The sequence below is a fragment of the Triticum urartu genome, chromosome 4A (genome assembly GCF_056163025.1).
Source record: "Triticum urartu cultivar PI428250 chromosome 4A, HENAU_Tu73, whole genome shotgun sequence".
Taxonomy (NCBI): Eukaryota; Viridiplantae; Streptophyta; class Magnoliopsida; order Poales; family Poaceae; genus Triticum; species Triticum urartu.
Window position 1 is genome coordinate 278,856,921 of NC_141876.1, and position 72,089 is coordinate 278,929,009.

The window sequence follows — 72,089 nt, forward strand, 5'->3', positions numbered from 1 at the left end:
CCGACTCTGAATATACTCAAGATGAAGGTGTTGCCGGTCTAGCACTTGTGTCAACCAACTCCTACGACATATTTGATTCACCAAATGAAGGAATTGGAAGATGCTTCATGGCCAAAGGTCCAAAGGTATCACACCCCGAGTATGTTGATTTCAATTGTGATGAAGATGACTTGTTAGGTGATGATGATTTACTTGTTGACAACTCTAGTGATGAATACTATGATGAAACATCAATTAATCATGCTAATCAAGATAAAACGAATGACAATGATAAGGAGAAGATTGAGTCTCTAACTAAAGAACTAAACACTCTTAAGTTAGCTCATGAAACTATCTTAGGAGAAATTACGTTTTCAGAAGCTCAATCTTGAGCAAGAGCATGAGTTCTGAAAGGCAATCAATGATGATCTTCGCAAGAAAAGTTCTTCTTACATTGCCAAGCGTTTACTATTATCCACTTACATGCCTCAAGTAAAGTCTAGTAACAAGAACAAGAAAGATTCTTCCTCTAGTAGTAACAATAATCATGCTAAATCCAATATTGTTGCTTCTAGTAGTTCTCTTGATTCCACTAATGATTCTCTTAGCCAAGTTACACTTGAGCAAGAAAATAGCTTATTGAAGGGAATCATAGAGAAAGGTGTTTACAAGAGCCTTGCCGGGACTAAGCAATTCGAGGAAATTGTACGCAAGCAAGGAAGGCACCGGAAGAATCAAGGTATTGGTTTTGAACGAAAGTTCAATGCCAATGGAGTTGAGTGGGAAGAAGATCGATATACCAAGACGAAGTTTGTTCCTCAACAAGAGAAGTATGGTCCTACTTCTTTCAAAGGGACACAAGCTCAAGATGATCTTCCACCACAAGACCACAAGGAAAAAGGGAAGGACAAGCTTCAAGAGGAAATTGATGCATTTGAAGAAGCTCCTAAGGCCTTGGTCAAGTGGGTTCCCAAGACTACATCAAGTTCCACTTCATCAAGTACAACTACAACTCCGAGGATTCCCATCAAGATGGTGTGGATCCCGAAGAAGAAGAACTAGAGAGTTCTTGAGGGTGACTCCGCCAACATACTTCACTCTTATCATTTTGGCAACAACAAGTGCAATCAACTTCCACATCTTGCACTAGTTCAAGAAGTCACGAACCCTCTTGTTGGTAAGACAAGGGACAAGGTAACCTAATGCTCTCATAGACATCATCTTGTGTGTGCATCACTCTATGTATATGGATATCCTCGTTTGTTCCTTGTGGTACTAACCCGTGTAGGTATTGAAAGTGCAACTCACTTCAAAGGATAGCTCCGAATGATCTACATCAACTTAGAGCATCCACAGCTTCAACACCTACATGAAGTCATCATCGACAAAACCCAAGGTTAGTTCATCCCTCTTAGGGGGGATCTCACATCTAGGGGGAACTTTACTCTAAGAATTGAGCTAAAGCAACTCTAATGGTGTGAACACAACAACGCTTTATGTAAAAGTGGTAACCCCACTTGTGCTTAAACGATGAGTATGACCTATGATCAAATGTTCTCATTTGACTCCTAAGTCAATATACTCATATATAGATGACCTAGTCATCGCCAATTGCTTGATAGATGCTAGAATTGTTTGTGCATGCTTTGCCACATATTTCATTTATCATTTTATTGCGTGAGCATGTTGGTTGCATAATTTACTCATTCGAGGACATCCACTTGTTGTTTTGATTGGTTGGTTTCTTTTTCTCTTGCCAAGTGGATGGACAAGAATGCCTAAGAACCTTCTCTAGCTATCTATGCTCTTCTCGTCTCAAACTCTATTCCTGCTGCATCACAAAGTTTGATCAAGTCAGATTCGAACCACTCTGTGTGAGGAGCACTCGGAGTCCCCGATTCGTCATAGACTTAAACTTCCAAAACTTCTTTGTGCATTTTGGTCTGACCGATTCATCCATTTCGGTCATACCGAGATCACTAAGTTGATCTAGGTTTTAATCTCGGTGCAATTGATTTGAACTTTTCGGTCACATCGAGTTGCAGTAACTGCTTGCAGTTATGCATCTTGGTGCCACCGAGTTGTTCCACTCGGTCACACCGACAAGGTCAGGCTATATATACCTTTGGAAAACTTTCCGAACCTCTTCGCACGCGCTCAGCCTGCTCTGCCTCCCTGGGTCTCTGGATCGTCCTCCTCGTCGCCAGCCGCCTCCAGTCGCTGGTCTCTGCCGCCGTCAACGGGATCATCTCCGCCGTTGCCGCCGTACCGAGTCCATCGCCGATCTAGGGTATGGACTTGATCTTTGTGCTGTTCTCACTCCGATTCCCTAGCACATTGTTTTGCCATGTATCTTGCCATGATTGAGATCACTTTATCCAATGAAAACACTCCGTAGTTTAGAAGAGGGTTGAAAATTTAGGGTTAGGTTTTGGCCGAAACCATCTCGGACCGACCGAGTTGTTGAAATTGGTTCCACCAATTTGGCTCAGGCCATTGCACATGTGATTCTCGGTCTGACCGAGAATTGCAAATCGGTGTGACCAAGTTCGAGTCTTTGTGAAACCCTAGCAGTCTCGGTGCCACCGAACTGTGACTCGGTCTGACCGAGTTCACTAGTTTAGGTTCCAATAGCTGCTTCGGTATCACCGAGATTTCAAATCGGTAGACCCGAAATGCTCTCTGTGGAAAACTAAAACTATGTTTTTGATTCATTCTTTTGCAAAAACCTTTGCACTTTGTGATGCTCATCCACTCTACCTCATCTATAATCTATTCACAGGGTCTGCTGTCAGTGTTAGCATCATGTCAGATCAGAGTGACAGTCAGAACAAATCTGAGGAGGAGATTCAGATGAGTGAGAGCACTAGTCCCTCCAGTAGCTCAGATGATGGAAGCAGGAGCACACCCAGTAACTTGCCCAAGGCAGCCACCAGGACCAGAAAGAAGAAAACCTCAGATTCAGAGGATGAGGACTATGTGGCTGCTGAGGAAGAGGCCACCTCAAAGAGGAAAGTCCTGAAAAAGGAATATGGCACAACTGCTGCCACTAAGCCAGGGATGAAGCAAAAGGTTCCTGCCAAGAGAGCTCCCATGTCAAAAGCCAGAACATCCACTCAAGAGACTTTGGGATCTACACCCAAAGAGCAGGTTGTGGCAGAAAAGAAAAGGAAAGAGAGGGTCAAGAAGATCACTGCCAGAGTGCTTGGGAGATCTTCAATAATGAAAGACTCTGAAGAAGAGGAAGAGGAAGAGGAAGAGGATGCAGCACCAGCACCCAAAGCTCAAAAGCTTATGGGAGATGCTATAAGGGCAGGGGCTGTTCCATCTAAGCCTAAGACTGCTCCTAAGACTGCTGCTCCAGCTCCAAAGCCAAAACTAAAGAGGAGCACCAGGAATATCCCTGTTGAGGAGAAGAACAAGGCCCAAGTGCCTGAAGCTGCAATGGAAGAAGAAGATGATGAGTCACATGTCTTGAGGAAGTTGAAGCCAAAAATTCCAGATCACAATGATGCTCATCCAGTAGCTGAGAACATGAAGATAAGGAAGGATTCAGGATTGAGGCTATGGAGGGAGTCAGATCCATATGCCACCAGAAGAAGAACTGTTGTGGACTACAGGTTCCATACCAAGGAACATCAGGACTTCTATGAGACAGTGTTGCTTGACAAGAAGCCAATAGTGTGTGACAGAGATGGGTGGATTGGAAATTCATTGAGGAAAATGAGGATCAGTTCCCTAGTGTATATGACAGCTTCAAGGCATGTGGAGTCGATGAGTTTGTGGCTCAAAATCTCACAAAATGGAATGATGAGCTCATCATGCAGTTCTACTCCACATCTCACTTCTACCCAGATGGAAGGATTGTCTGGATGTCTGAAGGCACTAGGTACCAGTCAACAGTTGCAGAATGGGCTCAGTTGATCAATGCCCCAGAAGAACAAGAAGATGACTTGGATGTCTATGCCAAGAAGAAGAACGATCACAACACCATGCCACACATGTACAAAGAGATCCCAGATGCTGCTCTTGAGACACACAAGTTTGGATCAGTACATTACCTTCTGCCAGGCTTGCCAACAATCAACTGGATCCTCAGGCACACTCTTTTGCCAAAGTCAGGTGATCACAAGATGATCAGAGGTCACTCCATCAACTTGCTGCACATTTTTGATGTTCCACAGAAGTTCAAGGTCATGAGCCTAATTGTGGAAACCATAAAGAGGATAGCTGTAGATCAGAAGAGGAGTTGTGGGTATGCCCCACAGATCCAGGAGCTGATCAACTCCAAGATGGGCACTGGCACATATCTGCTGGACAAGGAGCACCTGCCCATCTACCCAGACTTTGAGGACAACACACTGGTGATGGATGAAAATGAACCATCTTCTATGCATGCACAAGCCAAGAAGGAGAAGGCAAGGGTTAAAAAGGCTGCAAAGATACCAACCACTGAAGAGGCATCTCAGTATCTTCTGAAGAGCAAGCAAGATCAGCTTGGATACTTGATTGCCTCCACTCTAAGGATTGAGAAGGGATTGGCTACCCTGACTCAAAACCAGGAGAGCTTGGAGAGGATCGTGAAGCAGAAGTTCTATGACTTAGATGTGAAGGTCACTGAGATCCAGTCAGTCGTTCAGCAACTTCAGGATGAAGTGCAGGAGAAGAAGGGCAAGACAACCATTGATGCTTTTGCTAGAGTGCCCAGAGGTCAGAGGTCTGCTGCAGTACCTATCACAGACACCAGAGGAACTTCATCTGCACCAGCTATAGCTTCAGTGCCACCAGCTCCATCTACATCAACTGACGCCTTCGTCCTTGGAGTTCTGTCTACACCACCACCTGAAGACCAAGCCTGAGAGTCGATTTAGCACTATCCATTTTTTATGAACTTTTTGGTAACTTGTTGCCAAAGGGGGAGAGAATGTATAGATCATAGGCTTTGAGAGAGAGTGTTGCTTTTGTTCTCTCTTGCGTTTCTCCTTGGTGGTTGAACTTTATTATTTGCTTGGTTGAGATAATTTATACTTTGTGCTTGCTTAGATGATCATGTGTTTGATCATATGCTACCTTAATGCTTGTTGGATGACATTATCCTTTTATATGATCACTCACTTTGCTTGGTGATGACTGCATGTATTTTAATTATAGTAAATATGCCCGTGCGTTGCAACGGGAGACAAAAAATTATAGCTAATCAAATAAGTATGACTAAATATCTTGATATATGAGCGTACTCTATTTTTAACACAGTGGCTCACCATGTTGTCATTTATTCTTTCCCACCCTAACCGATGATGGTCGTTATGTCTACGTGATCACAATGCATTCGACACGGTAAATCCCAAGGCTATGAGTTTGCCAGTGCATGTCACACTTTTAATTATGTTGCACAAGGGAACGTTTAAAACTTTAAAAGCAAATCTCACTAAGCACGAACTACTCCCAACGCCAAGACATATAACGACTTTTGAAAAACTAATCAAATCCTAGACATAAATCAGTGAACAGTTTTTCAAATCGACAAACATTTTTTTGTAAAAAATTTGATTTTCTCGAAAAAATCATGAACATTAGTTTTGTTTACAATCTTTTTAAATGTATGAACCAGTTTCGAATTCATTAATTTTTTTGTCTCAACAAACATTTTTTGAATCGATGAACTTTTTTAAAAAAATTGGGGAACAAATTTAAAAAACAAATATTTATTTTTATTTTTTTGAACATATTCTAAAATGTCATGGACATTTTTTTTCAGATTCCCGAATATGTTTTGAATACACGATCATTTTTTCAAAATCATGAACATGATTTTATTTCACGACCATTTTTTCCACGTTGTGATTTTTTTTATAATTTTGCGAACAATTTTACAAAACCACCAACATTTTTGAATCTGTAATTTTTTTATGATTTTCTAAACAATTTTGTATTCACATATTTTTAGATTTCTCAAACATTCTTTTAAACTCGCAACTTTTAGAATATTAAAATCCCCAAGTAATTTAAAGAATAAAGAAAAAAGAAAAAAGAATGAGAAAAAAACAAAAATGAAAAATGAAAAAAAACTAGGGGAGTGAAGCCCCGCACATGGGCCGACCGATGAACACATACATGGATACAACATGCGTGAGAAAAGAAAGCTAAAAAACTTGTGGACACTGGGGATCGAACCCGAGGTCTGGTTGCTAGAGGAGGGATAGGCCGACCGCTCTGCTGCTCTTCATTCTATGACTATTGCACGCCGCGTCCCTATAAAGCAAGGAAGGAGGCGGTGATTTTTATCCGAAAAGTTCAATCGTTTTTCCAATTACCGGTGGCATTGGTGGGTAATTTTTACCAACTCGAAGGGTAATTTTATTGATGGACGACCAGAAGCGATAGCCGCTTTATTAGTAGGTAAATATTATCATTTTGAGCACTCCACCAAGATGTATGTGACATGGAAGAGTAACCCATGATCCTAACTCTTTGTGCATTTTCAGTCCAAAGCAAATCTTAAACTATGCACAAATTTAGGGGGATCTCTTGCTTTTCACATACTTCTCAAAGCGACAATGTTTTTCACTCTTATTATCATTTGTCGAAGCTTTGATCTATATGTTGTCATCAATTACCAAAAAGGGGAGATTGAAAGTGCAACTATCCAAGGTTGTTAGAATCGCGATTCTGTTATACGATTCTACGACTTTACGATCCAAACTAACCCCTATGATTCTACGATTTTAGTTCTTAGAATCTACGTTTCTACCATCCTGGTAGTGGAGATTCTAAGATTTGCGATCCTACCATCAAAGCTCCGATCCGATTCAAAATCGCGATTCTGACAACCTTGCAACTATCCCTAGGTGGTTTTGGTAATTCCTAACAACATATAGCTCATTGAGCTAATGCTATTTCAAGATTAATATCTCGGGAAAGCTCAATGATTGGCATGGCATGGATGAGAAAAGTGGACCCCTCAAAATGCTAAGGACAAAGGATTGGCTCAAGCTCAAAGCTCAAGACTCTACATTTTCCATTTTAGTGATCCAAGATCACATTGAGTCTATAGGAAAAGCCAATACTATCAAGGAGGGATGAGGTGTTGCTTAATGAGGTTCTTGCTCAAAATGCTTAGTGATATGCTCCAAAACCCTCAACTACTTTCTCACATCCACATATGACCTAAACCAAAAGTCAAACTCGGCCCCACCGATTCTTCCTATCCGGCGCCACTGAGTTTCAAATGTCATAGCCACTGCCACAAACCCTAGGCAAATCGGTCTCACCAAGATGGGGTTTTAATCTCTCTGTTTCCCTTCGTAACATTTCGGTCTCACCGAGATGAGCGATCGGTCCCACCGAGATTGCAATGTAAACTCTCTGTTTTCCCTTCATAACGTTTCGGTCTCACTGAAATGAGCGATCGGTCCCACCGAGTTTACCTGACCAACTCTCTGGTTAGCTTATTACCAAAATCGGTCTCACCGAGTTTGTGTAATGGGTCTCACCGATATTATGTTATTCCCTAACCCTAATCATATTGGTCTTACCGAGTTGCATGTCGGTCCCACCAAAAACCCTAACGGTCACTAGCTTTGCTGAATCGGTCCGACCGAGTTTAACCATTCAGTCCCACCGAGTTTGGGAAGTTATGTGTAACGGTTAGATTGTGTGTGGAGGCTATATATACCCCTCCACCACCTCTTCATTCATGGAGAGAGCCATCAGAACGAACCTACACTTCCAACTTACTTTTTCTGAGAGAAAACCACCTACACTTGTGTTGAGACCAAGATATTCCATTCCTACCATATGAATCTTGATATCTAGCCTTCCCCAAGTTGCTTTCCACTCAAATCTTCTTTCCACCAAATCCAAACCCTATGAGAGAGAGTTGAGTGTTGGGGAGACTATCATTTGAAGCACAAGAGCAAGGAGTTCATCATCAACACACCATTTCTTACTTCTTGGAGAGTGGTGTCTCCTAGATTGGCTAGGTGTCACTTGGGAGCCTCCGACAAGATTGTGGAGTTGAACCAAGGAGTTTGTAAGGGCAAGGAGATCGCCTACTTCGTGAAGATCTACTGCTAGTGAGGCAAGTCCTTCGTGGGCGATGGCCATGGTGGGATAGACAAGGTTGCTTTTTCGTGGACCCTTCGTGGGTGGAGCCCTCCGTGGACTCGCGCAACCGTTACCCTTCGTGGGTTGAAGTCTCCATCAACATGGATGTACAATAGCACCACCTATCAGAACCATGACAAAAACATCCGTGTCTCCAATTGCGTTTGAATCCTCCAAACCCTTCCCTTTACATTCTTGCAAGTTGCATGCTTTACTTTCTGTTGCTCATATACTCTTTCCATGCTTGCTTGAATTGTGTTAAGATTGCTTGACTTGTCCAAAGTTGCTAAAATCCGCCAAGAACTAAAATTGGGGAAAGGCTAGATTTTTATTTGGTCAAGTAAGTCTAATCACCCCCCCCCTCTAGACATACTTTCGATCCTACAAGAACACGAGGGAAATCACGAGGGGAAACACAAGGGGAAATACGAGAGAATCACTCAAACCAACAAGATTAAGTCACACATGTGCTAGATCCTCGAAATACAAGAGGAGATACAAGATCCAAAGTCAACAAGGGATGATACAAATGGTAACCGGTCTTCTCCGTGAGGAGGTCTTGAATCCACAAGGGGATCTTCCCGTAAAGGGGTCTTGAATCCAAGGTGGATCTTCTCCGAAGAGGGGTCGTGGTCTCTCTCAAGGAGTAGATCCGATATGGATGAGCGAAGCTCTATCTCTCAAATGAGCTATCACAACGCTAACCCTAACTAGGAGGAGGTGGGGAGTATATATAGGCCTTAGCCACGAAGGGGTAAGTGGGAGAGGATACATGGGCCCTTGGCCCGTTCTCTGCGCACAGGCAGGGGCCGGATGTCCGGGGCTTCGGGACGGGCCGGATGTCTAGGGCAAGGGGCCGGATGTCCGGGCTAGCCTGGGTCTTCCAGATGCATTCGGTGATGGAGGGGCCGGATTTCCGAGCGAAGGCGGACGGATGTCCGGGGCTTCGGGAGGAGCCGGATGTCCGGGTGTCCGGGATGCACTGGGCCTTTGCGGTGCTCTCTCGATGGCCGATGCCGGATTTCCAGGGGTCAGGCCGGATGTCCGGGCTGGGCCGGATGTCCGGGCTAGGGCCGGATGTCCGGCCGCTGTAGTAGCTGGCCCTTCTTCCTTCTCCTTCCTTCACTTCCGTGCATGCTTGGCCTTGGTCCTTGGGCTCTCCATGGTCTCCTCGGGTGTACCTGAGTATGCACAAGGTTCGCGCTTGAAGTAGCATCCATGTCTTACATGCGGAAAAGGAAGATTCGAAAATGAGCGAGTTCACCTTAGGTCCAAAGGCGTATGCTTGAGTGTACATGGGGATGATCGTAGGTTTCTCCGCATCAATAGACATAGGAACCACATCACACTCCAAAGTGTCTTCATATGGTCCAATCTTGAAGGAGACTTGAACGGTGTGCTCCACTTGAATGGTGCTAGAGTTGCTAAGCCATTGGACCTTGTAGGGGTGAGGGTTCTTTATCTTGACCAATTTTTTCTTGGAGCATAGTTCTTCACTACCCAAATTGTGGCAACTTCCTCCATCGATGATGACCTTCACGGAGCTTCCATTGATGCTCGCCTCGGTGTGGAAGATATGGCATCTTTGGTCTTCATCTTTTTGTTGTTGAAGTGTCCAAACCTTGGAGACAATGAGAGCGGGGCTCGAATCATTGTCACAAAATACTTGGTCATCTTCATCCTCATTCATGCGCCAGTGCATGGGCATGTGTTCAAAGCGCGTCCATTTCTTCCTCACTCATTGAGTCATAGGTCCCGTCGTTGTTGAGGATCATGGTGCGATGATTGGTACACTAGTGTATGCACCGATGAAAAATTACTTGAAGGATCTTATTCAGTCCATAGGTAGGTATAGTGGACTCTCAAGACATGAAACCGGGTTCAAGGTTTTTGGATGCACAGGTAGTATATCTACTTGGTGTGGATTTCTGGCTAGCAAAGATATTGGGCAAGCACCACATGTTAGAGGATCTATGGCAATATAACTTCTATGTGAATATAAGAAAACATAATTCATTGCATTGTCTTGCTTGTCCAACGTCAACAATTTCACATAGAATACTTAATGGGGGCTCACAATCATAAAAGGTGTCTAAGATAGTGTATTTGTATGTGAATCTTCTCTTCCTTATTAATTTTTTCATGAATTGCATCATTGACCAATGATATTTTTCACTATTTTCATTGCTACGTTTGAAACACAAAAGTAAAGAAGCAAAAACTCTACTCTTTATTATATAAGTCTCAACTCGATTACATATACAAATAGATCAAGAAACTAGCACTCAAAAATAGATCATACTAAACTTTTATTCAACTAAATCACGGAATAACTAAAGATCAAACTAAAAATAGGTAAAGACAATAAAAGTGATTGTGAGATGATACCGCGGCACCTCCCCCAAGCTTGGCACAAGCCAAGGGGAGTGCCCATACCCGTGTACTCAAGTTTCTTTCTTCGGCGATGATGGTGCTGATGAGGTGGTGGGCTTGTCCTTTAGTTTCAGCTTGATAACACAGTTTTCTTCCTTCAACTTGCTAATTTCTTGATCAAGCTCCACTATCTTCTCACACAATGCATTCTTGTTTTCCTGTAGAAGACGAAAAGGGATAAATTGGATCTTAGATTTGTTTACTATGTTTGGAAGACTCGACTTCTTGAACACCACATGCATATCTCCCGGTTGAGGTAGAAGGGTGTCGTCTTCATCCAAGCTCGCGTCTTCTGTTCCCTTCAAGTTGACATCTTGCTCCTCCTCCGTGGAGCATCCATAGGGATCTATATCCCCATAGATCCTTGGATTTGCAACATAGTGTGATACGAAGCTCTCTCCATTTGAGTCTTGAGACGACATACTTTTGGATCTGTCGGAAAAATAGCACGAAGCAAGAATAGAGGATATCTCTGCGGTGCGTTGGTCAAGACGTCCGGGAGTATATATAAAGATTTTTTATCTTGCAAAACATGTATTCCACAAGAAAACAGAGTCGGGAAGACTTACGAGGGGCTCACGAGTCACTAGGGTGCGCCTAGGGGGCGCCCTGGTGCCTCGTGTGCACCTCGTGGGTCCCCTCGGTTGTTTCTTATTTTTGTATTTTTCTAATGTTTCAAAACTGACAGAAAGTATTTTTATGGACTAGTCGGTTCACTTGCCGTATCACGTACCTCTTCCTTTTCAGGGTTTTGGAGTGTTCTGGAAGGTCTCTCTTATGTATTCCTCCGGTGTCATAATTTGAATAATGTTAGTTTGAACATTAATAGGCGTACCTGAGATATAATGCTTATTTCCTTGTCCATTGACAACCCTCAAATTAGTGCGTTCTGAGTTGTTGATCTTAATAGCTCCAGAGCGATAAACTTCCTCGAAGATGTATGGTCCTTCCCACTTAGAGAGAAGTTTTCCTTCAAAAAATCTAAAGCGAGAATTGTACAATAGAACATACTCACCCACTTTGAATTCCCATTTTGGAATTATTTTCTCATACCATCTTTTAACATTTTCTATAAAAAATTTGGCATTTTCATGAGCTTGGGTTCTCCATTCATCTAGCGAGCTAATATCAAATAACCTCTTCTCACCGGGAAGTTTGAAATCATAATTGAGTTCTTTAATTGCCCAATATGCTTTATGTTCTAACTCAAGGGTAAATGACATGCTTCTCCATAGACCATTTTATAAGGAGACATACCCATAGGATTTTTATAAGCAGTTCTATAAGCCCATAATGTATCGTCAAGTTTCTTAGACCAAGTCTTTCTAGATCTATCGATGATCTTTTGCAAAATTAACTTTATTTCTCTATTTCTCAATTCAACTTGACCACTACATTGAGGTGATAGGGAGATGCAATTCTATGGTTGACATCATATTTAGAAAGCAGTTTATGGAATGCGCCATGAATAAAATGTGAACAACCATTAGTCATTAAATATCTAGGGACTCCAAACCTAGGGAAACTAACTTCTTTAGGCATTTTAATAGAAGTGTTATGATCAGTACTACTAGTTGGAATAGCTTCTACCAACTTAGTAACGTAATCAACAAGGACTAAAATATGCGTACACCCATTAGAGGAAGGAAAAGGTCCCATACAATCAAATCCCCAAACATCAAATGGTTCAATAACAAGTGAATAATTCATAGGCAATCCCTGACGTATACCAATATTACCAATTCTTTGACATTCATCACAAGATAAAACAAACTTACAAGCATCCTTGAAAATAGTAGGCCCATAAAAACCATATTGTAGTACCTGATGTGCAGTTCTGTCTTCCGCATGGTGTCCTCCGTAAGTCTCAGAGTGACACTTTCCTAGGATTTGTTCCTGTTCATGCTTAGGTATACAATGTCTAATAATACTATCTACTCCTTTATAAAGATGTGGGTCATCCCAAAAGTAATGTCTTAAATCAAAGACAAGCTTTTTCTTTTGTTGGTATGTGAAACTAGGTGGTACAAATTTAGCAACAATATAATTAGCATAGTCTGCATACCAAGGAGTATTATGAGAAGCATTTATGACAACTAGTTGCTCATCAGGGAAACTATCACCAATAGGTAGTGGGTCATCAAGAATATTTTCCAACCTAGACAAGTTATCAGCTACGGGATTCTCAGCTCCGTTCCTATCATTAATATGCAAGTCAAATTCGTGTAGTTGTAGAGCCCACCTAATTAGTCTAGGTTTAGCATCTTTCTTTTCCATAAGGTATTTAATAGCAGCATGATCAGTGAGAACAATTACATTAGAATCAACTATGTAAGATCTGAATTTATCACATGCAAACACAACTGCTAGAAATTCTTTCACAGTAGTAGCATAATTTGTTTGAGCACTGTCTAGAATTTTACTAGCATAATGGATTGCATTTAATTTCTTATCAACTCTTTGTCCTAGAACAACACAAACATCATAATCACTAGCATCACACATAATTTCAAAAGGCAGGTTCCAATCAGGTGGTTGAACAATAGGTGCAGAGGTTTAGGTTTTCTTAAGTGTTTCAAAGGCTTCTACACAATCATCATAAAAAACAAATGGAACATCTTTTTGCAAGAGATTATTAAGAGGCCTAGAAATTTTAGAGAAGTCTTTAATAAACCTCATATAGAAACCAACATGACCAAGGCAACTTCTTATACCTTTAAGATCTTTAGGACATGGCAATTTCTCAATTGCATCAACTTTAGCCTAACCTACTTCAATATCTCATTTAGAAATTGTATGCCCCAAGACAATACCTTCATTCACCATAAAGTGGCACTTCTCCTAATTTAAGACAAGATTAGTTTGTTCACATCTCTGCAGAAATCCATCAAGGTTGCTTAAGCAATCATCAAAAGAAGTTCCCTAAACGGAAAAATCATCCATGAAAACCTCAACAATCTTTTCACAAAAATCAGAGAATATAATAGTCATACATCTTTGAAAAGTAGCAGGTGCATTGCATAAACCAAAAGGCATAAGTCTATAAGCATAAGTTCCAAAAGGACAAGTAAAGGTGATTTTCTCTTGGTCGAATTGTGATACAGGTATCTGAGAGAAACCAAAATATCCATCAAGAAAGCAAAAGTGTGTACGCTTAGACAATATTTCTAACATTTGATCAATAAAAGGTAAGGGGTAATGATCTTTTTTAGTGGGTTTGTTTAGTTTTCTAAAATCAATTACAATTCTATAACCAGTTACAACTCTTTGTGGAATGAGTTCATTTTTATTATTGGGAACAACGATAATACCCTCTTTCTTAGGGACACAATGAAAGAGACTTACCCATCTACTATCAACTATGGGATAGATTATACCTGCTTCCAGAAGCTTTAATATTTCAGTTTGAACAACGATTATGCCATCTTCGGCCTTCATCCACGGCGACGGTGACAAGATGGTTGAGCATGGGATTTTCCATTCAGCCACGGCGGCATTTTGTGATGACTTGAGTGACTTGCGCCACGGTATTGAGAGTGAGAGAGAGATAGAGTTCACCACTAGCCCCATATATGATGAGTTTCCCCAATTCCCATGTGAGGAGAGCCATAACCCCCACCACTTAAGTGATATGAGTGACTCCACCATATGTGACTTTGAGTGCACCTATTTTGAGGGAGTGGGTGAGCCACCACATAGAGAGAGTGAGACAAACACCACTTGGTGTACCTATTTTGATAGGACATATGAGGCCACCTTCAAAACTAATGACTTAACCTCTACCTCTATTGTGTCTTCTCATTTGGTGCTACGTCCCATCTATGACGACGCGCCGATACTCGATGACTCCTCCCTTTGGAAAAGACGATGGCCATGGTGGAATATGATGCACCCCCCACATGGTTCCATCAAGATGAAGAAGATGACCACAGTTCGGTCTTTACCACCTCACCTACACCACTTGAGTGGAATGAGAAAGGTAATATAGGTGAAGGTGATGCTCTAGTCCCACTAATGGACTATCTTGGCATTAATTGCTTGAGGATGTTGATCCACCTATTGCCACGTTTCATGCTAGTGTGACTTTCCCATGCGATGATTTTACCCATTTATGATGAGTTTGATGATTGCCAGTGGAGTCTATTAGTTGTGATGCGATGTTGCATATGATTTCTTGTGATAACTCTCTTGGTCACATCATGTTTGACAATCTTCTTGACTTGTCATATGCTATGCATGAGATCAACCACATGTCATATTTGCAATCTATTCATAGTAACTATGCATATGCCATTAAAATGAACCCAATTTGCACTTATGGCATAGACTACAAGCCCATGGTTATTGGCATTTGTTTTTCTTGTGATGATATTGACGTGCTACCTTTGCATCATTTATCTCACATGACATGCCATGACCACCTAGCTTCGGATATGCATTATTTTGGATGTTTTCCGTTTTCTTCATTTGGCAAACTTGGGGTTCTTGTCGAGGAGCTTGTGGAACTTGACGATGCACTCGAGCTTGATAGTTCCTCTCTTGAACTTCTTCGCGAAGTGCTTCTTCTTGCTCCCGAGTACGCCAGTTACGACCGGCAATGGCGCGACTTGTGTCATGGAGGGAACGTTGCGCCTCAAGTGCTTTTGCTTCACGCCGTTGTTGTAGTTGTCGGAGCGCCTTAGCGTCTTGCTCCTCTTGGTGTTGGTGCGCTCGCTCTTCCTCTTGTTGGCATTGGCATTGCCTTTCTTGTGCTTGCACCAAGGTAGCTTGGTTTTGGCGATGCCGATGTGCTTTCTCGTCGAATTGCTCTTGTGTAGGATTGCCATGTAGAGGATTGCGGTTTGCTTGATGGTCTTGGTGCATGGCTCGTCGAAGAGTGTTTGATGTCGGAGTACTTGAGCCGGAGATGGTGTCATCGGAGTGTCGACTCGAGCGGCTCCTTCTTGAGTAGGACTAAGAGGTAGAAGAGCGGTTGACCAACAAGGCACGAATCTCGTCCATTCTTGCGTTGCTCTCTTGTTTTTCTTCATCGAGCTTGTTGTCGAATTAGTCTCTTGTACATCGCTCGGAGAGTCGCAAGTCAGTGGAGAGATGGTCGATGCGGTCGCTCATTGCTTGTTGTTCTTGATGCAAAGCTCGTTGTGCACCGAAGAGGTGGCTCTTGGTGACGTAGGAGGTGATGTCGTCGTCTTGCTCGATGAAGAGTGGATTGGTTGAAGTACCTGGCCTATCCATCATTCCAAGCAAATATGTGAGTGGGAGAAAGAGAAGAACTTTCACCAAATGTACCTTGACCGATGTTGAAGATGGATCAATGATCACTCAAATGCGTGACAAGGAAATAGCACAATTGGTACCAATTCTTGTCGATTCTCACCCCTACACAAATAAAAGCTTACGGTGGAGCTCGGTTAGGATGGTGGCACAAAATTTGATGCAATTGTTAGTGAGCCTTAATAAAGTTGGAAAATATTCACAAATTTGCAAATGCAACAAGTTGACCAATAGCAAGATATGGTACACGGAAACACACACACACAAATAGATAATTGGGGTCATGCAACCAAGGAATGAGCCAAAATGTGGAATCCACGAAAATGCTCTTGTTGCACAACACTAGAGAGACGCTAGCACGATTGCACAATAGGCAGATATGAAACTTGTGCACAACCTACTAAGCAAAAATACAACGACTTCTATCCCAAGTATGCTATATGTATGGTATTTCGATGATATGATCCAAGATGATCGAGTATGACAATCTTAATGTTGTATGATGCTATGGTTCTTGCTTAAAAGCTCTTTGCTTATCTTTCCATTTTGCTTAAAAGCTTGTTTGGCTCTTTCTCTTTTGAGCTCTTTCTCATGCAAAACTTCACGAACCAAGATAGCAATTGTATATGCGATGACAACCTTGTGACACAAGAGAAGATACCAAGATATGTACCAAGATGATATGGTATGTATGGAATGGGAAGTATGATCACTAATGTGCACAAGTAACATTGCCGGCAATACTCAAAGGCTAGTCTGGATAGGCAAGGTATGCAAAATGGGCTATGGTGGTTATCAATGAATGGCAAGAATGAAGATATACCTCAATACCAAGATGGTGTGGAAGTTACCATTCTTGGTATGTCAGGTGTAAGCAAGAACGGTTGTTATCGATGATGCGTTCGTGGCGAAGATGAGCGGCGGTGATGTTGATGTCGAACCATTCCTAGTTAGCTGAAACACCCTAGGAAATGATGAACCACAACTCAAATTCTCAAAACCAAATGTGTCAAAATTTGTCAGAGTGTGTAGCGAGTATGCATTTGGGGTTGCGGAAAGCGGAAGGGCTATCGTAGTGCGTATGCGGAAATGGGAATGGGGATAGAGTGCGTATGCGGAGGTGGAGGTGGAAAGGTGGAGGTGGCCGAACTAAAAATGTTCAGTTTCGTCAGGGAAGGTCGGACGTCCGATGGTGGTCGGACGACCGGTAGTCGTCGGACATCCGGAGACGGTCGAACGTCCGGTGCCTGGGTGATTTCTGGCACGGGATGAACTCGGGTTTTCGAGGTTGGGGTGGTAAAATTGGTCAAATTCGAGCGATTTTGTGGATGCAAATGGTGGAGATGATGTGGGAAAGCTAGATCCACTCGTGGCAAAGCAAATCCAACAAAAATTCATCACACCAACAAATCACAAAGAAAATTTTTGGGGCTATTTTTTGGTGGGGATTTTCGAAATTGGGGAAGAACATAACAAAATCAAGCTAGAAAACAAGGTGTAGGGGCTCCAAATCCGTGATCAATGTTGCTCATGATACCAAGATGATGTAGGGTAGAACCCTAGATGCCCGATCTTTCACGAAATGGAGGGGATCCTACGAAGAACGCGAAGAACACGAGGGGAAATGCAAGAGAGAAAACAGTCGACCAACAAGATTCGGTCACACATATGCTAGATCCTCAAAACACAAAGAGATACACGATCCAAAGTTAGCATGGGACAATACAAGAGGTAACTAGTTTTTCTCCACAAGGAGGCCTTGAGGGTTTCTTCCCGTGAGGGGTCTTGAATCCGCTTGGGGGATCTCCTCTGAAGAGGTCATGCACTCCAATGGAGAAGTAACCAAGTGGATGACCAAATCTCTATCTCTCAAATGAGCTATCACATTGCTAACCCTACAAAAATGGAGGAGGGGGTCTATTTATAGTCTAGTGTCACGAAAGGGTATGGGCTTCGGCCCAACACGTGGCAGCATACAGGCATCGGACGTCTGACCATCATTGATAGTCTGGTGGCTCGCGAGGGATCGGCCGTCTGGCCCAGGTTGTCCGATGTTTTGGCTCAATTAGGGCTCGGTCGGTCATCCGGTCGGGGCCAGACGTCCGGTGGGTCGGTCGTCTGGGGGCCGCCATACTTCCGATGTTTTGGCTCGGTGATAGAGGTGTCGGTCGTCCAGAGGGGCTCGGTCGTCCAGGCGCTGGGAGATGTTGCTTGTCCGACGGGTGTCGGTCGTCCGGCCGCTGGAGCGTCTTCTGGCTGGGACTTGGTTGGCTGGCTGATGCTCCAAGCGCCGGTCGTCCGGCCGGGGTCGGTCATCCGATGGCTGGAGGTTTTCTGGCAGCTCTTCTTCTTGTTCCTTGTACTTGGTGTCCTCACCGTCTTGTCCGTTGGGTGTAGCTGCTCCATGGCCTTCCTCCAAGTACCTGATCACGCATAGAGTCTCCACTTGAGGTAGTAGCCATAGCTCATATGTAGAGAGTGGTAATTCGGAGAGGAGCGAGTTCAACTTATCTTCCATAGCCTTTGCTCGATCTCTTGGCATTGGTCCAAGTGGTGTCATGGGAGACGTAGGTAGGTCCATGGGGATGACCTTGGGATGCTCCGCATCATCCGGGTCTATTTTCCATCATACAAGTTTCCGATCTACAATATTAGTTTCCGATCTACTATTTTTGCAATCTTTTACTTTCCGATATATAAACCAAAAATACCAAAAATATTTACTTTATTGTTTATTTATCTCCATCAAATCTCACTTTTGCAAGTAACCAAGAAGGGATTGACAACCCCTTTATCGCGTTGGGTGCAAGTTTTTCGATTGTTTGTGCAGGTATTAGGCGATTTGTGTGTTGTCTCTTACTGGATTGATAGCTTGGTTCTCAAACTAAGGGAAATACTTATCTCTACTTTGCTGCATCACCCTTCCCTCTTCAAGGAAAAAACCAACGCAAGCTCAAGAAGTAGCATGAGGGCAGCAAATCTAGTGTTGGGCATACTCTGTTGACTTATCCCCCAGTCCCCACTTTCTTTCATTTTACAACCAATAGATCGGTTCTATATCGAGTTTGTATTGTGTTTCCCTTTATTCCCCTCTTAGACCAAGAGACCAGATGGATAGCCAGTCTCTGCCACTTTTTGCCTCATTCTTTCCCCTTTCAACCAAGTCCTAGATTCAGGCTACAACTTCCCCCCTTTCTTCCCCATTTGAAACAAGTACTAGATTCGACTACATGAAGTAGTTTTACCTCTTAAGAGTAAAAATTTAGGTGGCTATGGAACAACCGATCAAGCCTATCTACGAGGGAGGTTGAGAAGTAGAAAAAGATACACATGCAGCGACGTGAGGAGCTGGGACAGTAGAGCAAGGCCAGTTTCGGAGGAAGTTATACTAGAGGGTCGCCAGGATGTGGCTAGGTGGGCATCAGGATGCTGGATCTGCCCACACAACGGCAGCGAGGAAGAAGGGGTCGGAGACCCTCCCTAGTTGGTGCTATGTGGGAGAGAATGGCAAGGCACACTGATTGGGACGCACGTCAAATTCTTACGTGGGGTGGCTCTTCATACAAAATGTGTTCCATCATGTACCCGCGCGTGTGTGCGAGGAAATTAGTGCATCTTTGCATATCTTCACTTCGTGCATGTACTCCACCAGCGTGTGTGTGGGGGGGGGGTAGAGAGGTAGAGTGGTATACATAGATCTAGAGAGAGACGGTGTGTCTCGGAAAGAGTACCCGCGCATGTGTGTGAGAGAGGACAAGTGTATGTTGTGTCTACATTCTTGTAGAACTAGCAACACGTCATAGTGATGAATCCACACAAGAAGCTCACAACAACACCTCCACGTGTGCCACGTGGCCTTATGGATGCCCCCACAACATTTTAATCATAATATTTTGATTGTAAAAAGAGAGACATTATGTAGGGTGCCATTGGAATTCTAACTTACGTGCTTTGCACATACTGGAAGTACTAGTGCCATATCATCTAAAGCCTTTCTACACGCATATTTCTTATACAAATGTGCTCCACCGTGTACCCGTGTGTTTGTATGTGGGAACGAGTGTGTGCGTGCACCTCTTCTCTTTCGTACACCTACTTCGTGTGTGTGTGTGTGTGTGTGAGAGAGAGAGAGAGATGGTGTGTGCAAGAAATCACGGGAAATTCATGAATTTAAGTGTGTGTGGGGCTGGGGGATATATAGAGGGAATATGTGTCAATGCAATTTATATGAAAGAGAGGCCTATATACATATATGTATGTGCATGGGGGTGATATACGAGAAGGGAGGGGAGGGGTTGTTTGCGCGAGATATCGATAGAGAAAGATAGAGGGAAGAACTATATGAGTGTACAAGCATTGGGAGAGGGGGGTGCTGGTAGATGGTGCGAGAGGCCAACGGGATGAAGACTGGGAAGTAGTGTGCAAGTGCGAGATCGATATTTAAACAGAGGGGGCGAAAACGTGCGCGGTCGCGCGTGTCTGAAAGATGAAGCGGAAGGTATGCATGATAAGATGGGAGGCGATGAATAGACAACGTGTGTGTGTTATAGCTAGAGAGGTAGATTAATTGATGTGTACGCACAAACAGGAAAACACACACACATATAACGTGGGTCTATTCTAATAACACTCTTTAAGAGGGTATGTTTGGTTTACCACCAACACTAGCCTTACCAAAAAATCGGCTCGCTCACGGGATTTGGCTGCCGTTTGGACTGGCACCAAAAAATTGGCTCGCCCAGCCTACCCGCGACATCCGCGTGTTATTCTCGCCAATTCGTGGGCGCGATAAGGGCGTGGAAAACGCTCGCCAAATAATTGGCAGCCTGCTCTGGCCCGCTATTTACGCTGGCTCTCGTTTCGTTTTCGCTTTTATACGGTGGTCTCGTCCAGTGCTTTTACGGAGGTCTTGCTAAATAATACGGCAGATTAATCGCGTGGTAGCTGCCTGATTACCGAACAGTTTTTCTTCAGGCAACCGAACAGCTGTTTTGGATGGATTTTTCATTGACGGGTACGTAGTTTTGATGGATCAGTCCGGTGCGCTCCAGACTAATATACGTTTTACTACTGGACTTCCTTCGATCAGGGAACTTTTACTATTGGACAAATGTCCTCAAAACCACTACTAATAATCTTCTCGCATGTTTTTTTGGCATATTATATTGAATATTTTTTATATTAAAAAAACTTATTTTTAATATGTCTCTTTCTTTGTTGGCTCTAGGTACATCCAAATTAAAATTAGATCAACCACTAATCAATCCAAGTTACTCGTACAAAACATTTGGCAACTCAGCTAGTGGCAAACCAAATGAAGTCTTAGTAATTTTACCAAAATTTTGGCAAGTACATTGGCTACAATCCAAACAATGATAACTTACCAAAAATTTGGTCATGCCCTCACTTTGGTCATGCCAAATTTTTGGCTAGGCTAATTGGGGCACAAACCAAACACACCCTCTTATGCCCGTAACACTAGAACCTTATCTACTACCCCTATAAAAGCACGAAAGGGCGGAGAACCAAATCATCTCAACCATCGAACCATGCTAATCTGACGGTCCAAATCGTCTCTTAACATCAAACATGTTTAACACTCTAATTACCCACCACTGCCATTGGTTATAACCATGTTTGTCGCTCCTAAAAGAAGGCCTCATCTAGGCGGAACACCCGATCCCCTCGCACCGTCATGCCTGCCCACGATCTCCCGTTCCTCTCCCAAACCACCAGGTAGTTTCGTCCCCCACCAGCCCCTTCCCGCGCCACCACCCCTCTCTTCCGCTAGCTTTCATGGCCGCCGCCAGGCCCGCCTCTGGAAACTGGCACCATCACGCTGCCGAATCTTCGACGCCACCATGCACGGTCAAGGGGCAGCAAGCAGGCCAACATGACTAAATTCACTGCTGCGGCATCATCGTCAAGGACGCCAGGGCCAGCGACGGTCATGCACGACGACGTCTCTTCATGCGATGGCGGATGGCGATCAAGCCATCGGGATGGGAGACGATGAGCAGAAACGGGCTTCCTCCGGTAAGACCAACAATCCGATGCATCCAGTTCGTGTTTACGTTTCTTAATTCATCTAATTTGTCAGTGCCACGTTGTTGATCACTCATGGCGCTCGCCTCGCCGCCCGACTCCTATCGCCGCTTGTTGTCGGACGCAGGTAGCAATATCCTGAAGCACTTCTTCGGCGCGTGGGCATCAACTTTGGTCGGCGCGCACCGACCGTAGGCGACCAAACTTCACCTGCTCGAGGGAGGATGCAGCCCCACCCCAAAGAACTTCATCCGGAGGAAACGGCCGCCATGGTCGGCGCCAAAGCTCGCTAGAGCAACATCGTCCACGACGGGTTCCTCTTGTCTATGCACATGGCTCCTCGGCTTTCGATTGGGCAAGGGACGTCAGGGCGGAGGACACTTGTCAATGTCAATCCAAGCGTCTGCGCAATGTCGAGGTTTTGAGGACCAGGGACGCGAGCCTTGCCTGCGATCAGACGCCTCGGAGCCTCGTGCGGCGCATTATCGTTATCAGCTGACGTGCCTGGAGATCCCGACGGGAGTGGGAGGATCGACGACATCATCGTCGTTATTGGCGCTTCTCTGATGCTCAGCGTATTTTCATGCTCATGCGTGATGTTTTACATCATCGGCTAGAACAACGGGTCTGGTCCATCATGATAGAGGCTAAGGTGTCCCGATGTTTCGATGAGATGGTTGCTATCGTTTTCTGTGGGAGTCGACCTTGACGATCCGACTACGAACGTGTGAGACATCGCGCCTTAGCAATCGCTAAACCAACTTCCGAGGGTTATTGACCACGCCGGAGCATGATCAACCTGACCACGAGGGTCTGTTTCCTGCGAGCAAACGAAGAACAAGCAAGAAACCGAGATTGCAATCGGGATATTGCGAATATAAGATGAAAGCTTTATTGATCAAGGTGGGGTTCTATGACGTCTTGGTCTGGTCGTTGGACACAAACGAAGTACGCGAAGTTGCAGCTATGGCGAACTTTTAATCTAAACAAAATCCAAAGTCTAAACGACGCCCTAAGGGCTGTATATATGGAGGAAGAGGGGGGAATTTCGTGGCCCTTGAGGGTGGGGTCCGAAACCAACCCTAACTCTTGTTTCCCCACACATACGGACTCTAAAAATAGCCTATACTTAAGTATTTCGAAATTACATGGGCCTGGCCCATTAATAAGGTGACGCAGCACCTAGAATAGCCTATGGACGAATATTATGAAGTGGCATCTTGTATATTTCGTCCAAGGCTTCATGCACTCCTTATGGCGGCTTCAAAGTCCTGAAATCATCACTTGTAACTCCGTTCTTGATCCCCTTGCACATGCCATCAACTCCATGCGTGTTCTTGCTCCAATGTTCATCCTTCTCCAAGCTAGGCCCTTCATTTGTAAGCAAAACAAATGTATCCAATTTAGGCAACATCATAATCTCATGAACATTAGAATCATTACCAAGAAACGAAAGTACCTGGTAATTTAATTGGCGTGCGCGAGCTCTAGTAATTGGTCCAGTATATGTAACAGTAGGGGCTGTGGGTGTAACAATGGTATTGATGTCCTCATCATCCTCCCCTTCTTGAAATGAAGTCGTCCTCGACGGAAGCGCATCTTCCTCACCCAAATAAGGCTTCAAATCTGCAATGTTAAAAGTGGGACTAACCCCAAAATCTATAGGTAGCTCAAGTTTATATGCATTATCATTTATTTTCTCTAACACCTTAAAAGGACCATCAGCACGTGGCATTAGCTTTGATTTGCGCAGATTAGGAAATCTATCTTTACGCAAATGTAACCAAACAAGATCTCCAGGCGCAAACACAACATGTTTTCTACCCTTATCTCCAGCAAGTTTATATTTAGCATTCATACGCTCAATGTTTTCCTTAGTTAACTCATGCATTTTTAAAATCAATTCAGAACGTTCTTTAGCATCAAAATTAACCTTCTCTGAAGATGGAAGAGGCAACAAATCAATAGGTGCACGAGGTAGGAAACCATACACAATTTCAAAAGGGCACATCTTAGTAGTAGAATGCAATGAACGATTATAAGCAAATTAAATATGAGGCAAGCATTCTTCCCACATTTTCTTGTTATTCTTCAAAACAGCCCTAAGCATAGTAGACAATGTTCTATTGACTACTTCAGTTTGTCCATCAGTTTGGGGGTGACAAGTAGTACTAAAAAGTAGCTTAGTCCCCAACTTAGCCCATAAACATCTCCAAAAGTGGCTAAGAAATTTAGTATCACGATCTGAAACAATAGTATTTGGCACACCATGTAAGCGAATAATTTCACGAAAGAACAAATCAACAACATTAACAGCATCATCGCTTTTATGACATGGTATAAAGTGTGCCATTTTCGAGAACCTATCCACGACAACAAATATGCTATCCCTCCCCTTCTTTGTTCGAGGTAAACCTAAAATAAAGTCCATAGATATATCCTCCCAAGGAACACTAGGTACATGCAAAGGCATATATAAACCATGAGGATTGAGTCGTGACTTAGCTCTTTGACATGTAGTGCAGCGAGCAACAAAACGCTCAACATCCCGTCTCATCTTTGGCCAAAAGAAATGTGTAGCAAGTATATCCTCTGTCTTCTTGACGCCAAAGTGTCCCATTAATCCTCCTCCATGCGCCTCCTGCAACAACAAAAGACGAACGGAGCTAGCTGGAATGCATAGCTTGTTAGCACGAAACACAAATCCATCGTTAAGAACGAACTTGTTCCAAGTTCTCCCTTCGTTACAATTCTGCAATACATCTTTAAATTCAGCATCATGAACATATTGATCTTTCATGGTCTCCAAACCAAATATTTTAAAGTCAAGTTGTGAAAGCATAGTATAACGACGAGACAAGGCATCAGCAATAACATTTTCTTTACCCTTCTTGTGTTTAATGACATAAGGGAAAGTCTCAATGAATTCAACCCATTTAGCATGTCTACGGTTCAGTTTTGCTTGACTTTTAATGTGTTTCAAAGATTCATGATCAGAATGTATAACAAATTCCTTGGGCCATAAATAATGTTGCCATGTTTCTAAGGTCCGAACAAGAGCATATAATTCTTTATCATAAGTAGAATAGTTCAGACTAGGCCCACTCAATTTTTCAGAAAAGTATGCAACAGGTTTTCCATCTTGTAATAGCACACCTCCTAATCCAATTCCACTAGTATCACATTCAATCTCAAAAGTCTTATTGAAATTAGGAAGTTGGAGTAAAGGAGCATGTGTCAACTTATCTTTCAATACCGTGAAGGCTTCTTCCTGTGCGGTACCCCAAACAAAAGGCACAACATCTTTGTAAGCTCGTTGAGAGGTGCAGCAATGGTGCTGAAATCTCTCACAAAACGCCTATAGAAACCAGCGAGGCCAAGGAAACTCCTCACTTGTGTGACCGTTTTGGGCGGCGGCCAACTCTCAATAGCTTCAATCTTAGCTTTATCAACTTCAATTCCCTGTGGAGTAACAACATAGCCAAGAAAAGATACTCGGTCGGTGCAAAAGGTGCACTTTCAAAGGTTTCCAAACAAACGTGCATCACGTAGAGCAATAAAAACAGCACGTAAATGTTCCAAATGTTCCTCCAAAGATTTTCTATAAATCAATATGTCATCAAAGTAAACTACCACAAATCGTCCAATGAAAGCACGTAAAACTTCGTTCATTAACCTCATGAAAGTACTAGGTGCATTAGTTAACCCAAAAGGCATGACTAACCACTCATATAATCCAAACTTAGTTTTAAATGCTGTTTTCCATTCATCACCCAATTTCATACGAATTTGATGGTATCCACTATGCAAATCAACTTTGGAGAATATTGTAGAGCCACTCAATTCATCAAGCATATCATATAGCCTAGGAATAGGATGACGATAACGAATAGTAATATTATTAATGCCTCTACAATCAACGCACATACGCGACGTACCATCCTTTTTCGGCACTAAAATGATAGGAACAACACAAGGACTAAGGGATTCACGTATATAACCTTTGTCGAGCAGTTCTTGTACTTGACGCATAATCTCCTTCGTCTCCTCTGGATTGTTACGGTATGGTGCATGGTTGGGTAGCGAAGCACCGGGAATTAAGTCAATTTGATGCTCAATCCCTCGAATAGGTGGTAATCCCGGTGGCACGTCTTGTGGAAAGACGTCAGCGAACTCCTGCAAAATGTTAGTGACAGCAGGGGGCAAAGAGGAAGGCACGTCCTCGAATGAAAATAATGCCTCTTTGCACACAAAAGCATAGCAAACAGATTTGCTAAAATCTAGCTCATCAATATCAGATTTGGTGGCAAGTAAACATGCACTTTTCAATTTAATTTCAGAAACAACAGTAGATGGTTTATTATTAGGCTTCATTTGGTGCTCAAATTCTTTTGCCACAATCTGATTTTCACTCTTATTTGTCTCCTGTTTTGCTTTATTAGCTCTATTAATATCATCTTTCAAAATGGAATCAGGAGTCATAGGAAGCAAAGTAATATTTTTATCGTTATGAACAAGAGTATACTGATTGTTTCTACCATGGTGTACAGAATTTTTATCAAATTGCCATGGTCTACCAAGTAATAAGGAACATGCTTGCATAGGTACCACATCATAATCAACATAATCAGCATATGTAGAGATACTAAAATGCACACGAACAGTACGTGTTACCTTAACCTTGCCGCTGTTGTTGAACCATTGGATGTAGTAAGGATGTGGATGTGGTCTTGTGGTGAGAGATAGCTTCTCCACCATCTCCATGCTAGCCAAGTTATTGCAGCTCCCTCCATCTATGATCACGCGAACAGAACGTTCCTTCACAACTCCCTTTGTATGGAACAAATTATGCCTCTGATTTTGCTCAGCTTGTGTAACCTGCACACTCAAAACACGTTGAGCAACTAAACATTCATACCTGTCAGCATCTTCAGGAGCCATGTATTGCGTCTCATGATCAGAATCGTCTCCACCGTGTTCTTCACGTGTAATAAGAGCCAAAGTCTCCTCATCATAGTCACTATCGGACTCATACCCACCATCCTCAGTAACAATCATCACACGCTTAGATGGGCATTCTCTCGCATAATGACCTCCACCCTTGCAACGTCGACAAATAATATCATGTGTTTGCCCTGTTGATGCCATGGATGAAGAAGAGCTCTTTGCAGGCCCAGAAGGTGTGCTCTTGGCAGATAGTGGTGATTGTGCCTGCTTTATTGTATCACGGTTGGAGGTGGCAGCCGACGGAGGCGCCGGTGTAGCAGAACGTGTGGAAGTAGATGATGCACGTGGTGTCCATGATGAAGGTCGACCTGCAGAAAAGTTAGTCCGCGCCAATGCCTGTCGATCCTGCACTTCACGTTCAGCTTTACAAGCAAGATGGAATAAACGAGTGATATTAGTATACTCCTTATACTCTAGAATCGTCTGAATCTCTATTTAATCCACCCATAAAACGTGCAAGCATAGCTTCATTCTCCTCAACAATACCACATCTAATCATGCCAGTTTGTAATTCCTGATAATATTCTTCTACAGAATTTTTTCCCTGTCTTAAGCGCTGCAATTTTTGAAGTAATTCACGTTGATAATATGGTGGAACCCAACGAGTACGCATAGCAGTTTTCAAAGCAGTCCAAGTAGCCGGAATAGGATATAATCTACAATGCTCAGACCACCAAACACATGCAAAACTAGTGAATGCACAAACAGCAGCAGGAACACGTCTCTCCTCGGGATATTGTAAACATGTAAATCGTTGTTCAGTTTCTAACTCCCAAGTAAGATATATATCAGGAACATATCTACCCTCAAATGGTGGAATATTCAATTTTAGTTTAGGGAGATGGTCATGATCTCGTACCTGAGGGTGAGCCCTACCATTGCCATTATTTGCATGTGGACGACCTGGTGGTTGCTGTGCTGGTGGTGGCACGTAGTTCTGATGTTGATCAACCTCATCCTCATAATCTCCCACATAATCATCCTCCTCCACATCAGCAGTAGGAGCCACAGAAGTATCAACAGCAGCACCAGCAGTTTGGCCCGACTGAAGAGGGACACGGCTCGCTCGGCGGAGGGCTGTTTCCTGACGTGGAGGTAGTCGATGTTGTTGCTGTTGTTGCAGAGGTGCGGCAGGAGCAGCCGGTGGTGGTGGTGGAAAACGCGAAAACAATTCAGCAAACTTGTTATCGGGCTTTGTTTCAAACGTCTTCTCCATGCCATCTATCTTCTCCATGGCCTCTTCAAATCTGTTTATCACATCTTGCACCTGTCCACTCATCATTTGCTGAAACGTATCATGAAGCTCCTTGTTCGTCAAGTTCTCCCAGTCAGTCTCGTCGGCTTGTGATCCTGGTATGGTTAGCAGCAATAGAAACACACAAGAATATGATCCTACAAACTACTAACAAGTGGTGGTGGTGGCGGGTGTCACAAATCCGTCAAGCAAATCTCAAATTCTTACCAGTTCTTACCCAGCAGCAGGTGGTGATCGGCAACCGTTGTAGTCAAAACTCTCAAAAGCTTGGATAGAGCGATTGCCAGGGAGAGTCAAACGCACGACGTAGATGTATGTGGAGCTGGGAAGGCTTATAGTATGGTAGCAAAAAGGGTCAGCAATAATCAATTCAGAGATACAAAGTTGAATAAACGCTCAACGACGGTACTGTGCTGGTCCTAGGATAGACCGTGCTAGAGACGCGAGCCTAGAACACTAACAAAATCACGGCGCTGCACGTAAATAAGGGAAAAGCACTCTGGAACTCTTTTTTTCGCTCTTTTTTTGCGCTCCTCTTTTTTTTGCGAAAAATCACTATAATGGCGAGTGTCTCAAAACTCTTCCCTCGTCAAACTGATAGGATGGGCGCGAATTTTTTTTTCACTTTTTTTCGGAAATCAGGGCAGCGACGACGAAAAAGTGCGACAAAAAATCACTATGATGGCACGTGGCTCAAAAGACTCAGAAAAGCCTAAAAATAGGATAGGGAAAAAAAATTTGCCCGTGAAAATTTTGGCCTAAACTGCCCGGGGGTCTCCAGACTCTTTTTTTTTGAGACCTACGCAGGCAAGGAAACACGAATCAGAATTTAGATTGATCTCAAGAACAAACCTAATATGAGAAGAACTCGGATTGGTGGTGGATATATGGTTGTGGTATATGGCAGCGGTGGTGGTATATGGTAGCGGTGGTGGTATATGGATACAGATTGGTGGTGGTATATGGATACGGATTGGTGGTGGTATATGGATATGGATTTAGAGCGGTGGCGGATAAGCAAAAGTGGTAGATGGGCGATGATGATGGTGCGGCGGCGGCGTGACAACTTATGACCAGAACTCGAAACTCTAAAAGACTAGACTCTAAGACCAGCAACTTGACACGATGATGCAACCGCAAATTCAACAAAGCAAAAACCCTAAAAAGATTATGCAAAGGCTCAGATTGGTTCGGATATGATGAACTAACCCTAATTTTTTTTTCTGGATTTTTCGTGGACTGTAGGTATGAAGAACAGACTCGATCTAATCTACGAAAAACTGTAAAATCTCACCGAGCAACCTGGAAATCTGATACCACTTGATAGAGGCTAAGGTGTCCCGATGTTTCGATGAGATGGTGGCTATCGTTTTCTGTGGGAGTCGACCTTGACAATCCGACTACGAACGTGCGAGACGTCGCGCCTTAGCAATCGCTAAACCAACTTCCGAGGGTTATTGACCACGCCGGAGCACGATCAACCTGACCACGAGGGTCTGTTTCCTGCGAGCAAACGAAGAACAAGCAAGAAACTGAGATTGTAATCGGGATATTGCGAATATAAGATGAAAGCTTTATTGATCAAGGTGGGGTTCTGTGATGTCTTGGTCTGGTCGTTGGACACAAACGAAGTACGCGAAGTTGCAGCTATGGCGAACTTTTAATCTAAACAAAACCCAAAGTCTAAACGACGCCCTAAGGGCTGTATATATGGAGGAAGAGGGGGGAATTTCGTGGCCCTTGAGGGTGGGGTCCGAAACCAACCCTAACTCTTGTTTCCCCACACATACGGACTCTAAAAATAGCCTATACTTAAGTATTTCGAAATTACATGGGCCTGGCCCATTAATAAGGTGACGCAGCACCTAGAATAGCCTATGGACGAATATTATGAAGTGGCATCTTGTATATTTCGTCCAAGGCTTCATGCACTCCTTATGGCAGCTTCAAAGTCCTGAAATCATCACTTGTAACTCCGTTCTTGATCCCCTTGCGCATGCCATCAACTCCATGCGTGTTCTTGCTCCAATGTTCATCCTTCTCCAAGCTAGGCCCTTCATTTGTAAGCAAAACAAATGTATCCAATTTAGGCAGCATCATAATCTCATGAACATTAGAATCATTACCAAGAAACGAAAGTACCTGATAATTTAATTGGCGTGCGCGAGCTCTAGTAATTGGTCCAGTATATGTAACAGTAGGGGCTATGGGTGTAACAATGGTATTGATGTCCTCATCACATCAGGAGAGAAGCACGACAGGGCGAGCATGCAACTTGTGATGCATTTTTCAGGTCTGTTTACGTGGGTTCTGATCTGATGGTGCCAATTTTTTCGTGTTGTATATTTTCTTCGGTGACAGTTAGCGATCTAAATGTTTCGGAATTTAGCAAAATCGGTGACAGTTAGCGATCTGATGGTGCCAATCTTTTCCCTTATCTGTATACTTCGTTTTCGTTTGACCCAGCCCTGTTACGACATATCATTGTTATCTTCTGTCGTGCCATGGTGATTTGTGTGTAACTGAAATTCAGAATGAACTCAAGTTGGCATGTGCGAGTGCCTGCGATATTCTCAGGTTGCATGTTCTCAAATGCTAAATGTTTAGTCTCTTCAGATCCCAGATTGCCTCCAGTTGGACCAAGTCGAGCCATCGCCCACAACCACAATGGTCACCTTGCTCCCCCCTTCTGACCACCGATAATTTACCGATGCTTCCTGGCTTCAACTATCAGTTTAAATATGCAATTATTTACCTCCTTTTACAATTCTGGTCAGTTTAAATATGGCTATTGAAGATCAATTTTGGTCAGTTTAAATATGGCTTTCAATTATGGATAAAGTCACTATTTGCAGTAATGTGAGTCGTTCTGTAGCTTTTGTTTGGCACTTGGAAAGAGCAGAATACAAATTCGGTTGCAGAGATAACGTAAGAAAGAAAAATTGTCCCGTTGTTTCTGTTTGTTTGTCTGGTTGTGATCATAGTCTATTTTAAGCCCATGTAATTTCCAGTTGTTGTGAAAGTGCTATACTTAAAAATAATATTTCATTATTGTATTATCCATTTGTATTTAACCCTCGGCAATTTTTGGTTCTTGCATTGCTTCTGTTCTAATACTATTTGTGCTATACTTTCAATTAACTGTTTTCAAATTCTGACTATTTTTTTGGAGTTATTCATGTTGTACCCATGGCATGTCGAGTGTACATGGAATGTTGTGTGTGGGAGAGGGATGGAAATTGCAGTTTTTTACTGTCATATATTTAGATCATGGTTCCAATGTCGGATCAGGATTGAGACTCCTTTGCCTCTGTTATTTCATCCGTTATAAGTTGTTTAACATTTATGCTTTCAAAATGAAGATGGGGCAGGGGATCGTCCCGTTGGAGGACCTAACAAACTCATTTGTAAATGGGAATGCAAAAAGTAGTCATACTCAGAAACCTAAAAAGAGAAGTAGTCAATCCTGGTATGCCAGAATGTTTGATGAGAAGAAAGAGGAATTCCCTGAGAAGCGCGGTGTCGCCCAGCAGCAAAGAAGGCTGCAACCATGGGTAGTGTTAATTATGCACAGGTAGCACGGGCACATGCTCCTTCAATAGGCCAAAACCCACCGTACATATGATAACTATTTTGGATTAACATTATATGTTTCTAATTGCAGCTTTTGGTGTGCTCCCACTTGTTGGCAGTACATAGGATCTATATTTGGTAAGCTCCACCGCGGATCATTACTTTCATGCTTCCACTACCTTTTTTACCTAATTTTAGACTATGCAATCGGTTTCCATTGTTGTGTTTTACTTTTTGTACCTTTGTTGTGTATTTATATATTTTTCGTCTATTGATGATCCAAATTGTTCAATGAATCCTCCGTGATGCTGAATTTATTGCAGTGATGCAGAATGTGAGATCGTTGTTGGGCATGGCTGGCAATTACTTATGAGGATAACAGACCAGGTGCTTTATTTTTATGACTGATGTATAACTACAGATTTATTATATTTACATTTGATGATTTTTGACAAATGAGTTGAATTAGTACATAATTAGTACCGACCATGTGCTTTCATACTTTCACAATTAGTACATGTGTCAATGCCTAATGCTTTATAGAATTATATTTTACAGAATTATAAAATTAATATATTGTATAGAGAATTATATTTTACAGAATTAGTACACAATTAGTTGAATTACTACAGACCAGTTGCTTAAACTTACCCGAAATAATCAGTACTACCCATCTCAGAAAACTTGACGAAAATTATCAGTACTATTCATCTCATTGGTGTGCTCATCTCAGAACACTTGCCTGATTGGGCATTAGTCCACTCTTTAGTCCTTTCCTTGCAAGGTTGCCTTATGTCAATAGAGAACCACTATGTTCAATTGATCACATGTCAGATTTTTATCTTCCTTATTATTCTATATACAACCATATTCTTTGAACCTTCTCTTAGTATAAGTTTTCTAAGGTAATATTTTTATGGCTACAGAGAGGTTCCCAACATTGATCTACTCCTTGAATAAGATAATGGAGGTAAGGTAACACGATGCGAGAAAACACTACAGCTATTGTGCTTCGCTTGCCCTTCAGTCAGCAAGATTTGTTTCAGCAGCCACCTCCTACCTGTAGTTCAACCTCTCAGGATTCGAAGACCACCGCAAGGATTGGTTACAGGAGTCTATTTTCCTTCTTCTGATCTTGCATATATCTTGTACAGTTCTGCTCAATGTTGTGCTTGAAATATGGCATTGGATTGAGCTCATGTGTGAGACTTATGGATTCTGAGCCTTTTGCTTTGTAATGTGTGATAATGATATGTGAGACTTATATATTGTGAGACCAAAGTTATGTGTGACAATTCTGTAATGTGAGGCCTAACTAAGTTCTGTTAATTTTTTGGGTTTTTGCACATATGGTATACCCATGTTGGTCTAACAGTGCCTAAATGATGCCAACTTTTTTTTGTCTAATATACTATTGATAATTTTGGGTAAGTTGAAGACTTTTTTTGGCAAATAGATTTGAAAATACTGTTTTTCAGTCCTTATTTGATGAAATTTGAGAAGTCTGAACACATTTTTCAGTGTGGTTCAATGTACGAGTTATTTTTGCTTTACAATCTGAACACACTTTTCAAGTTCTTTTACATGAAGGCATTTTTTTTTCCGAATACACTCTCAGTGAATGCCATGGAGACCTAGCAGATAAGCAGGCTTGTTTGCCTAAAAATATAAAAGAAAGAAAAATTTGTATATTAGTATTTTTTGCAAAAAGTATTTATATATTAGTTTTTTTTAGCATCAGTACAAACACAAGCGCTACTTCTATGAACGCACACACGCACATCCTACCCCTATGAGCACCTCCGAGAGACTGAGCCGACCGTAGGCGCCTCGTCGTCGACGGAAACGTCTCCTTCCACTGAAAGCGTATCGCCAAAAATCCCGAAAATAAATCCAGGAATAATGCGAGCACCAGGATTTGAACCCTGGTGGGTTGGGGATATCACTGTCCACCTAACCAACTCAACCATAAGTTGATTCACATAGTTATATATTAGTTGAGACATGCATTATGCACGTACACGCTTACTAGTTAGGCTAATACTTAAGCACTGTCCCGCACACCTGAATCGAACCGCAGCAAAATAACCCTACACCCTCGCCCACCGGTCAATGACCACCCGGACAGACCCCCATCCGCTCCCACGATCCACTACATCGTCTCCTCGCCGCATCGGGGCGACCCCAGCCTCCTTCCTCCCGGTGCGCCACCACCGACCATCGTCGTCCTCCCCTTCGAGCCGTTGCCCCGCCCCGCACCCCATGTCGCCGCCCGCTGCCGCACCCCGTGTTCCCTCCGCCGAATCCTGCCACCCGCGTCCCTTCCATCATCCTACCGCAATTGCACGCCGCCGCGACGTCGATCTAGGCGCGCCCGCGCAGCTGCCGACGTGGATCTGGCCTGGGGCAATGGGATCCAACCCATCACCAGACCCTGCCGCAAGATCCCCATCGTGGAATCCCCTCCCCCGAGCTCCCCCGTTGTCACCTGCCTTGTGCTCGCGCACTACTCCAACTCCGGCGCGTGGCTGCCACCGTGGAACCGCGTCGGCACCCCACCTCTCCATCCTCCCAATCTCCCATCGATCCAGCCGATGGAGGAGAGCAGCCGGGTCTCTTCCTCCTCTTCGGCGAGGCCTGGGCGCCACCCTCCTCCTGCGCGGCCACCCAGGATCCCTACCCTCGCCACGGCCACCTCTGCTCTACACCGCGGGTGGATCTGGGCCGCCACTGCCAGCGCCACGCACCAGCCATCCCCACTAGACTTCTACCTTTCTCTGAACTTCACTGCATGCAGTGGAGGCGACTGTGGCATGCAGTGCAGCTCACTCCAGCGTGCAGCTCACCCCCCGACCCGGCGTGCACCAACTCCTCTATTCAATGTGCACTTCTCTAGGGATACAATTTCATTTTGGAGCTATTTTTGTTTCAGATTTTGCCAATGTAGTGCATGCGGTTTGTGTCTGAAGGACTTGATCTGCTCATGGTCCTCTCCCCTGCTCCTTCTTCTACCCTGCTTTTTTACTTCTTCAACCCCCATGGCCTTCGACGAGAATTGATGTCTGCTGGCAACGGGTATGCAGTGCACAACCTGATTGTTTGCATTTCCGGGATACTAGTGGGCTCTAGAATCTACTCGACATCGACGAATAGGCAAAAACACACGAGTGACAACGAGCCTGCTATTGCAGTTCACTTTTTACATTTGGGAGCGAGACGGTTAGTGCACAACAATTTTTGTTGTTTGCGGGCGAGGGAAGAAACAATAGAAAAAAGGAAATGTAAAACTGTGTGAGGATCTCTCTACTAGTTCTACTCAATCAACAAGGATTTAGTTACAAATCTGGAAATTACATGGGAATTTGAGGATCTGGGGAAGAAACAGAGGAGGACGGAGGAAGAAACCGAGAGAGAGAGAGAGAGAGGTCGCCAGACAAGTCAGGCCAGGCGGAAGCCTTCCGTTCCAAGCCAACCATGCGTGATGTCTCAAGTGTAGTCCTTGTGGCTTCCAACTGGGCTGGGCTGGGTACCGGTTGGATGGCAGCAGGGCCTAGGTCGCTGACAATCCCTCTCCATAAAATTTGACTTCCCCCAAGTCGATATTGTATAGCGCCACCGGGATCCCATGGAGTTTGCAAAACATCTTGAACCCAATTTCCAGCTTTGTCCGCAAACCAAAATTGTGTCGAACCTCCCGGATCCCATGTCACCTGAAGTGTAGCGATACCATGCTTTGGGCAAACATCATCTGTACCTGCAAGATTTTCATGTCGCCAAACTGGAGTAAAGCAATCACCTGGATCCCATTGCAGTTGTAACATTCGGACGATGCACTGATATAGGTTATCTGCGGGAACATGTATGAACTCATTGACTGTGGCAACAACGAACAATCTGACAGCAACACAATTAGCCAGCAAGCCTGCGTGATTTTCACCACAATCCAGTGCAAAACTGGTGCCACTGCTGATCATTACCGCGAGCAAAAATTCAGGAACAACAATGCAGATATTCACAACATAGCAGGCACCCATGTAAATGAACTCAACAGTGTGTCGACAAGGTGCAGTAAATGTGACAACAGAAGATGGGAAGCAAGACTTCACTGATGCAAGACCAAATGTCCAGGCAATTTCCCATGGCACCAATGCAAAACTGGGTTTATCTTTACCGCTCACCATCTTCAGTGCAAAAGATATCCCAGCCAGCAAGAAGATAAGTTTAATGAGCATCAAAGAATCCTTCCATTGCATCAGATCTATAGTTATCATATGAAGCACTATACTGTTGCATTCAGCATACCAACCCTTTTCTTGGACATTAGCATCCTTGCAAAACTGGTCAGCAGCCATGCTTGAACAGAAAATGTAGTCACACAGTAACCAAGCAATGGCACATAGAAAATGTTCAAATCCGAAAACCGCAGATATATGGCACAATATTCCTGTAACAACCATGATCAGTCTAGTTGGTCGTGAGCTTGGAAACTGTAGAGCCACATTTGAAGAATAAGGAGGTGGCCAAGGTTTCAAGTTAGTTGTTCGCCTTGGCAGAAACAAAATGTTGACAGCACAGAAGTCTCCTTCAGATGATAGCAGTCCAAGGGCACGAATTACTTGCTGATATGACCAAAACATGTTGATTGCAAAAAAACTCACAGTAGGAAATCCACTTCTCAGCAACAACTTGGGAATATTTTTCGGCAGAACTTGTTGTATGTAAGGCAAAACTGATAGCAAAACAGTAGTTACCTTCATGTGGTACAGTTAGAAACAAGGCTGCAAGGAAATAATACGTGTCTCCAAATAACAACAACTCTAGCCCAAAATGTAACCACGCAATGTACCAAGGAAAAGATTCCAAACCATATTGTGTTGCCTCTTCACATATCATCTTTTTGCAGCTACTGTACTGCTTCTCACACCAAGTCCCCTGATCTTGCAGAAACAAATTGCTCTGCTGAAAATTGCTCTGCGTTTGAGACACATCCAGAGGCAACAACAAACTTGGGATCATGTCAGTAAGCTCTGTTCGATCAGGTGGACGTGACGGCCGCAAGACAATCGACACATAATTTCTGTTCATAACCAGGCCTCCTAACTTGTTTATCTGCCTTCCTGGATCCCATGGTGAGGGTGCACACATGCAACACTGAAAATAAGGATGCTCACACATACCTAAGTTCTCACAGAAATACTGAAGTTGAAACCGAGATGCTGCCCGTGTAGCAATGGCATGAACTAAACAGGGTACTAATGGTGACTTGTCCTGCTCCTTGCTGACCTGAATGTTGTCACTTCTGTTGAGCAACTGGAACATGTTGGCCTTCTCGACATGAGTACACCTCAAATTTGCATCAGCTAGTGGCATAAGATTGGAGTGGAAAGAGGCCAGAGGTACTATGGTCGGCAGACACATGCCTAGTGCAGATTCTGGCGACTTCGCGCTGGTGTCTTCGTCTACACCTTCTGTCAAACACCTTCCAGGCGCTGCCGTTGGAGAAAGAACTGTCCTCGCTGCATTAGTGTCCCCTCCTGGCCACTCGGTCGAGCACATGGTGGGCCTGGCGAGGGCAAGTTCTGAAGCATCTGAGACGGACACGACTGCCATGCAGGTGGAGGTGGAGTAGGATCGTGATGGGGACACAACGAGGTTGGATAGGGGCACCTTGTTGACATGGGTGGTGCTGGCGATGGGGTAGAGGCCCAACGTCGAACAGGTGACGGGCGTCTCAAGCACCTGGTCCGCCTCGCTCTGCATGGTGGACGCAGGCACGCCGATTGGACCTGTGGACACCGGAGGAGTGGTGTCTGGTGCCGCACCGTTGTCTCCTCCTGGGCTCGTCGAGCAGTTGGAGGCCGACGCGACGAGGGAGGTGACGCCGCATGATGCGGGGGCGGCGGAAGTCGCGCTCGACACGGAGATGCCCCTGGCCGCTGCCGCTGCTGCTGGAGCGGGGTTGGTGGAGGAGGTGGCAACCTCTGATTCATGGGAACCGTCGGTTGTGATGCCGCTGCTCGAGACGCACAGAGGCTTGGCCGAGCGCGTTGTTAACGAAGTCGAAAACGCCAGGTCGGGGCCGTGCTTGGCGTCGGGGAAGACATGGCCCAGATCACAGGCTAGCTGGGCCCTGAGTACCTCATACGTCGCCCGACCTTCCGGCGAGAGGCTCGCCAGGAGCTCGGCGCGCCGCCGTGAGTCCATGGAATTGATTGGGAAAAAAATTGGGTGGATTTTTGGTGCAGAATCGAACGGCTCTGATACCAATTGTGAGGATCTCTCTACTAGTTCTACTCAATCAACAAGGATTTAGTTACAAATCTGGAAATTACATGGGAATTTGAGGATCTGGGGAAGAAACAGAGGAGGAGGGAGGAAGAAACCGAGCGAGAGAGAGAGAGAGGTCGCCAGACAAGCCAGGCCAGGCCGAAGCCTTCCGTTCCAAGCCAACCATGTGTGATGTCTCCCCTTGGTATTTGTAGTCCTTGTGGCTTCCAACTGGGCTGGGCTGGGTACCGGTTGGATGGCAGCAGGGCCCAGGTCGCTGACAAACTGTTATGCAGTGCACTTTTGTTTTTCACATATGTGTATCTATGTTGTTGTGCAGCTGGCCTGTCTCTAGGAGTCATCGCCGGCGGCTTGATCGGCCTGGCTATGGAGAGCAGTCTCTTCCATTGCAGTGATGAAGGTCAACAACGGTGACGACACCCGTGCAGTTGAGAAAATGCAGTGCTCCGGTGCAGTTTGCGGGTTGCCCGGCTCATGTGTGCAGTTGAGAAAATGTAGTGCTCCGGTGCACTTTGCGGGTCGCCCGGCTCATGTGTGCAGTTCAGAAATATTACTTTTTAAGGTTGTTTTGTTCATGTGTTTCTGTGTTTCAAAACTTGGTCCCGCAGTGCCTTTTGCCCCCTGATGTGGTTCACTTTCGAGAGTGATACTGTTCACTTGCACCCAATGTGAAGTGCAAAAAAATGTTAGGAAAAGAACAACAAAAGTAATGTGATTCACTTTGATATATGTTGCGGTTTCACTTGCCCTCATCTCTGCGGTCCACTTGTTCATAAAAAATGTTGAAAAAAGATAACTAAAACTCGCAAAAACTCGCGTGAGAAAGTTTATGTCTGAATAAAAGAAACCATGCAGTTCACTTGCCCGTCCGATGCAGTGTGGTTTTTCGTCCGATCCAGTGTAGTTTTCTGTCGGATGAAGTACGCACGTCGATTTGGGTGTCGCGAAAAACAGAGTGTCCGCATTTCGGTCAATTCGAAATTTTTCTTAAACCATAAATAATTAGAGAAAGTGTTCTATATGAAAAAAATTGTGCCTCGTCGATATCTTTCCAACGGCGTATCATTCGAATCATTTCAACTAGCGGTTTGTAAAAATTTCATGAAAAACGGTCGCTGCCACTCGTCGTCCGCCGCAAGATTTTCAAAATTAACTTGAAACTGTAAGGAATCTCAAAAACATTTCAACATATGAAAGTTGCGCCTCGTCCATAGATTTTCAACAGTATATTACACGCCTCATTTCGACAAACGGTTAAAAAACTGGAGCGAAAACAGTACAGAAAAATTGAAAAAAATTTGAAAAACAAAATTACTCGATTTAGTAAATTTGAAACTGCTCTTAAACCATAACAAATTAGAGAAAATAATAGATATGAAAAAGATGCGCCTTGACGATATCTTTCCAACTGTGTATCATTTGCTTTATTCCAACGAGCGGTTTAGTGGAAAACGCGAAAAAATGCTCGCTGACATTCGTCGTGAGCTCCACAATTTTTGAAACTGCTCTTAAACCATGAAGAATTTCAAAAAGTGTTCAACATGGCAAAGTTGCGCCTAATCCATAGCTTCTCAACGGTATATTACACGCGTCATTCTGATAAACGGTTAAAAACTAGAGCGAAAAATGTATCGAAAAAATAACGCGTGCAGTGTTTTTCCGACACGAAGTTCAGTAGTTTCTGTATTGCAGTACCTTTGCTACTGAAAATGCAGTGCCCCCGCGTAGAGCATGCAGTGCGGAAGTGTTATCAGAATAGTTATTCTGCTAATATTAGCATAATAGACCGGTTGTATATATCGATCGGTGCGCATGCATGTGAGAGATAAAGAAGGCCCGAAGTGACGAAGAGGGGGAGGTATGTGTGTGCATGCATTGGAGACCGACCCAAAAAAAGAGATTATTTGTGTGGGATGGGTAATGTCGAGTGGGAGTGTGTGTGCATGCATGCACAAGAGGAAGTTATCACTACTATGAAAATAGCTTATAGGCAGAATATTAGTAGTAGCACTGGTTAGGGACAAGACACTACTATTAAGTACCAATAGCGCCGTTCAGAACATGTGCTACTAGTACTATTTAGCAGCAGCGTTGGGTGACTCACATGACACTACTGTTAAGTGGGCCACACCGCACCCCCTAGGTCAGGATATACTAGTAGCACTTTGATGTTAGCCAGCGCTACAACTAAGACTATAGCTGTAGCGTTGTGTTATGTAAAGGCGCTACTTCTATTCTTCTGCGGGTAAGCTGGTGGACCCTAGTTACCAGTAGCGCATTTCCCACACCGGTGCTATAGTTAGGGCAACTAGCAGTAGCGTGCTTCTTTCCCAGCGCTATTGCTATGGCGGCCAGCCATAAAAATCTACCACCTTTCCCCCTTCTTCCCCCCCTCCTTTCTCCCCTTCCTCTCTTCCACTTGTTTGTTGCTTCTTCCTTCAATGCTCCTCTCCTCCCTTTCTCTTCTTTGCCCACTCCACCACCTCAATTAATGCCCTCCCACCTCCCTCTCTCTCTCTCTCTGACCCTCCACCACCTCCATTATTACCTCCTTCTCTCTTTACCCATCCACCCATCTCCACTAGCTAGTTCTCTCCCTAGTTAGAGCTATCTAGGTACCTCACTATCTAGATCTACTAGCTAATTAAGAAGGAGAATTGAATATCTTCATGGTGTACAAGCTCCATCTCGGTTGACATTAGGTGAGAAAAAATAAGAGTTGCGCAAGAATGGACATATATGTGTGTTTGTGCATGGTTTCAAGGAGGAACGTGAGCCACTAGTGCGATATGATATATATCGAATTGTGTGTAGCATGTGAGTTGCCTACACTGTGTATTTGTTGAAATGTGGGTGACATGAGTTGCCTATGTTTTGCCGAAATGTCGATTCTTTTTCGTTTCGGTGAATTTCAGGCAAACTCAATATGCATGTCTTATGTTTAGGGAAGGTCATGTCAAATTTTTGTATGAATTTGATGCATGCATGCATGTGTGTACATGGTTATAATTCTTTTGCTCCGTGCAGGCGGTCATGAAGGTTAATGGAAGGATGGTGGAAAGATATTGGCAATCTGCGGTGGACGACATGTATGAAAAAAAGGCTGAAGGATGTTTTATGCCCGTGTCAAAAATGCAAAGGAGGAGTCAGGCTCGACCCCTTTAAGGGTGGTCAATTCAAGGCGCACCTGCTCATGCATGGTTTCATGGTTGGACATACTCGTTGGTTAAGTGAAGATGATGACGATGAGGACGTCGACGGGGCAGGAAATAACGACATGGGGCCAAATGAAGATATGACCGATTCTGGGCCCGAAGAAGAGGGGCTCGGAAATGGTGATGGTGAAGAGGCCGGACCAGACGGAGAAGACACGAACACGCCACAGTGGTCGTCACTACTAAGCTCAGCCATGCGGGACCCGCATGTTCGAGACGTGCTTCGCAAGAAGACGACTAGCGACATAACTGCTTCTAGTGAGGAGGCCAAACTGGCGCAATGGAAGGTAGACTCAATGACTCCATTGTATGATGGTTGCGATCCCGAGGTGACCCGCTTGAGTTTCACGCTAGAACTTCTAAAGATGAAGGCAAAAAACAAATGGACAAACGCAAGCCTGTATGAGTTTCTGAAGTATCTAAAGAAGGTTCTTCCCGCAGGAAGCCCGTGTCCTACTAGTGTCGAGGAGGGAAAGAAAATCATGTGCCCTCTTGACCTGCCACACATTAGATACCCTGCATGCATCGACGATTGCATTCATATATCGGAACGAGCACGCAGAAAAAACCATCTGTCCAAACTAAAATGCTTCATGCTTATGTGTTTATGAGAATTTATATATATATATGTCCTATATATAATAAGTCTATTTTGTATTTATATTTTACTTTCCTTCTATGTCTAATTCAAAAAAACCTCAGCGCCTGGCCAGGCCAGGCGCAGCCCAACTCCCAGCAGGCCGCCAGCCAACGGGCAGGCGAGGCGAGCGCCCGCGCGCTCAACCCTAGCGCTACAGCAGTCACACCTATCTCACGTAGCGCTATCCCCTTTTCATTTTTTTCTTTCTTTCTTCCTTTATTTCTTTCTTTCTTTCTTTCTCTGATCGTTGGACCCTACCTCGTCTTCTTCTCCCGCTACACGTAACGTAACAGGGAGTTCACCACACGCATGACCGGTCGCTCCGATCTTCCCGCAACCGCGCTTCGCGCCTTCCCCTTGCCCAAGCAACATGTCCTATAAAGACCCCTCGCTCTCCTCGCTCGATTCCCGTTGAAAGCCCCCTCCAAAAACGTCCACAGAGCACGCCCGATCCATCCCGATATCGTTCTGTTCATCGCTGTTCATCGCCGCACCCGACGCTGGTGAGCACCCTCTCGACCTCTCCTTCCATCCACGCATTGCCTTCGCCTAGGCGCACTCGCTTGACATGTCTTTTTCATGTCTCGTCAACTATAGGGGGCAAACCAAGCTCGTGCGCCGACCACCGGAGCTACAGAGCGCAACCGCTGTCACCATCGCCCCACTCGCCTCTGTCGTCGCCTACCGCCACCGACCCCACCACGAGGACTCCCTCTCTCCGCAGCATCGCCCCAACATCTTTGCCGTCTTCCCCGACCACCAGAGCCGCTGCCACCACGAAGCCCGAGCCGCCGTCGCCGTCAAGCTCTCTATAAGCCGCCGCCTCCTCTCACATCCATTAGATCAAAATCCAACGCACCAGATTAGATCTAGCCAATGGGTGGTTTTTTATTATTAGATCGGTTTGTTTAGTTTATTCCGGTTTAGATCTAGTCAGTTGAATAGGTCGTTTTTATTCCGCCCATACGCGTTTCTGTTAATTTACGATCGAGCGTCAGATAGCTGTAGATTGCCCACCTTCTAGGCCCAGTAGCGCCCGTTTGTAATTTTAGTTAATTTCGTTTCTGTCTTTCAACAGAAAAGTTTCAATCTTGTAAAACCTGTTTCTCCTAGGATATTTGATATTTTCTAGTGATTCCTTTTGGTCTAGTTTGGAAATTCCCTAAAGTTTCTGTAGATATAAATTTTGTCCAAGTTTGACGTTTTAAAAATTGTTTTGCATGAGTTTTATTCAAACCACAATTTTTGTAATAACTAGAGCTAGAATTAATATTTTTAGGCGATTCTTTTTGCTCATGTTTTCTTGCGATCTTAGCTATCAGTAGGTTTAGTTAGATTAATTTTAGAATTTACTAAAAATATTTTATGTCGAATACAGTACTGTTTTGCTTTTTATCACCTTTGTTACTATTTATTTTATTTTAAATAGTTTCAAAATTAATTTTCTTTTTATTAATTTTTTTGTTCTGTTCAGATTAGTTTTTGTAGAATTAAACATGGAACTTTTATTTGTAGAAAAAATGTTTTAGTTGTTTATTTCTTTTCTTACTAGAAACTTGTTTTAAGCATGAAAGGAGTTTTATAATAGCTTTTAATGCGATTCTGTTGCATTAAATTTATTTGCTTTTTTATTTTCTGTTGTTTAACAAAAACCTTATTTTTGTTCTGTTAAAAAATTATTAATGGAAGAAAGTTTATTTTAGTTTGTTTCACTTAAAGTAAAACTTTGCTTTGACTATAGTTTTCTTTGTTTGTTTTATTGATTGGTATATGTTGTAGTACTTTTGTTTGATGAATACTTATTGTATGTTATTAATTGATTCATTAGACTATCCGGAGTGCGAGGCTTGTGTCTATGAAGTGTTAGAGTTTTAGCGTCGTCAACAAGGCAAGTTCACTTTGATCATGTATTTCCATTACCTATGTTTTATTGCATTAGTAGTTTCTTTCTACCATGAGTAGTAGGATATTGAGCATTGAACTTGAGGTACTATCATGAGGTAGGTGAAATCCAACATCCTATTACCATTGCCCGGGAAGGGTCATACTTCATATTTGCTACACTTTAGTAGACGGGGTTTTGTTATGAGATTCAGAAGTGTTGTGAGGTTAAATAATTCAAGACCTGCATGATGATTCAAGACTTCAAGACTTCAAGGACTCAATATACCTCTGGGTAGATTGGAAAGCATCTGGCAGCCTGATATCTATCATGGTTATGCCTGGGAATCCTGGTATCTACCTATGATCCTCCTGACGGAATGCCACCCAGGCTCAAAGATATGGATGGATACTTCAAGGACGGAAAGCTTACGTGTGCAACTGCAAGCCATTATGGGCTTTAACTTGGTTGACCTTCGTCGAGACTCTAGTTGGTCAGATTGCTAGCAGATGTAGACGAACAGTTGGATTGGATGAGCACTGACTTTCGGCCGGGAATCGCTCTGGAAGATCATGTTTCGATCGTCCTGTTCTCAAACACCAGGCAGTGCGAGGACATAACAGGAGGGATCAGATCTTGCGGGTAAAGTGTACAAGACTCTGCAGAGTAACAATCTAATCGATTAGCCATGTCCCCGGTTATGGACAACTTGAGCACCGGAGATGATACTATCAACCAGTCTCAACACAACTAATTATAATTGAGTGGGTTTATTAATAATTTTGGGATGTGAGAATTGGCTGGCGGAACCATCTCAATAACAACCAGTATTTTGTATTAATTTACAAGCAAGTCCTTTTGTTGTAGGGAAAAAATTACTTTTTGCAAAAACTTAAACTGAGAGCCCCATAGCCAAAATTGCATATAGTGATAGCATTTTATTACTGCTTTCTCTCTATGACTTGCCAGCATATTCAAAATGTTGCAGAGGTTTATTCCGACCAGGAGTGAGGCTACGCTCTACGCTCGATGATTACCCTATGGAGTCGGATGGACTCGCTTATCATCTACGCTTCCACAGTAGTTTATCTCATGAGTTGGCCTTCGTCCGAATTTATTCTATTGTATTAAAGACTCTATATGAGATTCGATGTAATAAAGCATGTGTGATTGCACTTTGATATATTCATTGATGTACTGTGTGTGCCAACATGAATCTTGGGATGGTACATATACACAGAGACTTGACCGGTTTCGGGTCGGGTCGCTACAAAGATGGTATCAGAGCACATGTTGACCGTAGGACGTAACCCCTAGGATCGAAAAGCTATAGGAAAAAACTATTTTACAATTTTCCTATATATCCTTTTGTCTATACTCTTCTCTATTCGTTTCTATCTCTTCTCTAATTCATTAAAATATTTGTTGACCCCATCACCGAGTCTGCTCAATCCGACAAGACCTTTCCCTATGAAGACAACGATGACGAAGAAGAAGCCGGAGCCGACGTTGATCTGATGAAGTCTTCCACCGATGAGAACTAGATTCAGACCACCATGTAAACATTAGAAATTCGTTAGACGGTAGGATTCTCGATTAGTTCGTTACGATCAATGTGTGACACTTGATTGAAGTGATTGGTGTGTTATTGATTGTTGCATACATGTGTGTAGTGTTATTTCTCGTTAGACCCTTGTTCTATTCTAATTTCTCATCCACTCCAACATCAAATGCCTCCGAGACGTGACCCTGAATTCACTTTCCCGCCGGAGGTCACCCAGCTGATCCAACAGCAGAATGCCTTGATGCAGATGCTCATCCAGAACCAAGACAACAACAAGAACAAAAATCCACCGCCACCACCCCCTATCGACAACCTGGCCCGTTTCCTAAGGCTGAATCCGCCGGTGTTCTCTAGCAGCACCAAACCGATTGTAGCTGATGATTGGCTCCACAAGATCGGAAGGGAGCTAGCAACTGCTGGATGCACAGATGCTGAGAAGGTGCGTTTTGCCACACATCAACTGGATGGACCCACAACATCTTGGTGGGAGAACTACAACACCACCTATCCCATCGCCACCATCACATGGGATCAGTTCCAGCAGGCCTTCCGCGCCGCTCATGTCTCAGCTGGAGCCATGAGTCTGAAGAAGCATGAGTTCCGCAACTTACGCCAGGGGAATCGCACTGTGGGGCAGTACATGGATTAGTTCAGCCAGTTAGCTCGCTATGCCCCAGGTGATGTGGCCACAGATGCCGCAAAGCAGGAGAAGTTCATCGAAGGACTCAATGATGAGCTGGGAATGCAGCTGATGGTGGCTACCTTTAACAACTACCAGGAGCTAGTAGACAAGGCCATCATCCTTGAAGGCAAGCAGCAGCAATCATTTTGGGGTTATGCATTAGAGACAGTTGCATTCATGTTAAATAGGGCACCGTCTAAATTCGTTGAGACAACACTGTATGAACTGTGGTTTGGCAAGAAACGTAAGCTATCGTTTCTTAAAGTTTGGGGTTGCAACACTTATGTCAAAAGGCTTCATCCTGATAAGCTCGAACCCAAATCGGGGAAGTGCGTCTTCATAAGATACCCTAAGGAAACAATTGGGCACACCTTCTACCATAGATCCAAAGGCAAGATCTTTGTTGCGGAGAATGGAACATTTCTAGAGAAGGAGTTTCTCTCGAAAGAAGTGAGTGGGAGGAAAGTAGAACGTGATGAGCTAATTGTACCTTCTCTCAATTTGGAAAGTAGCACAACAGAGAAATCCATTCCCATGATGCCTACACCAACTAGAGAGGAAGCTAATGATGATGATCATGAAACTTTGGATTAAGTTACCACTGGACCTCATAGGTCGAACAGAGCATGTTCCGCACTAGAGTGGTACAGTAATCCTATCCTGGAAGTCATGTTACTAGACCATGACAAACCTACGAACTATGAAGAGGCAATAATGAGCCCATATTCTGACAGATGGCTTGAGTCCATGAAATCTGAGATAGGATCCATGTATGAGAACAAAGTATGGACTTTGGTGGGCTTGCCCGATGATCGGCAAGCCATAGAAAATAAATGGATCTTCAAGAAGAAGATAGGCGTTGATGGTAATGTTACTATCTACAAAGCTTGACTTGTGCAAAAGGTTTTCGAATAGTTCAAGGGGTTGACAACGAGGATACTTTCTCACCCATAGCGATGCTTAAGTTTGTCCGACTCATGTTAGCAATTGCTGCATTTTATGATTATGAAATTTGGCAAATGGACATGAAAACTGCATTCCTTAGTGGATTTCTTAAGGAAGAGTGGTATATGATGCAACCAGAAGGTTTTGTCGATCCTAAAGGTGCTAACAAAGTGTGCGAACTCTAGCGATCCATCTATGGACTGGTGCAAGCATCTCAGAGTTGGAATACACACTTTGATGAGGTGGTCAAAGCATATGGTTTTATATAGACTTTCAGTGAAGCCTGTATTTACAAGAAAGTTATTGGGAGCTCTATATCGTTTCTAATATTATATGTAGATGACATATTGTTGATTGGAAATGATGTAGAATTTCTGGATAGCATAAAAGGCTACTTGAATAACAGTTTTTCAATGAAAGACCTCGGTGAAGCTACTTATATATTGGGCATCAAGATCTATAGAGATAGATCAAGAAGCTTAATGGGACTTTCACAAAGCACATACCTTGACATAATTTTGAAGAAGTTCAAAATGGACCAGTCAAAGAAAGGGTTCTTGCCTGTGTTGCAAGGTGTGAAGTTGAGTCGGACTCAAAGCGCGACCACTGCGGAAGATAGAGAGCAAATGAAAGTCATTCCATATGCCCCAGCCATAGGTTCTATCATGTATGCTATGCTGTGTATCAGACCTGATGTGTGCCTTGCCATAAGTCTGGCAGGGAGGTACCAAAGTAATCCAGGAGTGGATCACTGGACAACGGTCAAGAACATCCTGAAGTACCTGAAAAGGACCAAGGATATGTTTCTCATTTATGGAGGTGACAAAGAGCTCGTCGTAAAATGGTTACGTCAATGCTAGCTTTGACACTGATCCATATGACTCTAAGTCACAAATCGGATACGTATTTATATTGAATGGTGGAGCTGTCAGTCGGTGTAGTTCCAAGCGGAGCGTCGTGGCGGGATCTATGTGTGAAGCGGAGTACATAGCTGCTTCGGAAGCAACAGATGAAGGAGTCTGGATGAAGGAGTTCATATCCAATCTAGGTGTAATACCTAGTGCATCGGGTCCAATGAAAATCTTTTGTGACAATACTGGAGAGATTGCCTTGCCAAAGGAATCCAGATTTCACAAGAGAACCACACACATCATGAGACACTTCAACTCCATCCGTGAACAAGTCAAGGAGGGAGACATAGAGATTTGCAAAATACATATGGATCTAAATGTAGCACACGCGTTGACTAAGCCTCTTCCGCAAGCAAAACATGATGTAACATCCCAAATTTTCAATTTGGAATGTTATACATTAGATCATCATGCATATCATATTTTATTTTGCATTTTGGTTGATCCTAGAAAATTCTACGCAACTCAATGACCCACGGAGAGAGTTGGGGATTTCGTTATTTTCATATTTGAGTTTTCTCAAATTTTGAGAATAGGATCATTTGATTTTATTTATTTTATCATCAATTATTTCTATTACAAAAATATGAGAGAGGGAATAAAATGACTTTCCCAAAAATAAAGAAATATTGAGGATTTAATAATAAAAATCAAATAAGATTTTATTTCGGAGTTTTTTGGTGTTTTATTTGAATTTAGGAAAAATGTGCGTTTTTCAAAATTTCATTTAGGTCCCAAATAAATGTTCACCTTGTGCGGCTTGATTTTAGAAGCCCGTGAAAATTTATTTCGAAATTTTTGGAGTCCGTTTAGTATTTCTTTTTATTTTTCTTCCGAGCGGAATAAAAAAACGAACCGACCTAGGGGCCGTGTCCGACTCGGACTCCCGGCCCACAAGGCTTTATAAGCCGGGGGGGGAGGCCCAGCCGAAGCCAGCCACCCGCGCCCCAACCCTAGCGCCGCCGCCGCCCCGCCGCCTCTCCGCGCCGCCGCCGTCGGACGCCGCCCGCCGCCGCCTCCGGACGCCGCCCGCCGCCGCCGCCGGAAGCCGCCCGAGGTTCGCCGCCGCCTCGTTTTTCGTGCCGTCGTAAAAAAATCGGCGTTCGTCGTTTTTTTTCTTTTTCTCGGATTAAATCTGCGATTTTTCTGATCGCGATTCCTGATCCGATTTTCGTTTTAGTATAACTTTTCGCTCGTTTATCGGAATCAGGCGATTCAAGTGCCTAGAGTTTTGTCTCGAAACCCTCTATCCGTTTAACCAACTTAAACAAGATTTTGCTACTGTAAAATTTGCCCTAGGTCCAGATTACTAGAACGAAGTTGTTTTCTTTCGCCGTTTGACTTTCGTTGCTTCGTTTGATTTGATTCTTTTTGCCAACCGGAGTTCTTAAGTTGAACCTTCTGGTTAGATCTCTTATTTGAGTTTTACCTGTGCATTAGATGAGTACTTATTGTATGCTTGTTTATTTGTTTGCGATGGAATACCCGGAGTGCGCCGCCTGTTACTTCGAATCGTTAGGTTTCGCGGATCATCAGCTAGGCAAGTAACACTTTGATCATACCTTTTCTACTACCCAGTTTTATTGCATTAGATCAATCCTCACACATTGCATGATTAGGATCTAATTAAATTGTGGGATGGGAAGTAGATGAGGTAGTACCTATTACCTGTTATTATCAAACCTTTGGGAGTTACTTCTGCGTTTGCTTATTATGCCATGCTATGCTAGTAGACGTGGATTGGGTGAGTGATATCCATTACAGATGTGAGATTGTTAACTAATGGTTTATCTAAGGTGGCAACTTAAACACACATCTGGGTGGATTGAGGCACCTGGGTATTCTAGGAATTGCCTGTTTTCTTTTGGACCGCCACCCAGGTTCAAAGGGATCACGAGACTATTCATACTAGAAACTTCGGTGTGCAGCCACAAGCTATTATGGGCTCTAGCATAGTTGACTAAGTCGTGCGAACTCTTACAATGGTAGACTAGCAGATGTAGGGGATGTAGGTGGTACGGTCTACCCGATCATAAGGTGCTAGCGCTTCTTAAAGACTATGTCTCGGTCATCCGTCTTCTCAAACACCATGTAGTGCGAGAAACCAAATGGAGGCGATCGAGTCTTGTGGGGAAAAGTGCGCAAACCTCTGCAGAGTGTAATAAACTAATCATGGTTAGCCGTGTCCCCGGTTATGGACATCTTGAGTATCTAGTACTTGGATTATCATGTGAATCTCAACATGTTACTCTAAATTAATTTTGTTGGGTTATGTTTAATGATGATGCTTAATTGGGATTGAGAATGCTGTCAACCATTCTCAATGTTTAACAACCACCATGATAGTTAAATAAATTTATTCCTTTGAAGTAGGGAAAAATTGGCTTTACGCAAAACTGTAACCATAGGGCTTTCCACCAGCCAAATATGCATATAGTATAGCTGTTACATTCCATTACTCTCTATGTGTTACCTTGCCAGCATATTCCATGTGCTGACCCGTTTCGGGCTGCAACGTTAATGTTGCAGACTTTTCAGACAACGATTAAGGAGTTTTTAGGTCGTGGTTCTATACTCAGTGATGCCGTTGGAGTTGATGGACTCACCTATCTTCCAAGCCTTCCACTGTTATAGTTATTAGATGGCCTTAAGCCATATTTATTATAATAAGTTCTCTTTTGAGACACTCGATGTAATAAGTGTGTGATTGCTACTCTGCTATAAATCCTCCGAGTACTGTGTGGTGTCAGCATTACTGATCCAGGGATGACACCGGAGCACAGAGATCAGACTGTTTGAGGTCTAGTCGCTACAGAGATGGTATCAGAGCACACGCTGACTGTAGGACACGACCACTAAGCTAAAGACCTAGATCACTATTCACTCTCTCCTCTTCTGACCTCTCATCTTTTCTATTCTTTAGGATGGCGGATGCAAGGAACAAGTTCACACAACCGGATGAAGATACACCCTTTGGACGTCACTTGAAGGAAGTCAATAGATACCTGAACATAGGAGTACCAAGCTTCACAGGAACCTACAACGCCACTTTACCTGAAGAAGAGCGTTGGATGATTCAAGTTCAAGTTCCAGGAAGGACGTTCATGCCAGTCACTGAGCCCATAGAATTTTCTTTTGATGCACCAACTTGGAGTCTAGGAAAGAGCATGGCAGCTCACATCGCCATGGGACGCATTGGAGAAGTCTACCGCAAGGATCTCAAGGATACTATCTACCAGATTTGTGGGCGCCGAGATGAGCACTGGGAGATGATCAACACCCGGAAGGATAGATCAATTGCAGCTTTTATCCAGGACTTAAACCAGCACATTCGACGACAGGAGAACCAGATGTGCGCCGACATGATAGATCTGAAGAAGGCTAAGACTAGAATCAAGGAACTGGAGGAAGAACTCAAGGCTACACGTGAAGATTATGAAAAGGAAATTGAAGTATTGGTGGATAAGAATGCCGACCTAACTATGAAGCTAGCAGTATTTATGGGAGGCCCTACGCCAGTAGATGAAGACGCAGAACGCCAGGAGATTAGCTCGGAAGACTACATCATCATCGACGGCACTGACTCGGAACCAGATAGTAGCGATGATGACTATGTTGATGAAGCTGGAGCAGATATCATGGAGTCTGCAACCGAAGAATATTTCTAGTAGACCACCTCATCAGTAGTAGTAGTCCACCATGTAAATACAGTAGTCCGAGCACTTTTGCGATAGTTAGATCGATTGTATGCCCTTGTTTGATTGATTGAAGTGAATTGTTTGCTTTTGCCTCATGTGCATACGGGTAGTGTTTTCTCTTTAGACCCCCTCTATTCTTATATCTCATCTTTTCTAAACCCTCAGATGCCTCCGAGATGTGACCCTGGATTTTCCTTTCCACCGGAGCTCACCCAGTTGATCCAGCAGCAGAACACATTGATGCAGTTACTAGTCCAGAATCAGAATCAGGGGAACAACAACAACAACCCACCACCACCACCACCACCTGTTGACCACTTAGCCCGTTTTCTTAGGCTGAATCCGCCGGTGTTTTCCAGTAGCACCGAGCCGATAGTAGCAGATGATTGGCTCCGCAGGATAGCTAGGGAGTTGACCACAGCAGGATGCACAGTTGCGGAGAAGGTGAAGTTTGCCGCACATCAGCTAGAAGGACCCGCAGCATCATGGTGGGAGAATTTCACAGCCACTTTCCCTGTCGACACTGTCACATGGGACCAGTTTCAGCAGGCTTTTCATACTGCACATGTTTCAGCAGGAGCTATGGCCATGAAGAAGCGTGAGTTTCGCAACTTGCGCCAAGGAGGAAGGACAGTTGGCCAGTATGTGGAGGAATTTAGTAAGCTAGCACGTTATGCCCCGGATGACGTCGCTACGGATGCAGCAAAGCAGGAGAAGTTTCTGGAAGGACTGAATGATGAGTTGAGCATGCAGTTGATGGTAGCAACCTTCAACAACTACCAGGAGTTGGTAGATCATGCTCTTATGATTGAAGGGAAGCAGCAGCAAATTGAGAATCGCAAGAGGAAGTATGGACAAGGAAAGTACAATTCAGGAACTCAGCAGAAGCCACGTTTTACCCCTAGACCGGGAGGACATTTTCAGCATACCCATGGAGGAGGTAGCTCGCACAATCACAATGGCACCAAGAATGGTAATGGCAATGGAGGAAGCAACGGCCAGAATCGCACCAACCCCTCAACCCCAGCCAAGAAGGACTTGAGCCAAGTCACTTGTTTTAAGTGTTCGAAGACCGGACATTATGCCAATGAATGTCCTGAATTACAAAATGGAAATAGTAATGGAAGTTCTGGGAAGAAGCCGGACCCTTTTAACAGGGGACAAGTGAACCACGTTAGCGTGGAGGAGGTTGAAGCTCAGCCCGATGCAGTAATAGGTAAGTTTTTGGTTAAGTCATTTACCGCACTCGTTCTTTTTGATACTGGTGCAACGCATTCATACATCTCAAGGGGATTTGTGGATAAGTATAACCTACCAACCCAAGCCCTTAGGTCACCCATGTTAGTAACCTCGCCCGGAGCAGAGTATGTGGCTAGTCTATGGTGTGATCGGTTACCATTAAGGATTGGTAACTATGTTTTTCCCTCAGACCTAATAGTATTGGAATCCCAAGGATTGGATGTGATATTAGGCATGGATTGGTTATCAAAGTATGAAGGGAATATTGAATGTGCTAGTAAGTCAATTTTGCTTACCACCCCAGAAGGGAGAAGGATCAAGTATGTATCCCGGCATGTGCCAAATAGGACTCAAGTAAATTGCTTAACAGGAGTTGTGTAGGAGGAAGTACCAGTGGTAAGGGATTTCCCTGATGTATTTCCAGAGGAGTTGCTAGGCATGCCACTGGATAGAGATATTGAGTTTTTGATTGAGCTATTGCCAGGCACAGGGCCAATATCAAAGATACCATATAGGATGCCAGCAAAGGATTTGGTGGAAATTAAGAAGCAGATTAAGGAGTTACTGGATAAGGGATATATTTGCCCAAGTTCTTCGCCTTGGGGATCGCCAGTACTTCTAGTGGAGAAGAAGGATGGATCGTTAAGGATGGTTGTTGATTATCGAGGATTGAATGAAGTAACGATCAAGAACAAGTACCCACTACCAATGATCAACGATCTGTTTGATCGATTGCAAGGAGCTAAGGTATTTTCCAAGATCGATCTGCGATCAGGATACCACCAGTTGAAGATTCGAGAACAGGATATTCCGAAGACATCTTTTACCACCAGGTATGGGCTGTATGAGTATACCATTATGTCATTTGGTCTGACTAACGCACCTGCCTATTTTATGAACATGATGAACAAAGTGTTTATGGAGTTTTTGGATAAGTTCATCGTAGTGTTCATTGATGATATCCTGGTTTATTCGAAGAATGAAGAGGAGCATAAGGAACATTTGCGTTTGGTACTTGGAAAGCTCAGAGAACATCAATTATATGCCAAGTTCAGCAAATGTGAGTTTTGGTTGAAGGAAGTAGGATTCCTCGGACACATTACATCTAGAGAAGGTATAGCAGTTGATCCCACTAAAGTTGAAACCATGACCAAATGGGAAGCCCCAACAATAGTTGGAGAGATCCGGAGTTTTCTTGGACTCGCAGGATACTACCGGAGATTTATTGAGAATTTCTCAAAGATTGCGAAGTCTATGACTGAGTTGTTAAAGAAGGATACCAAGTTCATATGGACAGAGGAATGTGAGGCTAGTTTCCAGGAGTTGAAGAAACGCTTAGTTACCTCACCAGTGTTGATTTTGCCGGACCAGACCAAAGATTATGAGGTGTATTGCGACGCTTCACGTCGAGGACTTGGAGCAGTGCTTATGCAGGAAGGGAGAGTTGTTTCATATGCCTCAAGACAACTGAAGCCTCATGAGTTGAATTATGCTACGCATGATTTGGAGTTAGCAGTCGTAGTGCATGCATTGAAGACATGGAGACATTTCCTCGTTGGAAATCATTGTGAGGTGTACACGGATCATAAGAGTTTGAAGTACATTTTCACACAGAAGGAGTTAAATCTCAGACAAAGGAGATGGTTGGAGCTTATTAAGGATTATGATATGAAATTGCATTATCATCCTGGAAAGGCTAATGTAGTAGCAGACGCATTAAGCCGCAAGAGCCATGTCAATACGTTAATGACGGGAGAAATACCAAGGGAGTTAGCCGAAAATCTTCGTGAACTTTGTTTGGAAATAGTTCCGAGAGGCTATGTAGCAGCATTGGAGATTCAGTCAACTTTGATGGATAGAATCAGAGAAGCTCAGAAAGCTGACAAAGAGATTGCCGCTATAAAGGAGAAACTGAGCAAAGGAAAAGCTAAAGGATTTCGTGAGGATGAGCACGACACCCTATGGTTTGAAGACCGTGTTTACGTGCCCAATGACCCGGAGATCAGGAAGTTGATTTTGCAAGAGGCACATGATTCACCATATTCGATTCACCCAGGTAATACCAAGAAGTATTTGGATTTGAAGGATATTTTGTGGTGGAACAGAATGAAGAAGGATATTGCGGAGTATGTAGCAGTTTGTGATGTATGTCAGAGAGTAAAGGCAGAGCATCAGAAGCCAGCAGGATTGTTACAACCATTGCCGATACCCGAATGGAAGTGGGATAAGCTAGGCATGGATTTTATCACGGGATTACCCAAGACTCGTTTAGGCTATGACTCGATTTGGGTTGTAGTTGATCGATTGACGAAAGTAGCTCATTTCATCCCAGTAAAGACCACTTATACCAGTGCTAAGTTGGCAAAGATATACATGACCAGGATCGTATGTCTGCATGGAGTTCCAAGGAGTATCGTATCAGATAGAGGAACCCAGTTTACCTCAAAGTTCTGGAAGCAGTTGCACGAAACTTTGGGAACCAGGCTAGAATTCAGTACAGCTTTTCATCCACAGACAGATGGACAGACCGAGAGAGTTAATCAAATTTTGGAGGATATGCTGAGAGCTTTTGCGCTAGATTACGGATCTAGTTGGGACGATAATTTGCCATATGCAGAGTTCTCTTACAACAACAGTTACCAAACCAGTTTGAAGATGGCCCCTTTCGAAGCTTTATACGGAAGGAGGTGCAGGACACCGTTGTCATGGGACGAAGTTGGAGACCGCCAGTTGTTTGGACCTGACTTGATTAAAGAGTCTGAACAGAAGGTGAAGTTGATTCGCGATAGGCTCAAGGTAGCCCAGTCCAGACAGAAAAGTTATGCGGATTCTAAACGCAAGGAGACAGTTTACGAAGTTGGAGATAGATCTTATCCTCGAGTATCACCACTTCGGGGAACAAAGCGTTTTGGAGTTAAAGGGAAGTTAGCACCACGATTTGTAGGACCATATCGAGTTTTGGAACGTATGGGAGAAGTGGCCTACAAGTTGGAATTGCCTGAAGGATTGTCAGGAGTTCATGATGTGTTCCACGTTTCTCAGTTAAAGAAGTGCCACGCGGAGATGGCTGACATAACGTTGAGAGACACAATGCCATTGGAGAATATTCAGTTGGATAACGATTTGACCTACGAGGAGAAACCAGTTAGGATTCTCGAGTTTGCCAGTCGAGTCACTCGCAGCAAGGTTATCAAGTTTTGCAAAGTTCAGTGGAGCCACCACTCAGAGGATGAAGCCACCTGGGAGCGAGAGGAAGATTTGCTCAAAGACCACCCTCACCTATTTTCTAGACAACCCGAATCTCGAGGGCGAGATTCATCTTAAGGGGGGGTAGGTTTGTAACATCCCAAATTTTCAATTTGGAATGTTATACATTAGATCATCATGCATATCATATTTTATTTTGCATTTTGGTTGATCCTAGAAAATTCTACGCAACTCAATGACCCACGGAGAGAGTTGGGGATTTCGTTATTTTCATATTTGAGTTTTCTCAAATTTTGAGAATAGGATCATTTGATTTTATTTATTTTATCATCAATTATTTCTATTACAAAAATATGAGAGAGGGAATAAAATGACTTTCCCAAAATAAAGAAATATTGAGGATTTAATAATAAAAATCAAATAAGATTTTATTTCGGAGTTTTTTGGTGTTTTATTTGAATTTAGGAAAAATGTGCGTTTTTCAAAATTTCATTTAGGTCCCAAATAAATGTTCACCTTGTGCGGCTTGAAAATTTATTTTGGAATTTTTGGAGTCCGTTTAGTATTTCTTTTTATTTTTCTTCCGAGCGGAATAAAAAAAAACGAACCGACCTAGGGGCCGTGTCCGACCCGGACTCCCGGCCCACTAGGCTTTATAAGCCGGGGGGGTGGGGGGAGGCCGAGCCGAAGCCAGCCACCCGCGCCCCAACCCTAGCGCCGCCGCTGCCGCGCCGCCTCTCCGCGCCGCCGCCGGACACCGCCGCCGCCGCACGTCGCCCGAGGTTCGCCGCCGCCTCGTTTTCCGTGCCGTCGTAAAAAAAATCGGCGTTCGTCGTTTTTTTTCTTTTTCTCGGATTAAATCCGCGATTTTTCTGATCGCGATTCCTGATCCGATTTTCGTTTTAGTATAACTTTTCGCTCGTTTATCGGAATCAGGCGATTCAAGCGCCTAGAGTTTCATCTCGAAACCCTCTATCCGTTTAACCAACTTAAACAAGATTTTGCTACTATAAAATTTGCCCTAGGTCCAGATTACTAGAACGAAGTTGTTTTCTTTCGCCGTTTGACTTTCGTTGCTTCGTTTGATTTGATTCTTTTTGCCAACCGGAGTTCTTAAGTTGAACCTTCTGGTTAGATCTCTTATTTGAGTTTTACCTGTGCATTAGATGAGTACTTATTGTATGATTGTTTGTTTGTTTGCGATGGAATACCCGGAGTGCGCCGCCTGTTACTTCGAATCGTTAGGTTTCGCGGATCATCAGCAAGGCAAGTAACACTTTGATCATACCTTTTCTACTACCCAGTTTTATTGCATTAGATCAATCCTCACACATTGCATGATTAGGATCTAATTAAATTGTGGGATGGGAAGTAGATGAGGTAGTACCTATTACCTGTTATTATCAAACCTTTGGGAGTTACTTCTGCGTTTGCTTATTATGCCATGCTATGCTAGTAGACGTGGATTGGGTGAGTGATATCCATGACAGATGTGAGATTGTTAACTAATGGTTTATCTAAGGTGGCAACTTAAACACACATCTGGGTGGATTGAGGCACCTGGGTATTCCAGGACTTGCCTGTTTTCTTTTGGACCGCCACCCAGGTTCAAAGGGATCACGAGACTATTCATACTAGAAACTTCCGTGTGCAGCCACAAGCTATTATGGGCTCTAGCATAGTTGACTAAGTCGTGCGAACTCTTACAATGGTAGACTAGCAGATGTAGGGGATGTAGGTGGTACGGTCTACCCGATCATAAGGTGCTAGCGCTTCTTAAAGACTATGTCTCGGTCATCCGTCTTCTCAAACACCATGTAGTGCGAGAAACCAAATGGAGGCGATCGAGTCTTGTGGGGAAAAGTGCGCAAACCTCTGCAGAGTGTAATAAACTAATCATGGTTAGCCGTGTCCCCGGTTATGGACATCTTGAGTATCTAGTACTTGGATTATCATGTGAATCTCAACATGTTACTCTAAATTAATTTTGTTGGGTTATGTTTAATGATGATGCTTAATTGGGATTGAGAATGCTGTCAACCATTCTCAATGTTTAACAACCACCATGATAGTTAAATAAATTTATTCCTTTGAAGTAGGGAAAAATTGGCTTTACGCAAAACTGTAACCATAGAGCTTTCCACCAGCCAAATATGCATATAGTATAGCTGTTACATTCAATTACTCTCTATGTGTTACCTTGCCAGCATATTCCATGTGCTGACCCGTTTCGGGCTGCAACGTTAATGTTGCAGACTTTTCAGACGACAATTAAGGAGTTTTTAGGTCGTGGTTCTATACTCAGTGATGCCGTTGGAGTTGATGGACTCACCTATCTTCCAAGCCTTCCACTGTTATAGTTATTAGATGGCCTTAAGCCATATTTATTGTAATAAGTTCTCTTTTGAGACACTCGATGTAATAAGTGTGTGATTGCTACTCTGCTATAAATCCTCCGAGTACTGTGTGGTGTCAGTATTACTGATCCAGGGATGACACCGGAGCACAGAGATCAGACTGTTTGAGGTCTGGTTGCTACACATGATCAGCACCATGACTCCATGGGTGTTAGATTTATTACAATGTAATATAGATTATTGACTCTAGTGGAAGTGGGAGACTAAAGGAAATATGCCCTCGAGGAAATAATAAAGTTGTTATTTTGTATTTTCTTATTCATGATAAAGGTTTATTATTCATGCTAGAATTGTATTGATCAAAAGCTAAATACATGTGTGAATGCATAAACAAACACCATGTCCCTAGTGAGCCTCTACTTGACTAGCTCGTTGATCAAAGATGGTTAAGATTTCCTAACCATGGACATGAGTTGTCATTTCATAACGGGATCACATCATTAGGAGAATGATGTGATGGACAAGACGCATCCATTAGCTTAGCATTATGATCGTTCAGTTTTATTGCTATTGCTTTCTTCATGTCAAATACATATGCCTTGGACTATGAGATTATGCAACCCCCGGATAACACAGGAATGCCTTGTGTGCTATCAAACGTCACAACGTAATTGGGTGATTATAAAGATGCTCTACAGGTATCTCCAAAGGTGTTTGTTGAGTTGGCATAGATTGAGATTATGATTTGTCGCTCCGAGTATCGGAGAGGTATCTCTGGGCCCTCTCGGTAATACACATCATAAGCTTGCAAGCAAACGGCTACGGAGTTAGTCACGAGGTGATGTATTACGGAACGAGTAAAATAAACTTGCCGGTAACGAGATTGGACTAGGTATGAAGATACCGACGATCGAATCTCAGGAAAGTAACATACCGATGGACAAAGGGAATTACGTATGTTCTCATAACGGTTCGTTCGATAAAGATCTTAGAATATGTAGGTGCCAATATGGGCATCCAGGTTCCACTATTGGTTATTGACCAGAGAGGTGTCTCGGTCATGTCTACATAGTTCTCGAACCCGTAGGGTACGCATGCTTAACGTTCGATCACGACATAGTATTATATGAGTTATGTGATTTGGTGATCGATTGTTGTTCGGAGTCCCAGATGAGATCATGGACATGAAAAGGAGTCTTGAAATGGTAGAGAGGTAAAGATTGATATATAGGACAATAGTATTCGGACACCGGAAGTGTTTCAGGGGGTACCGGGTACTTATTGGGTCACCGGAAGGGGTTCCGGGCACCCCCGACAAAAGATATGGGCCTTATGGGCCAAGAGGGGAACGCACCAGGCACAATGGGCTGGTGCGCCCCCCATATGGGCTGTCCAAGGAGGAGAATGAAAGAGGAGAAGGGAAAGGAAGGAGAGGAATTGGATTCCCCCTTCCTTCCCTCTCCCCCTCTCTTTCCTCCCCCCTCCAACATATATGGCAGGGGGCAGCTAGGGAGGAGCCCAAGTAGGATTCAGTCCTACTTGGGGCGCCTCCTGGCCTCTCCCCTCCCCCTCCCACCTATATATATGTGGGCAGGGGCGCCTAGCACACCCCAGACAATTGTTTAGCCGTGTGCGGCGCCCCCCTCCACTGTTTACACCCCGGTCATATTTTCGTAGTGCTTAGGCCAAGCCCTACGAGGATCACTTCACCATCACCGCCACCATGTCGTCATGTTGACGGAACTCATCTACTACCTCGACGTCTTACTGGATCAACAAGGCGTGGGACGTCACCGAGCTGAACGTGTGCAGAACACGGAGGTGCTGTGCGTTCGGTGCTTGATCGATGGAAGAGCGAAGAAGTTTGACTACATCAACCGCGTTGAGAAACGCTTCCGCTTACAGTCTACGAGGGTATGTAGACACACTCTCCCCCTCGTTGCTATGCATCTCCATGGATAGATCATTGCGTGTGTGTAGAAAAAAATTGTTTTCCACGCAACGATTCCCAACAGCCCCCCAGGAGGTTCTTCTTCCCAATAGATGTAAAGGTGCAGGCGTGCATCAGGGCACAATAGGGACATCAACCCACGCTTCAAGGCCCTATGTAAACCTTTCATCCGTGAAACCTTTTTCTTTCTCACAAAGTGCCTGTAACAGATGCTTCGGCAGTTCGAATTGTACGGATAGACGTCATGAGCTTCTTGGAAATAAAGACCACTTTTTACGGTCACCCTGCAGTCATTTACATTGCACCCATTTTTTCCGCTGTTCGACAATGCTATAAACTAGTTCGACACAATTTTTAGTTAAAATTAAATCGACTATTAGACTGGGGGCTCGACCACAATGCTAGCCCTATGCATCAATTCTAGCACTATCTTTTCTCTATGTGTTCGGCGTCTCGGATATTGCATTATATGAATCAGTTCCGAATTATGTCTTGGGTCAATAGTTGGGTTGCCCGGCTCCCATGCTTACCTTCTTACGTTCCGCATGTTCAGCTAAGAAGGTAAAGGGAGAACCACTGTGATTGTACTTCTAGGTAACCTAGCTAAGTACATCAGTGGAGAAAGCTGAAAACTGGCTGTCAAAATATGCGAGAACTGGTCGGCGATCCGATGAGAAGTGTTAAACTAAAAATTGATGGTGATTACCTCGTGTTATACGAAGGGTTTCTCTTTAAACCACGTGATAAAGGCATATGCCTCATCCCTATAGAACATCACAAAAACACTAGGGGCTAGTCACTAGCCCCCGCAGTCAAGCTCCTATGGCTAAGTGAAGGTAATAAAGACGCATAGTTTGATTGCCTTGTTCCCCTCCTGCACTACTGCCTACGGGCACCGAGACATTGGCTAAGGGTCGCAGTGCGGAGGATGAAACACCCCTCGTGGTATCTACATGGGGGCTGAAGCTGGTGACAGGTAACTTTAAGATTCAAGACGGCCGCACAGGAGTCAAAATAAAATCAACAAAGATTCATGTATGATAAACTATACAAAGTGCCGCATTATAAAGCGAAAAGGTCTAAGCGTCATTTAATACATGATAACTCACTCAAGGATTACATCTTTGGGACATTGTTCCTCTATCGCCCGAGCACCATCCATAACTATGGGGAAATACTACTCGCGACGGCGATGCTCCTTTCCAACAGGCGAGGGGTCGATGACCATCTCAACTGGCTTGATTTTAGGCCAGTTGACCATGGTCTTCGCAAAGGCCATCCGAGCTCCTTCAATGCACATGGAGCACTTCACAGTGTCAACCCGGGAGGACGCGCTTCGCAGCTTCTGCACCAGGCCAAAGTAACTGCTCAGTATTGGCTCTGCAGGCCACAACCAGACACAGAGGTATTTCATGGCTGGTTTTGCCATCCGATGTAGTTCTATCAACTACTTCATCTAGTTGCTCAAGTGGGGATGGTGTTCGGGCGCCTAGAACTGCGCCTAGAACAACCTGTGTTTAGTATCACCCTCCCGAGCTGCGTAATGCATCGCAGCATCCGCCGCACTCCTCAGAAGATCCACAAATGCGCCTTAGGAACACCAGACTCATGTGAGCAACACGAACCTGTGGCCTCCAAACACACACTGTAGTAAGTATTGCTTAACATCGGCGATTTACTTAACTTGATGGAGCTCTTATCGGGCGCCCCACGTCTCCATCATCGCCTCTTGGATCTCCTGCTTGACCTTGGAAAGCTTGGTGCCATGATCATTATTTTTCTGCTCAAGGTCCTCACATTTAGTGACGGCATCTGTTGTAGGGTGAAACCCTAGTGGAGATCTTTCCACACATGGGGGGGGGAGTGATGAACACACAAGAACACAAGGGGAAATCACTCAAACAAACCGAAATCACGCATCCACTAGAGTAGCATACATGAGATCCACAAGAATACAATAACAATTCAAGGAAAATAGCACTAGGATAAACTTCTTCCCACTCCCTAGAGAGGTGAGGTCTTGGTGATGATCTTCTCCAAGAGGAGGGCTTGATAATCCAATAGGATTCTTCCCAAGGGGAGTTTTCATCTCCAAGAGGAGGGAAAGATGAGCAAAGATCTCACAATGTCTATCAAATACTTTGCTAACCCTAAAAACGAGCTAGGTGAGGGGTACTTATAGCCTAGGTACGAAATAAGAGGAAAACAGGGAGTGTCCAGGACCTCCCCAACTTCAATCTTCTCGTTCCATTCTTCCTTCTCCTTCTCCTCCTAGCTCCTAGCTCCTTCATGGACTTCTTCTTGGTACCTAAGAATGAACAATGTTTCCATTTGACGTAGGACTGATGAGGACATCAATACCATTGTTACACTCACAGCCCCTGCTATTATACATACTGGACCAATTACTAGAGCTCGTGCACGCAAATTAAATTATGAGGTACTTCCGTTTCTTGCTAACAATTCTAATGTTTGTGAGAATATGATGCTGCCTAAATTGGATAATTTTTTCTTACAAATGAAGGGCCTAGCTTGGACAAGAAAGATGAACCTTGGAGCAAGTTCAAGCATGGAGGTGATGGCATGCGCAAGGGGAATAAGAACGGAGTTACAAGTGATGATTTTGGGACTTTGAAGCCACCATAATGAGTGCATGAAGCGTTGGACGAAATATACAAGATGTCACTTCATAAATTTCGTCCAGAGGCTTTTCTAGGTGCTGCGTCCCCTTATTATTGGGCCAAGCCCATGCCATTTAGAAATACTTGAGTATAGGCTGTTTTTAGAGACCGTATGTGTGGGGAAATAAGAGTTAGGGTTGGTTTCGGACCCCTCCTCCAAGGGCCATGAAATTCCCCCCTCTTCCTCCATATATATACAGCCCTTAGGGCATCGTTTAGACTTTAGGTTTTGTTTAGATTAAAAGTTTGCCATAGCTGCAACTTCGCGTACTTTGTTTGTGTTCAACGACCAGACCAAGACGTCATAGAACCCCATCTTGATCAATAAAGCTTTCATCTTATATTCGCAATATCCAGATTGCAATCACAGTTTCTTCCTTGTTCTTTGTTTGCTCGCAGGAAATAGACCCTCGTGGTCAGGTTGATCGTGCTTCAGTGTGGTGAATAACCCCTCGGAAGTTGGTTTAGCGATTTCTAAGGCATGACGTCTTTGCATGTTCATAGTCGGATCATTAAAGTCAAGTCCCACAGAAAACGATATCTATCTCATCAAAACATTGGGACACCTTGTCCTCTATCAAGGACCCAACTCTCATGTGAATCTGGATGAAGTACGAAGAGGAAAGAGTTAACCTCAGTTTCGATGGCACATGCGCAAGCTCTTATCATTGGTCCTCTTTGTGCTTGTGGTATTGACGGAATGTCCATGGGGATGGTCGAGGGATGCTCTGCTGAAAGCACAAGTGCTCCCTAGGTGGTTTTGATAATTGATGACAACATATCTCTTGTTGGACTAACACTTCTATCTAGCATGTTTCAGATAAGTTCAACAATGGAGTGGCATGGCATGGATGTGAAAGTGGAACCCTCAAAATGCTAAGGACAATGGATTGGCTCAAGCTCAAAAGCTCAAGACTCTTCATTTTATATTTTAGTGATCCAAGATCACATTGAGTCCATAGGAAAAGCCAATACTATTAAGGAGGGATGAGGTGTTGCTTAATGAGCCTCTTGCTTCATGTGCTTAGTGATATGCTCCAAAATCCTCAACTACTTTCCCATATCCACATATGACCTAAACTCTAAGCCAAACTCGGTCCTACCGATTCTTCCTATCCGGCGCCACCGAGTTTCACTTGTCATTAGCCACTACCAAACCCTAGCAATTCGGTTCTACCGATAAGGATCTCGGTCTCACCGAGATGGGATTGCAAACTCTCTGTTACCTATTGTAATATTCTCGGTCCCATCGAGATATGCAATCGGTCCCACCGAGATTGCAATGTAAACTCAGTGTTTCCCCTTTGTAACTTTTCGGTCTCACCGAGTTCCACTCGGTCCCACCGAAAGAGCAAATCGGTCCCACCGAGTTTGCCTGACCAACTCTCTGGTTAGCTAATTACCAAACTCGGTCTCACCGAGTTTGTGTAATCGGTCTCACCGAGATTACGTTATGCCCAAACCCTAACCGAATTGGTCCTACCGAGTTGCATGTCAGTCCCACCAAAATTCCTAACGGTCACTAGGTTTACTACTTCGGTCAGACCGAGTTTATTTATTCGGTCCCACCGAGATTGGAAAACTGTGTAACGGTTGGATTTTGTGTGGAGGCTATATATACCCCTCCACCTCCTTCTCATTCAGTGAGAGAGCCATCAGAACACACACATCATTCCAACTCATTTGTTCTGAGAGAGAACCACCTACTCATGTGTTGAGACCAAGACATTCCATTCCTACCATATGAATCTTGATCTCTAGCCTTCCCAAGTTGCTTTCCACTCAAATATTCTTTCCACCGAATCCAAATCCTATGAGAGAGAGTTGAGTGTTGGCGAGACTATCATTTGAAGCACAAGAGCAAGGACTTCATTACCTACACACCATTTGTTACATCTTGGAGAGTGGTGTCTCCTAGATTGGCTAGGTGTCACTTGGGAGCCTCCGACAAGATTGTGGAGTTGAACCAAGGAGTTTGTAAGGGCAAGGAGATCGCCTACTTCGTGAAGATCTACCGCTAGTGAGGCAAGTCCTTCGTGGGCGATGGCCATGGTGGGATAGACAAGGTTGCTTCTTCGTGGACCCTTTGTGGGTGGTTGCTTCTTCGTGGACCCTTCGTGGGTGGAGCCCTTCGTGGACTCGCGCAACCGTTGCCCTTGGGTGGAGCCCTGTGTGGACTCGCGCAACCGTTACCCTTCGTGGGTTGAAGTCTCCATCAACGTGGATGTAGGATAGCACCACCTATCCGAACCACGGGAAAAACATCCGTGTCTCCAATTGCGTTTGAAATCTCCAAACCCTTCCCTTTACATTCTTGCAAGTTGCATGCTTTACATTCCGCTGCTCATATACTCTTTGCATGCTTGCTTGATATGTATTGTGTGTGTTGAATTTGTGCCTAAACTCCACTTAAACCGAAAAAGCTTAAAAATTGCAACTTTAGCACAAAGTGTCTAATCACCCCCCTCTAGACACATCTACTTCTAGATCCTACAAGTGGTATCAGAGCTTTGGTCTCCATTGCCTTGGTTTAATCACCATTGGAGGAAGATGGATGTGTCTACTCTAGGGAGTCTTAGACATAGAGTGCCTATTCTTGATGGAAAGTATTTTCATGAGTGGAAAAATGAGATGCTTGTAATCTTCAATCAATATCATTTGAACAAGTATATTGCTAGCCCTTGTGCACCCCATATTGATCCCTTGCATCCTACCCTAGATGAAGATATTAACATGATTCACAACCTTAGAACTATTGAGCTCATCATTAGAGGATTGCCCAAAGATTTGATTGCTAGTTTGCCTACTCAAAATTGCGCCTATACTATATGGAAATTTCTTGAGGAACGGTTTTCCAATCACTCCTTGAAAACTTTGGATGAAATTCTCCATAAATCTATTGCCTTGAGTAAGATGAACTCTAGTGATCCTAGTTTTGGTAAATGTCTTCTTGAACTTGCCAATCTTAAGCATGCTGAAGGAGATGTTGGAATCATTAATGATATCATACTCAAAGCTATAAGAATTCATAAAAGTAACCATTTTGATCATTTATCTAATGAATTACCCTCTCTAGGAAATGATGAGTCACAAGATCATGATGAACATGAATATTATGATGATGATAGTGACTCCGATCTTGATAATGCAATGAGACATTTTGGCCTTATGGCAAATCTTCGGGGATATGAATCAGGAGGAAAGGAATGGGTTCTTGATAGTGGATGCACTGATCATATGACCGGAGATGAAGAGATGTTCCGTGAGCTTGCTGAAAACAACGGCCCTCGAAAATATGTCACCTTTGGTGATAATTCAAAGGGTAAAGTGGTTGGCCTTGGTAAGGTGGCCATCTCACATGATAGTTCCATTCAAAATGTCATGCTTGTTGAATCTCTTGGCTACAACTTACTTTCAGTATCTAGACTTGCTGATTTCGGTTTGAATGTCCTATTTACGGAGGTAGATTGCCAAGTATTTCATCGAGACAATCATAAAATGGTCTTTACGGGTATGCGTAGAGGTGATCTTTACATTGTCGATTTCTCTAAAAAGGCACAACCTAAAACTTGCTTTGTTGCTAAATCCTCAAAAGGCTGGTTGTGGCATAGACGACTAGGTCACGTTGGCATGAGAAACCTTGACAAGCTTATTAAAGGAAATCATATCCTTGGAGTTAACAATGTCATATTTGATAAGGATAGACTTTGCAGTGCTTGTCAAGCAGGTAAACAGGTTGGAGGAAGACATCCCGTGAAGAACATCATGACCACAAGGAGGCCACTCGAGCTGCTTCACATGGATCTTTTTGGTCCCAATGCCTACAAGAGTCTCGGTGGAAATTCTTTTGGTCTAGTTATAGTTGATGATTTTTCAAGATTTACGTGGGTGTTCTTTCTTAATGACAAATCGCAGGTCCAGAAGATCTTCAGAAACTTCGCTAGGAAAGCCCAAAATCAGTTTGATGTGAAGATCAAGAAGGTTCGGAGTGACAACGGAACGGAGTTCAAGAACGCAAATGTGGACACCTTTCTTGACGAAGAAGGGATTTCACAAGAGTTCTCGGCTACATACACACCTCAACAAAATGGAGTTGTTGAGAGGAAGAATCGGACGCTCATCGAAATGGCAAGAACAATGCTTGATGAATACAAGACGCCAAAGCACTTTTGGGCAGAAGCAGTTGAGACAGCTTGTCACGCAACAAATCGCTTATATCTTCACAAGCTACTCGGCAAGACGGCATACGATCTCCTCACCGGTAACAAGCCTCAAGTTGGATACTTTCGAGTATTTGGCTCAAAGTGCTACATTCTTGATAAGCATCGTCGTTCAAAGTTTGCTCCCAAATCTCATGAAGGTTTTCTACTTGGTTATGGCTCAAACTCTCACACTTACCGTGTCTACAACAATTTCACCCGAAAGGTTGAAGAGACGGTAGATGTGAAGTTTGATGAATCTAATGGCTCGCAAGTAGAGCAATTGCCAATTAATGTAGGAGACTAAAACCCTTCAGAAGCAATTCAAGATTTGTCCATTGGCAAAATTCGTCCAACGGAGGTGAAGGAGAGTACTTCATCCGTCCAAGTGGAAGCTTCTACTTCACGACAAGGTGAACCAAGAATCGACACAGAAGCATCCACAAGTGGGCCACACCAAGATGAAGAAAATGAGGAAGTACGTCAAGATGAACATCAACAACCTCCTTCTCCACCACGACAAGAGAACGACGACGTCAACAATGAAGAAGGCCAAGAAGAAGAACAAGATGAAGAAGATGCTCAACAAAGACCCAAGCAAAAGCTCTCACAAGTTCGAGCAAGAATTGCCAAAGATCATCCCGTCGAGCAAATCCTCAATGATATACAAACCGGGAGAATCACTCGCTCAAAAACTCGTTTAGCTAACTTTTGTGAAAACTATTCATTCATCTCTAGCATTGAACCAATGAAGGTTGAAGAAGCATTGGAAGATCCGGATTGGATAAACGCTATGCATGAAGAGCTACATAACTTTGAGAGAAACCAAGTTTGGACATTGGTTGAGAAGCCCGACAACAACCACAACATCATTGGTACCAAATGGGTGTTTCGCAACAAGCAAGATGAAGATGGACAAGTGGTCCGCAACAAAGCACGTCTCGTCGCCCAAGGATACACACAAGTCGAAGGTATGGACTATGGTGAGACGTATGCTCCCGTTGCTAGACTTGAGTCCATTCGCATCTTACTTGCCTATGCTAATCACCATAATATCACCTTGTACCAAATGGACATTAAAAGTGCTTTTCTAAATGGAGAAATAGAGGAGGAAGTTTATGTCAAACAACCTCCCGGCTTTGTCAATCCTAAGAAACCAAATCATGTTTACAAACTTCACAAAGCTCTTTATGGTCTTAAACAAGCTCCTAGAGCATGGTATAAATGCTTGACCAAGTTCCTTACTTCAAGTGGTTTTGAAATTGGTAAAATTGATTCTACTCTTTTTACTAAAAGGGTTAATGGATAACTATTTGTATGCCAAATTTATGTTGATGACATCATATTTGGTTCAATTAACCCTCTCTTTAGTGAAAAGTTTGGAAAGCTAATGTCAGAGAAGTTTGAGATGTCTATGATGAGTGAACTCAAATTATTTCTCGGGTTGCAAATCAAGCAAACTAAGGAAGGTACATTTGTCTCTCAAACAAAGTACACGAAGGACTTATTCAAGAAGTTCAATATGCAAGAATGCAAAGGTATGTCTACACCCATGCCCACAAGTGGACATAATGATTTGACCAAAGATGGTGAACCTGTTGATCAAAAGGTTTATCGCTCTATGATTGGTTCATTGTTATACCTATGTGCTTCACGTCCCGATATTATGCTAAGTGTGTGCATGTGTGCTCGATATCAAGCTGCTCCTAAAGATTGTCATCTTAAGGCTGTGAAAAGGATAGTGAGATATTTAATCCATACACCAAATTTTGGCATTTGGTATCCTAAGAGGTCTTCTTTTGATCTTGTTGGCTACTCCGACTCAGATTATGCCGGAGACAAGGTTGATAGAAAGTCCACTTCGGGTACTTGTCAATTTCTTGGTAGATCTCTTGTGTCTTGGTCTTCCAAGAAACAAAACTCGGTATCCCTATCCACCGCCGAAGCGGAATACATTGCCGCTGGTTCATGTTGCGCTCAATTACTTTGGATGACCCAAACTCTTAAAGATTATGGGATTTATGTGAGACATGTTCCACTGCTTTGTGACAATGAAAGTGCTATCAAAATTGGTCATAATCCTGTACAACATTCTCGAACTAAGCATATTGAAGTTCGTCATCATTTCATTCGAGATCATGTTGCTAAGGGTGACATCAATCTTAAGCATGTTTGCACCGATAAGCAATTAGCAGATATATTCACTAAACCGCTTGATGAGAAAGTGTTTTGCAGGTTGAGAGGAGAATTGAACATCATTGATGCCTCGAACTTGGAGTAGAAACTCCATTGGATACATGCAAGACATGAGCTTATGACTAATCCATGATATATCTCTTATGATAACTATCTTATGTCTTGGATATATTTGCACCTTGCATGTTGTCTAACCCATGTAGGTGCTTGGTTGAATCTAATTCCATGAGATTGCGACTCACTCATATCTTGAGCAATCTCTACATCACCAAGACTCTACACAATAGTGGTTGAAGACAAGGAAGCACAAATTCAAACATATCCTTTGACAAATTCTATGTTAAGCTTCATGATTGTCATTTTTGGATACACTAGTGCTCTTCCTTGCAAGAACTAACCCATGTAGGTAGATGAACTCAAACTCCAAGTGGTGCTCCCAACTCTTGATGAACTACATCAACCCTGAGCACCCACACAAGTTCAACTACATGAGCAAGAACCACATCACCACCCAAGGTATGTCATTCCATCTTAGAGAAGCTTTACTTCAAGACATGAGTCAAAGCAACTCAACAAGATGTGAACACATCAAGATGCTTAAACAAAAAATGGTAACCCCATTTTGAGCTTAAACGATGAGTATGACCTATGATCAAGTGTCCTCACTTGACTCCTAAGTCAGTATACTCTAACATAGGTGACTATGTCACCGCCCAATTCTAGATGAAGTTCTCTTGTGTCCTTTTCTGAGTTATTGCATTTGTTCCTTGCATATTTGTTTCCTTCTCTCTCAAAAAAAACTTCATCTAGAAACTTTCACTTTTTCCTGTTTGTTTTTGTTCTGCATATTTCTGCATCAAATTCCTTGCAAATCTTTGTGAGATCTTACTTGACTAGTGAGCTGAGGTGACAAGTGTTTTTCTCTGTGTAAACTCGGTTTCACCGACTTGCAAATTTCGGTCCAACCGAATATTTTCGGTACCACCAAAATGTGCCACTCGGTGCCACCGACTTTGCAATCAGAAAAACAGTTTGCCACTTGTTCTACATTTCTTATGATCCAGCTCCACTCAATGAATCTTGTCCTCCACAAGCATCACAATTTTATCCTCTGCTTTGTGCCGAATCTCAAGGACCAAACCCATTCGACGGATTCCAGGAAAAACCTTCTTGGAAATTGATGTCAAAGGGGGAGAGAGAGATCACATCAAAGCTTGTAGGAAAGAGAGATCACACCAAGAGAGAAAAAGTATTAAGGGGGAGAGACAGTCTCAAGGATCCCGGATGTTGTTAAGGGGGAGAGAGAGATCTCCAGGGAGAGAAAAATACTCAAGGATCCCAGATGCTTGATGTTCAAGAGGAGAGATGCCACATGTCTTTTTGGGGGAAAGACATGTTCATATGAACTCATTTGAATTAAGTTCTATTCAGCTCTGATTTTCTGTTTCCTATCTTCTCCTAATATCCCATGTAAGATTCAGGGGGAGCAAGACACCTAAGCGAAAAGAAATCAGCCAAATTCATTGCATATCTTTATTTTTGGGGACATGTTGAATCCACTGTTATCACTCTCTACATGTCATCCCAGTCTTGGCATTCTTGTGGTTTCTTTTGTTTGCTCTGGCTAGTGGACGTACCTGTGTTATCTAACCTTGTTTGCAGGTTCATTCCATCCTAAGCCAACTCGAGACCACAAGGTAAGTATATGCATCAAAATCATGAGTATGAGGAGTTCTTGCTTATGTACATACTGTTTGCAAGAAGGACTCATGAGCATGAAGGTATTTTCCTTAATAATCTTTTGCTCTGATGCATATGGCCAAGATACATGTAACACATTGCCTACTCTATCATGATTATGCTCTCACATGCCTCTATATTTCATATTTACATGAGTGCATACATGTAGGGGGAGCCTATGCTTGCTACATGTTCTTCCAAAGCTTTACTTGCTGTTCTGTATATCTTTATCTAAAGCTTTGATGTATGTTGCCATCAATTACCAAAAAGGGGGAGATTGAAAGCACAAGTGCTCCCTAGGTGGTTTTGATAATTGATGACAACATATCTCTTGTTGGACTAACACTTCTATCTAGCATGTTTCAGATAAGTTCAACAATGGAGTGGCATGGCATGGATGTGAAAGTGGAACCCTCAAAATGCTAAGGACAATGGATTGGCTCAAGCTCAAAAGCTCAAGACTCTTCATTTTATATTTTAGTGATCCAAGATCACATTGAGTCCATAGGAAAAGCCAATACTATTAAGGAGGGATGAGGTGTTGCTTAATGAGCCTCTTGCTTCATGTGCTTAGTGATATGCTCCAAAATCCTCAACTACTTTCCCATATCCACATATGACCTAAACTCTAAGCCAAACTCGGTCCTACCGATTCTTCCTATCCGGCGCCACCGAGTTTCACTTGTCATTAGCCACTACCAAACCCTAGCAATTCGGTTCTACCGATAAGGATCTCGGTCTCATCGAGATGGGATTGCAAACTCTCTGTTACCTATTGTAATATTCTCGGTCCCATCGAGATATGCAATCGGTCCCACCGAGATTGCAATGTAAACTCAGTGTTTCCCCTTTGTAACTTTTCGGTCTCACCGAGTTCCACTCGGTCCCACCGAAAGAGCAAATCGGTCCCACCGAGTTTGCCTGACCAACTCTCTGGTTAGCTAATTACCAAACTCGGTCTCACCGAGTTTGTGTAATCGGTCTCACCGAGATTACGTTATGCCCAAACCCTAACCGAATTG

The 72,089-nt window shown here is 43.6% G+C and overlaps 1 protein-coding gene across 1 annotated transcript; it reads right to left on the minus strand.

Moving 5' to 3' along the window:
• Nucleotides 1-36,124: 36,124 nt before the first annotated feature.
• On the minus strand, nucleotides 36,125-38,076 carry LOC147975595 (uncharacterized). Its single transcript, XM_087518268.1, has one exon. It carries the CDS (start codon nucleotides 37,874-37,876, stop codon nucleotides 36,257-36,259), a length of 1,620 nt encoding a protein of 539 aa, XP_087374394.1. The 5' UTR covers nucleotides 37,877-38,076; the 3' UTR covers nucleotides 36,125-36,256.
• Between the last annotated feature and the right edge of the window lie 34,013 nt (nucleotides 38,077-72,089).

Bases quoted from the DNA above. Each gene is read 5' to 3' on its own strand.
- LOC147975595 (XM_087518268.1), bottom strand. From the start codon at position 37,876: ATGGACTCACGGCGGCGCGCCGAGCTCCTGGCGAGCCTCTCGCCGGAA.